The 68,031-nt window shown below is 34.2% G+C and overlaps 5 protein-coding genes and 1 non-coding gene across 10 annotated transcripts in view; 3 read left to right on the forward strand and 3 right to left on the reverse strand.

Annotated features, from left to right (window-relative positions):
• Nucleotides 1–8,946: 8,946 nt before the first annotated feature.
• LOC122275458 (zinc transporter 5-like) lies at nt 8,947–12,727 on the reverse strand. The gene is made up of 3 exons (XM_043084525.1): nt 11,765–12,727; nt 9,927–10,076; nt 8,947–9,453 (listed from the first exon to the last, which is right to left on the reverse strand). Exons 1-3 carry the CDS (start codon nt 12,338–12,340, stop codon nt 9,148–9,150), a joined length of 1,032 nt encoding a protein of 343 aa, XP_042940459.1. The 5' UTR covers nt 12,341–12,727; the 3' UTR covers nt 8,947–9,147.
• A 14,395-nt stretch (nt 12,728–27,122) lies between these two features.
• On the reverse strand, nt 27,123–33,778 carry LOC122277435 (allantoate deiminase 2). Of its 4 annotated transcripts, none has more exons than XM_043087411.1 (13): nt 33,579–33,778; nt 33,020–33,105; nt 32,227–32,330; nt 32,070–32,154; nt 31,815–31,931; nt 31,145–31,254; nt 30,956–31,061; nt 30,734–30,820; nt 30,371–30,655; nt 30,170–30,295; nt 29,930–30,091; nt 29,710–29,840; nt 27,123–27,481 (listed from the first exon to the last, which is right to left on the reverse strand). In XM_043087411.1, exons 1-12 carry the CDS (start codon nt 33,661–33,663, stop codon nt 29,718–29,720), a joined length of 1,476 nt encoding a protein of 491 aa, XP_042943345.1. In that variant the 5' UTR covers nt 33,664–33,778; the 3' UTR covers nt 27,123–27,481; nt 29,710–29,717. The 4 variants fall into 4 exon arrangements, with proteins under 4 accessions (XP_042943345.1, XP_042943344.1, XP_042943346.1 ...); XM_043087410.1 differs by having other exon boundaries at nt 27,123–27,484; XM_043087412.1 differs by having other exon boundaries at nt 27,123–27,484; nt 30,371–30,613; nt 33,579–33,776.
• Nucleotides 33,779–42,350: 8,572 nt separating this feature from the next.
• On the forward strand, nt 42,351–42,457 carry LOC122277934. Its single transcript, XR_006229237.1, has one exon. It is a non-coding gene; the product is annotated as a small nucleolar RNA R71 (small nucleolar RNA).
• Nucleotides 42,458–47,989: 5,532 nt separating this feature from the next.
• LOC122275283 (polygalacturonase QRT3-like) lies at nt 47,990–51,032 on the forward strand. The gene is made up of 3 exons (XM_043084277.1): nt 47,990–48,626; nt 48,786–49,025; nt 49,775–51,032. The coding sequence occupies exons 1-3, from the start codon at nt 48,393–48,395 to the stop codon at nt 50,822–50,824; spliced, it is 1,524 nt and encodes a 507-aa protein (XP_042940211.1). The 5' UTR covers nt 47,990–48,392; the 3' UTR covers nt 50,825–51,032.
• A 5,192-nt stretch (nt 51,033–56,224) lies between these two features.
• On the forward strand, nt 56,225–59,880 carry LOC122275303 (polygalacturonase QRT3). The gene is made up of 3 exons (XM_043084307.1): nt 56,225–56,572; nt 56,735–56,962; nt 58,725–59,880. Exons 1-3 carry the CDS (start codon nt 56,405–56,407, stop codon nt 59,775–59,777), a joined length of 1,449 nt encoding a protein of 482 aa, XP_042940241.1. The 5' UTR covers nt 56,225–56,404; the 3' UTR covers nt 59,778–59,880.
• Nucleotides 59,881–62,088: 2,208 nt separating this feature from the next.
• The window catches only part of LOC122276556 (choline-phosphate cytidylyltransferase 2-like), a 7,080-nt gene continuing 1,137 nt past the window's right edge, over nt 62,089–68,031 (reverse strand). The window contains exons 2-8 of one of the 2 annotated variants that reach the window (XM_043086377.1): nt 66,953–67,066; nt 66,512–66,607; nt 65,829–65,871; nt 65,231–65,386; nt 64,904–64,984; nt 62,699–62,809; nt 62,089–62,561 (exon numbers count right to left, since the gene is read on the reverse strand). In XM_043086377.1, the coding sequence (XP_042942311.1) occupies nt 62,397–62,561; nt 62,699–62,809; nt 64,904–64,984; nt 65,231–65,386; nt 65,829–65,871; nt 66,512–66,607; nt 66,953–67,066 (766 nt within the window). In that variant the 3' untranslated portion in view covers nt 62,089–62,396. Of the gene's footprint in view, nt 62,616–62,698; nt 62,810–64,903; nt 64,985–65,230; nt 65,387–65,828; nt 65,872–66,511; nt 66,608–66,952; nt 67,067–68,031 lie in introns of both variants that reach the window. The other variant, XM_043086378.1, reaches the window with a different exon arrangement.

Raw genomic sequence — 68,031 nt, forward strand, 5'->3', positions numbered from 1 at the left:
TTTCATGCGGTACCGCGTGAGTCAGTGACGGCTAGAAAGAGAGAGCGTGGGGATCAAGTTATGGGTGGTGGCCAAGTCAAAGTGAAGATTTTGAAATTTGAGGGCAGTTGGATTGGCATTAGCATAGTGTCTTTGATCAGCTTTCAGGTTTCCAAACACTACAAAGAATGTGGAATCGCCGCGTGGAGGGCTGCGTTAGGTGAGAATGAGCTAAGCCGTCTGCCACTGTTTCTTCTTTCCCGGCAATTTCACGCACCGTCAAACATGTCAATATCCCAATATTAATTGTGACCTTAATTTCCACTCGGCTTTATAAGTTTATATATAACTAGCTGCAGCGCGAGGCAGAATTATAGATATATCCCATGATAAACGAGATCGCCAGCTACTTAAGTCCTAAACTGAAGTGTGATCAATAAAAGCAGATTCCTAAATGGTCCTACTTTGAACACCTAATCTGCCAACATTTTGTTAGTGAAGAGATGAAATGTAAATTAGTAATCAACATTTAATTTATAGCATTTCTTGCTCACGTAGGATTGGTTTATTGTATACATCTAATCCCATTGGGAAATCATATGGCCAACGTAGGACCCATGTTTGGAACAAAGATTTGAGATGTCACATAGAACAGCAAGTTATCTCAATAGTCTATATAAACACGGGGAAACAAGACCGACCAAAGTGGTCCAATAATATAGCGAGTAATTTAATCTGATACCTAATTCCGGCAAAAGTTGAGTGTGAAATTTGATCTCCGGAGCCAACCTCAGCTAGCTAGCCATAGCTTTTGAAGCCGAATCTCCGAGCCAGTGGTCGGCAACTTGCATGAGTCGCAAAATAAAGTCAAAACCGTGAAGCCGAAGTATCTGATCCGAATGGTCCCGCGGCCCCATGTTGCTCACAATGGCAAAGATCTGGGTCAAGACTTGAATTAAGCTTTTGATTTTAAGTAAATTCGGGAATCATCACCTTTTAAAACAGTGTCATGCATGCTCACAGTCACGTGGCATTGTTTTCAGCGTTTTTTGCGTTAAAATATAGAAAAAATCTAGTTACAAGTATAATTACGTATTAATATGTGTATAAATCTAATGTGATTGGTTAAAAAATATATTTTATTAAAAATAGTGTTAATTTAAATTTTGAATATAAAGAAATCAGTATTGATGCGCAGATTAGTACGCGACTTTATTTGTATGTAGCAAAATTTATAAATAAATAAAAGGAGAAAAAAAAAAGAAAAAAAGAAAAAAAAAAAGCAGGTCCATCTCATGGCCGCAGTTAGGTTCTGCTAGTTTGTCCGCTTTTTATGGCCTTTTTTGGTTAATCTTTTACGTAGCCCCTTCTCCCATTATGCCTATACACCTTTTTGCTTGCTGGTGTGTCTATTGTTCTGTTGATGATTAAATATGTCATTGCTCTGAGGAAAGTCCTTGCTATATACTAGAATTAATCAAAGCACTTTGTAGAACCAGATTTATTTTTTGAAGGGCTCCCCACCTACGTACCTTGATTTTCCTACCAACTGTACGTCTCATTTTTTTGTTTATTACAGTAGTACTCTCTTGTATTCTGGGCAAACTCAATAAATGCATTGTGATTCCTCGTCGTATCATGACTAATATATGCACTTGCGGACTTGCAGTGCATTATGAGCAGTATGACTCTTGCTTATCCATACGAGAAAAAAACGCAGACAGTACATATTGAAATTCTCCATCTTGGTTTCTTTTTCTTTCGCAAGCTTTGGATGTTTTGTTCCTTTTTAATTGGGGATGAGTTTGTGACTTTTTCTTTGATTTCGCTTTTCGGGCAAGTGCTTTTTGTTTTATATTGCATGACAAAGTGATATCCACAAAATTAACCATTGCTTTGCAGAAAAACCGTACCCTTGGCTTTTCGGCCAAGACACAGCCTCAGGACAATAATCCAGCCATTAAAAAAAAAAAAAAAAGCATCTTTAAGAGGCGGAAGTTGGTGAAAATTTGAATTATTTATATAAAAAAAATCTATATTAAATTAGATAAATCTAAAATATTTTAAACTTTTACTATAATGATTAGCTAAATATAAAAGACTACTTTTATTCATAAAAAATTAAAATATTACTTTCTCACTCTTATACTTTCATTTCACTAATTAAAATATTCTATACTTTCATTTCACTAATTAAATATTTAAATATTCTGCACTTTCATTTCAAATGATTAAATGACGTTTGAAAATATATTTTTTTAATATTAATTTAATTATAATGTAATTATTAATAATATTAAATTAGTAGAATTGTAAAATGTGATGAAAATAATTTTTTTAAAAAAATATTAATTTAATAATATTTTATTATTATATAAAGAAGGAATGACTAATCCAATGTAGTGATTCCATTTAGATGGAATAGATAAATGTAAAGAAGTGTTGATATTAATTAAATTTAAAGATAAATTTAACCAAACCAATGAAAATGCTTTAATAAAATAGTATCGGTCGTTTCTTTTAAAGGCAAACGAGGAGCAGAAAGAATTTTTCTTTTCTCAGAGTTCTATTTCGTTTCACAAAGTCCTTAACCTTGTTGCAAAAGACATTCAACGAATCAATAGAAAGTCTAACGCAGATGTTAAATATTGGATTAAAAATATTGAGCAGCCTGCTGGTGCTTGGCATGTAGTCACCCAAATGCTGCCGTACTAAACCAGCTAATCCTCGGATTACTGTCTACACAATTAACTAATAAGCAATATCCTTGACGTGCTCTTAACTTTTGGATTTCATGACTGCCAATGCCAATGGGCTCGGCAATGTGACTTTAAAATCCCTAATAATGATCACATTTAGGTATCTGATTATGATAGAATAGATGTCATTGACCCTTTTGACATTGTTGAATACATTGAATCTTTTCCTTCCTTATACCATGTAATTAGCACCATTAATTAATTGTCTTAAAACGATCTGTTTGACTATTGCAGCTAGCAGATGAGATCATGCATGATATGAATCTTAAGTGGGATTTCCAGATTGAGGAATCCCCTTAGATTTTCCTAACAACTATAGGAAAATCTAATGAAATCCTAATAAGATATATTCCGAGACTTGTTTACGACAAGTTTGCTATGTACTTAAGGTTTTATAATTCATCTGATTTTGTCACGTCCGTTCTTAGATAATTAACTAGCATATTGATTTTGTTTCGGACTGTGATTCATGAGTCACATGAATATATATGGGGTTAGCACGACAAAATTAATATGAAATTCTTCCAGGCTGGTTGGGGAGGAAAACAAGCAACCTTTTGTTCAACGCCTCCCATATTTCTTTTTTTCAAGCCGGCGAGAATATTAGACAAAACATATAGCCTGATCATCAGCTTAATTAGCTGGCGTATAAATAAACAAGTAAATAAATAAGAGAAGAAAAGACCAATATTAAAGAAGTCTAAGAGGGATCGATGAAGCTTACAACCATGCAAGCTTTTAGAGAGCCATGAACTCTCTCGTCTGCACTATTGCTCCAGGAATCATCACCCGCAGGCAGCAGCAGCCTAGTACCAACTTAAGTTGAAAAGGAACAAAAACAAACTGACAAAGATGTCAACAACATCATTAAAGCCAAAAGGTCAACCAGACTTGTCATAACTGGGATTATATTTTTATTTTATCAACAACATCCTTCGCAAAAGGCTAGGTTTAACATGATGCTTAATTTAAACGAACAGTAACTTTTTTTTAAAATTTTTTATAATGGTATAAATAACTGGCCATGTATGCTTGGAATATATTTATATGATGTAACTCTATTGTTAAAAGAAAATTGAATCAACCTGGAGTGCTAAAATATCGATTAAATAATTAATTTTTTTTATATATTTAAAATATTGAAGATACTTGATAAGTTGATATTACCTTTAGAAGTTATATGATGAAAGTGTGGATTATCATTTATTTATTTATTTATTTTTACCATCCCTCAACTTTGCAGACATTAAAAAATTCAGTAAAGGAGAACTCATTGCTAGATCTTTTCAATTGGGTTCTCGACTATTATATCTTCCGTCCCATGCTGAGCATTTGATATTGTCACGAATCTTGATTACAATCGGCCTGTTTATGTTATTTGGGAAGTAACACCGTGTGGTATTTTATGTCCAAGTATGAAGAAAGTCAGCAACAACTCTCAAACGAGGACTCATCAAGGGGACAACGTCACAATTTAAATATTATTTTTATCCGTAGAGATAACAAAGATTATTTTGTATGATTATAGTGGTCTCGATAAGTGCCGCTGATCGTGGAGTCGTATTGGGCCTCCTCTTTCTTTCTTTCGGGGCATACTCCCCGGCAGTGACCTTTTGGTAGGTGTTCGTAGGACCCCCCGGTTCAACATCTCGATTGATTTTGCATCCCTTTAAGAGTTTGATGCATCGATCCTACCATTAGGGGGTAGTCTCTAGATTTAATGAAATATATATATATGAAGTAAAACCTATAATATTTATAATTATCTGAATAAATTTATGAGACTGTTATATTAAATACTAAATAAATATTATAGAATGCACTTACGATATCTATTTTTCTCAAATCCGACGTCCAGTAATTTAATTACATGGGAGGGATCGGACACTGCAGCAGCAAGGCAAGTCTCCACTCAATGAACAAAATGGGAAAATTATAGCATGTCTTGCACGAGCTCATGTGGAATCATATCCCACATTCCCACCTGATTTGCATTGGCAATATTGTAATTTGCAGATATGGAACAAGAAAATATAAATGGAGCCACGAGAATCACGTATATCGACGACCATTTTGTAGCATGTCCTAACAGGATTAAAGATACGAAAGCCGTCGTTAATGTTGACTTACATGTTTGCAAAAAGAAAAACACAGAAATTGGCAACACGATGTGGAAAAGTGAACCCACGTGCAGGAGAGAAGTTGCAGTAGTACTACTATTGAATCGTGTGGGGGTGTCGGCAATAATGGGTATAATAAAGAAGAATGTCTACAAAAGGCCATTGAATTTGTTCATCTTTGTCTACTGTTCAGGTGTCCGCCTTCCAACAACCATCATCCATTGCCATGGCCGAAAGTAGTGATTACCGATTACGATCAGGATGGGATTCGAAATTGGGTAAGGAAATATGAATGATTCAAATGGCCGGCAAGTTAAATTATGCGGTCCACGATAATTTTAAATCGGACACTTGCAAGAGAAATAAAAATAAAATGCGTATAATGCAATGGTTAGAACAAGATGACTTGGTGCATGCATACACCTAAAGTGCGGGTCATAAAGAAGGAAATTTTTGAAATGGAAAAGTTTTCTTGTGCTGGTGTAGACACACGTGCATAGGAGAGGGAAAGATCAAGGAGATTCTCAGCTCTTCTAGGTATAGTCAAATTTGTGGACAAATTCACGGACACTTCTGACGTGGCAATTGTTTTATATTAAAAAAAAAAATTAGAGAAAGAACAAGCAGAGGATGAAATCCCCATTTCAGCCCAGTCTCCCCATTTTCGTCACCCATTTTCTCATCCCATTTTATGGATCTCTTACGTCTCTCTTATTTCTTCAGATCTCACTCCAAATGGTGTACACTGTAATTGCTTGGTAGTGTAGGAGATATGGTAAACATTACAGAATCGAAAATTTTGGAAAATCCCATTTTCTTCAAGTCTGAAAAAAAAAAAAAAAAAAAATCTGTAATCTCAAGTCTGAAGATATGGTAAACATCGATCTCTAATCTCAAGTCTGAAGAAAATATCAGAAAAATATCACCCTTTTCCGGCCTTTCAGAAGATGGCTCCAAAACAAACTTCCCACCCAAACTTCCACCCAAATAAAACATTACGGGCATCTAACTAGCCTCCTGCAATGGCTCTTGAAAATAGTTGAAATCCTGTAGTTTCATAAAGAATCCAGAAACAATCTCTTTCACGCTCAAAAATGGTGTAGAATATTGCTCTTCATACCCAATTATTATTATTACTATTTTTCGTATTTCAGCAATTGAGGGTTAACTTTCTGGACTGGAACGGTGGAGGACTTTTTACCCAAAAGGTCCTATGAGACCAACAATACAACAAGAAGCTACATGACAACCCAACGAATCATGTGTTGCTACCTGCGCGCCCACACTATCTTACAAATCTCCGACTATTCTTGAACTTTTCAAATTGCACAAACATGAATGAAGCTGCTACCTTGGGTGGCTTTGGTTTTCCTCATCCTTGCCACCGAAGCTCAGGATATGGTGGTATCTTCCCTTTCCTTTGCCAATCCATGTCAACGACTCCGAGGACATGATCGTATACAACTCTCTCTGTGATGCCATCAGGTTTGAATGGTCTTCCTTACATTTGAGGTCGACAACATTGCAAAGCTGAAAAGCTCATTCCTATCAGCACTTTGTTCCCTGCCCATTTCGAAACCCAGCCCTTCTCCTCATGTCAAGATGCACCGTTTTATTAAAGAGTTTTGCTACATGCAGTCGCGTATTAATCTGTGTATCAATACTGATTTATTCATATTTAAAATTTAAATTAACATTATTTTAAATATAATCTACTTTTTGACCAATCACATCACATTAGTACACAGATTAATATACAATTATACTTGCAACTATATTTTTCCTTTATTAAACACCTGCCATATCATCAATTCGTGCACAATGGGTGCATCAAATTGACTGGATTTTGAGTTTTCAGTGAAACAATGTGAACAAGCGTTCGTGGCCTCATGGATAGGGTAATTAATTTCCTTTAGACATACGTATGCCAAAAGAAGTTGGTCTTTTGCAACGAATTCTAGGTTTGTACCATCGATCATTGAGGAATAAGCAAAAGAAATTAAAGATATGTTTGTGTACGAAACAGTGCTAGCTTTACGTTTACAGGAAGACAATGATGCCAAGAAAAAAAAATCACAAAGATGGCCTAGCGATCGATTCCCTCCTCCTCTAAAGATTCACATCTCAAATGCATTAAGAGGCTTTCTCCTTCAAGAAGTGTCTTACACCTATTCTGTAGAGTTTGTGGAGCCTTATTTATTTATATGACATCTGATTTGATGACCTGACCCGATAATGATTCGTCACAATTTTTTAATAGAATTTAAATGAGGCTTAACTGATAGGCACAAGTCAAAGTAAATATAGAGACGCCTCGTGAGGGATAAAAAGTTCACTTAATATTTGCGCGACAGGTCACTTGAGCAAAGTTCTAGCAGAGAGTTTGCCCAACACTCACTTGACATGTTACTCAAGTAAACATCAACTAGAGAGTTCCAAAAAGAAAAAATTAGAGAGTTCGATCAAAACTCACTTAACACCTCGCTCGAACAAATAATGCGATAATTGAAAATTTGAGATTTGTATTGTATAACCCTTTATATATATGTTTATTATGAACAACATGACCATTCTGAACATTATAATTTCATCTTATATTATATCTTAACATTGCCCAAGAGAATAAAATCTTATACAATCACATGAATGTAAATACGTTGCCAAATCATACACATTTTTATATTGTCGGGTTGATTTTTTGTTCTATTTTACTCTTCTATGGTCGTTTTCACAACATCTCTCCTTCATGAACAGGCGATCATTCGAGGCATAAGATACAGATCATAAATGCTTCGATCTTCTAATTTTACAAGGACTTTTAAATTTAGCAGAAAGTTCCGGGCTTGTAATGCAAACGGATAACATATATTCAAGTATTATTACTTCCAAGTTCCAACTATGCTGGCTCCTTGCGGAAGCCCATTAACCCAAAAGAAACAGGCTCTGATTCTCAAAAGCCCCATTATTAAGACCACAAGTTATTTGTCCTAGGATTGATTTGAATAGTAAATTAAGATAAAATAAGTTGAAATAATTTATAAATATGAGTAAGATCTTGAGTTGAGATAAGATAAGTTAAAAATAGTTTGAGTTAAAATTTTTTATGGGATTTTAAGAAATGATAAAAAAAAAAAATTTGAATAAAAATATGATAAAATTAAACTATTATTAGAATATAATTTTTTAATATAATTTTTGTTTTGAAATTTGAAAATTTTGAATTATTCCAAATTGAAAGAAAAAGTTGAATTTTTGTTTTAATATTTAAAATAAATAACTTTTAGCTAAAGTTCAATTCAATATAGCTTTGATTATACGTGGGAAATATAATTCTTAGGATGATTGGATTCTACAAAACAAGACCGTAATTGGAAAGGTACATTTTTAAAAATTTGATAATTAAAAAAAAAATGATCAATAGATCTGAAAAATATGACAATTGAAAAGGGGATAAAACATAATGTTTTATTATTATAGAGAGTTAGATGCCTAATCTAAGATGGGTTAAGTTTTTTTAATAGAGTAGCTAAAATATTAAAAAAGTGACAAAATATTGGATAGTGAGTAGAGATGAGATAAACTGAAATGAAAGTTGAATAAAATATTGTTAGAATATCATTTCTAATATTATTTTTATTTTGAGATTTTAAAAAGTTGAATTTTTTATTATATTTTGTTTAAAAATTTGAAAAATTTATAATGATTAGATTAGATGAAATGAGAAAAATGAGTTGAGTTGTTTTCTCAATCCAAACAAAACTTAAAACTTTGCCTAACCCAATGGTAGTGCTTAACATAGCTTACAATCAAAATGAGGACTGGAGTGAAACCAAAGACTCAGATGGTGTGATATAGTACGTGTGAGACGTGAAAAGCTAGAGCAACTTAATTTTGAATCTTACAAAAAGATATGTCCTATACAATATATATCCACCTGTCTATTATGAAAAATTTTATATATCATATTACCATCTCAATTTCATTCTATTAAATATGATGTGACACATTTATTCCTATTGAATAATTATTTATAGCATGTTTCTTTTTCATCAAATGATAATAAATGAGTCATGTCTTACTTAATAGGATAAAAATAAGATGAGAGTGTGATATATAATATTACTCATCTATTATATATATAACCTGTAAATGGATCCAACAGTTATAAAGGATCCCATTATTACAATTGGCATTAAAAACATAAAACAAAACAAAACCAGAAAGGAAATATAAGGATATCTTCCTTTCTGGTTTTGTTTTAGATTTATATAAAGTGGAAAAAGAAAATGTTAGTCTCCCAAGGTCAGGAGCGACATAAAACAGGCTCCTAGAAGGAGTGTAAAATTAGCTCCGATTTGAAGTCTAAAATTAGTTAGCATTTTGGGGTTCATGAAGTCAGCAGCAAGAAGATCAACAAGTGCCATGTATATCAAAATTCCAGCCGATCCTGATAGGAGAAGCCCCTGAACTATGAGTGCGGTAGGGCTATTCTCCTTATAGGCGTTCGAAATGCCTATGCCCACTGCTATCCCTGCTGGGGTGGTCAGGGAGAAGAATAGTATCATAATTGCTACGGTTCGATGCTTGAATTTAGCCTGAAAAAATTACATATGCTTCACTGTAAGCACCTTTGTTTTCTTCTACTTTTTTGGAGTAACGCTCCGTTCCTTGGCTTGACTACCCAAGGGCCAAAGCCACAAAGTTGAAAGTCATGGACCTAAAAACTCAGGAAAAAAGGGAGGATCCTAATCCAATTTTGTATCAAAGCTGAGATGAGTTAAATTGAGATAAAAGTTAAAAGTTAAATAAAATATTATTATATTAATATAATTTTTTAATATATTTTTATTTTAAAAATTAAAAAAGTTAAATTTTTATTATATTTTATTTAAAAATTTAAAATAATTATAATAATTAAATGAGATGATATGAATTGAGATAGAGTATTTCATTATCCAAACCACCCCTTAACCTTTTAATTCATCATATTATGATTTTACGATGATTATGTGTAGAAATGCGTGAATAAACGTGTCTTTTTTTAAAAAGATATTTTTTTTAAGAGTACCTGAGAGATGCATCCGCCAAGTCCGATGCCCTCAAAAAATTGATGAAAACTCAACGCTGCTATTAGAGGCTTGATTGTCTTTGGACTTTCTGAAGCACCAAGCGATACCCCGATAACAACAGAATGAACCACAATGCCCAACTCCAGAACCTGTGCATTGCGTTGATTTATACAAAGTCAAGCCTTTTTAGTCCTTTTAACAAAATTATTGTAGAAATATTGCTTTTATGCCTTACTTAAAAAAAAAATAGCTGCGTATGAATATTGAACTGAGTTCTTTATAAATAGTAGTGAGTTAAAATAGTGAAATAAATTATGTGTAGTATATTTAAGATGAGTTTATATGTATTTAGATATTAAAATGAACTTAGTACTATTTATGAGAAATTGAAAAAAATTATGAGTCTAACGTATAAAGAGATTAAAATTTGAAAAGGGTTGTAGGTCCCATGTGTAAAAAAAATTTAAATTGAAATGAGTTTAGTTATTTAAAAGTTATGTATTTAAATATTAAATTCAGTTTAAAATTAAACTAAATTAAATTAATCTCAAGTGTGGAGTCGCCCACTATCACCACCTCTAAGCATGTAAGTTTAGGATGCACCTAATCAATTAAATCTTTATTTACCATTTTGGGCAACCTGCTTAAGAAATTAATTTTCCTATTTAGATTGAGAGATAGGAAAATGGGAATCTAATTATCTTATCTTATCTATTTAAATAGCTGTTTCTTCTCATTTTGCTTGTCTTTTATAAAATATTAATTAAAAGAATAATGATATACACTATATTTTTATCTTGTTTTTATTTTTTTAAGTAAGATGTAGCTCATTTAATATTATTAAATAATAATAAAATATTTAATAAATAATTATTTAATAATAATAAATATATTACATTATATTTAATTGGATAAAAATAAAATGATAACACAATGTATAAAATTTTTATATTTAAAAATTCTACCAACCTTTGGAGTTATGAACCCAACCTCTACGAGGGAAAAGTATGATACCAACCTCTGGAGTTATGTCCCCAAGAAGTTTTCTTTTAAAGGCTTTTGCATAAATTATAATTTATGGGCATAAAAATTAGAGAACTTACTTTTTGGAGGATAATTGACAATTTTATAGTGCATTAAAAATGTCGTTATTGCTCGACTCTCAAAAAATAATATGACATAAGACCATTCACATCCAGTTTATTATAATTTTTTCTAAATTTTAATTAGAAATTATATTTCTTATAATTATCTCCTAAATTTTACTCATGTTTAAAAAATCCTCTTACATTCTATTTTTTATCATTTCTCTAATTTATTAAAATAATCATTTTATATTCTATTTTATTATTATTTCTACTAATTTATTTCTACATTTTTAACTATTTCATATAAAATATATATAAAAATAAATTTAAGAGATGAATTGTGATGCCTTATATTTGACTTCTCAAATATAGAAAATCACAGTTTCATCCTAAACCTATACCTTAAAATAGAAAACCAGATATAAGGCTTATTTTATCAAAAAGTTAACTTGACTTCCTAGATTTTATGGATAATAATGGTTTAGGGCATCAGATGAGAATGCTATGATGTTGAGGATGAACTACGAATAGTTTTCATTACTTCAAATTAATTAAGAAAATAGAGAAAACATAAGAATTGAAAATTTTGAAAATTATGCTAATTCTTGCATAAGAAGATCACTAGTGATCAGATGGATGCTTTTTAACTCTAGAAAAAAAGTGCTGGTTGCATATGTAATCTCTGCGTCCATCAAAATTATAGAAGAGAGAGAGAGAGAGAGCGAGGGGTAAAAGAGTCCTTGATTTACCTGAGATATTATGCGGTGGCGGATGAGATCAGATGAATTCGACCTCTCTAAGACAAATGCAGGACCATGAACATGTGCCCCATCACTTTCCTCATCGGCGTTCACCGGCTGAGCTTTTCTAAGCTCAGACCTCTTTTGGTACCCTGTTGCAAAAGCTTCCATCATCATAGTTCCAATGGCCGACACCATTGCTACAAAACCGGTAAAGGGAAACTTTCCCCACAGATTTCCCCCGACGCACGGGCTCGTCAAGCTTGCAAAAGCATCGGGAAGTACGTGAATGAACCCGGTTGCCAAGATCACCCCGGCTGCGAAGGCCTTTATAAGGAAATAAATATCTTTCTCTGGGTGAAATAATGTTTTCTTTACCAAATATGGAAGACAAACTCCTAGCGAACTGGCAATTAGGATCGAAGCCATGGCAACCAGTTTGTATTTGAGTGCGTTGGATGTTTTTCGATCTCCTTCTTGGGATTCACATATGCACTTTGAAGAGACTAAGATAGGACCCCCAACGAGAAGAATAAGGGAAGTGATGGTTAAGAATTTGCAGGAAAATCTTCGGAACTTGATCATTGTTAGGATACAAGTAACTAGGCAAGACGCGATCGAGGAAATTGTGTAGCTTCGTTTCGAGAGTTAAGTATTGATGCGAAGTATATATAATACATAGAGAGGTTAGAAGACTCATGCTACATTCCCAGAAAGCCTTTTTGTGGGCATGTGTGTGACAAAGAGACAGTGACAGCGAAAACAATTGGTTTAGTTGTCAATTACTCACCCCATTGGCTGGACGTATGAAGACCATTTGTATAGGTCATTGAAGGCAGACTGCAAGATGACAAGCGTAGGATTGTTAGCTTTATCATGCTGTCATTCCATTCGACACAGAGATTCGATCCACAAGAAATCAGGAGCAACTTACAAGGGCTTATGATAATTTGTGTCTTTTCCTTCCCCCCTCTCCATTGAGTTCTTGCCTGGCCTTTTTGATTCCACGAAACTCTATATGTCCCTTTCTTGCAAATAATTCAAAACTAGTAAGACAAATGAACTTGTTGTCGAGATCATCTTCTCCAATTATTGGTCTACCTAATACCTTTTGATTATTTTTTTATACGTTTTATCTTTTCTATTTCTTTTTGTAGCCTTCGAGATAATAGGTCGAATGCTTTAATTTGATCCACGTAGGTTGTCTTTCTGCACAGATGAACTGTCAATTGGTGTCATTTGGTTATGACGGTTTTGGTGATATTTTTTTATAGTCTTTAAATGCATTAAACTAAATCAAGGATACGACAGGAAGAGGCTGTAAGGTGCTCTAAACAAAAATTCCATTATAATTGACCCAGTTTTGTTAGGGGTACACTATAATCAATTCATGTTTAGATGTTTTGGACGAGGCTATCCACTTTTGTTAATATCTCCAAATCTACATTTATGGGAAGGAGGAACGTACGTAACAGGATATCTCGAGGCATAGACCAAATTGTTACCAGCTCATGGGTGGCTTACGAGATTGTACCAGTGTACGTGTCACACACATCGGTGGTGGATCGATTGATGCGGCCCGAATACCGTTTACACACGTAGATTTGTGGCGGCAAATGTTGCTCAAACGACTCTTCTTTGATTGATGCACTGCTCAAGAATGTAAGAGATTAACAGCCAGAAAACCTTCTAGCAAGGCGCGTGTTTCAATTAAGCAGTAGAAGAGCAATAAATCTACTATAGTTTTTACCTAAAAGCGGAAAATAGTAAAGAAACCAAAGGGAAACATCGCCAGGTTTATATTATATTGTAGAAAGAAAGAGATGAGAGAGCGATCGAGGAGCTACGTACTCCTCCGATGTGGGCATGTTATATATTTTGTAGTTTTTCATCTTCGTCTTTTCGTCTTGTCAATTTGGTAGGAGATTAGAATAGACTCCCAAATGGGGCACGAAGAGTCATTTTCACAATATTAATACTGATCATGCAAGCGCGAGATGCTTTTAGAAAAATTTCAACCCAAAATTCCTCAATACCAATAATGAGCACTTTTACACCCATTTTCACTCCAACCATCAAGCAATTCAATTTTCACAAAGCACAGTTAATTTCCACCCATGCATGTGCCTCCACCATATATATATTTTGTACTGTAAACGTATTGTGAGGCCATCCATCCATCATGAGTTCAGTGTCCGTGTCCGTGTGCTTTTGGCTTCATTCATGATTGAAGTTGACCCAACTTTTACCCAAACTTGCAGTTGCATAATGCATCATGTGAACTTATATATGTCTATAAAGTGAATCATGAGATCAGGTTCCTCAATAAGTAATTACACACACACATACATACATACATACATATATATATATATATGGAGAGACTTGGAGTCGGTCGGGTGTCACTTTGTTTTACACCAGCAAATAAATAGCTGCCACGTTTGAATTTCATCTACATTGAGTGTAGACCCACACGCAATAGATCCAATTTCTATTCCTGAACCCTTTGCCCGAGATCTCCCAAACGGGATCGATGCCTCTTCATTGAGCCGACGCATCTCCTCCTCTCCCCACCCCCGTCGGCCTCCTCCCCTGTCTCTCTCTCACTCTATGTGAGAAAAAAAATATGCTTGCTCACATGTCCACTGTCCCCCCAACCCCCGTTGGCTTGCTTCCACCGTCCACCGTCTTCTCCTCCTCCCATCCCTGTCGGCCTCCATCGTTCCTTCGAAACCGTCCCTTCAAAACACCCCCCCAGTAGGCCTCCATCTATTGAAGGATATCTGAGGCTAGAAGCTCAGTCTCTGATAGGCAAATAAGATAAACTAAATTTGATTTGGTTGCCTATTAACTAGTTTTGTTTGGTTGTTGCGAAAATGTGATAAATCACGAGGCTTTGTTTCAAAATGATTTATGGGAAATATAGCCAGGTTCTTAATGATCTGTATGTAGATCTTTTCTTAGTTCATATAGTCAGACTCTTTGAATTATACACAATTTTGTCATGAAAGGTTGCATATTGCTTTATTAATAGTCCTATGTTGTAGATATAGATATATAAATATCTTTCTATAATAATAAGCGTCTATGCGTTTGCTACAATAATGAATAGTACAATCACATTCCGTTTTCCGTGTTTCATGTTTTTCTGATTGTGCAGTCTAAATTTGTATTTTTTTTTACTTGAAAGACGGATTCTGTTAGTGATGTATTTTATATGATTTCCGCTGGTTGCATTGGTACTAAATCTACTATTGTGTCTCCTCTGTCAGGGGTCAGATTAGCGCATGCGCACTGAAATTACTCTTTCCTTTGGTTGCTTAGTACATGCGTATAGATAATTACAATTTGTCAGGTATCATAAAAAAATATTAAAACTCTATTATATCTATAGTGATAATATAAGCGGCAATCCGCAAGCTACAGTGTTAAAAACAGTAAATATTTTATTTTCCTTTTTACCCTTAGTTTTATTCGGCAATTATAGTAGTTTGCATTTTACTTTTATTTCACCGACATTTTTTTTTCTTTCTGCCTTCCCACCAACAGTTTGGTTTTTATTATTGTATTTCTGATTTTGCCCTTAATTTTATTGTTTACTTCTTTCTCCTTAGTGTCGTTTTGTTTTGCCGGCTTGATGTTTTTATTTTTTTACCCTTAATGTTTATCTCTTGATCTGAGAAAGTGAATCGAACTGTAGTTTAAATATCAGAATTTGTTTCATTTCGTCTGTTGAGTTCTCCCGCGCGTTCTGCTCTCTCGTTCAGGAATTGTAGGTACGTTTTTATTGTTTTTTTCAGTATTCTAAAAATTAACTGTATTGTGTGAATGAATTTGTTACATTATGTAATTACATGATATGCATATGTATTACAGCAAAAAAAATTGAAAGATAAAAACTAGATTTGCATATTTACATCTGTTTTTACAGAGAGTAGAGCTAACAAAAAAATTAAACCCATCAAACAAATTCGATCTTCTGAAATTTCATCTTCTGATTTCTTCGTATGTGCTGAGAACACAAAAATAAAAAACCGCAGTTAAAAGTAAAAAAATAAAACCCGGTTCCAAAATTTTTGAAAAAAAAAAAACTCTCGAATTTAAAAAATTCCCTCTTAGATATGAAAAATATTTATACTGATAATATATATCAATACCCCAAAATAATGCACAAATGAAAAATATTTCACCTTCCGGTATGGTCGTGGGCTGCCACGGGTGGCCATTTGCAGCGGATGTGAACTGTGATGCGAGGGAGATGCAACAAACAATAGATCCAACCGAGAAACCCAGAAATATCCATCAAGAAAAATAAAAAGTTTGTCCAACAAACAATAGATCCAACCAACAAACCAAAAATATCGATCAGATAAAAAATTTAAAAATAAAAATCTAAATAGAGTGCCTTAATACACACAATGGTGAAATAATACACAAGTGAGAAAGATCTCACCTTCCGTCGTGGTAGTGGGCTGCTACGCACGGCTATAGGCAGCGGATCTTAGCCACGATGCGAGAAAGAACCAACAAAGAACAAATTCAACCAAAAAATCCAAAAATATCCATTGGAAAAAAAAAAGAGAGACCCAAACACAATGCCTTAATACACACAAGATGCCGAAATATACAGAGAGAGGTCGTGAGGGATAAGTTGTTGTACAGATCTAAAAAATCCAAACATCAAACAACAAAATAAGACATAACAAGAACAAGATAAGAGAAGAGACAAAAACAAAAACAAAAAACGACAAAGAAAATCAAACAAAAATATATTTGTTCAGATTTGAAAGTAAAAACAAAAAAAATTAAAAATCGTAAAGAATAATCTTGATCTAGATGTATAAAAAAGCAACAAAAAATATGTGAAATAAACGGTTCACATCTGAAAGCTTAAAAAAAAAAATTATTATACCGTAAATATCAATCTAAATCTAAACAAACAAAAATGAACAAAAAATAAATCAAATAAACGCAAGATATGAGTAATGAGGACGAAAGTGTAAAAGATTAAAAGGAGAAGAAAATACAAACAGAGATCAAAGAAGAAGATGAAAGCTTTAAGAGAGAGAGAGAGAGAGAGAGAGAGAGAGAGGACGGCAGCTGAAACGGGAAGGGGGAGAAATGAGAGAATTGATGTTAACGATGCTTATATAGGGTTGTCTAGGGTTAGAGTAAAAATTACTTTTCTGCCCCTGTTGTGTTTTGTTTATAACCGAATTAGGATTTAGATTTATTTACTTATATATCTAGATATATGTACATATATTTATATATAGACGTTTCAATTATATTATATATATAAATATTTATATATTTATATACTTATAGTTATATTATATAAATATTTATATAATTATAATCATTTAAACTTTTATTAGATTTATTTACTTTCAATTATCTAGACTTTTAGTCATACTTATATTTTTTATAATTTTAAATAATAATTTTAAAAATAATTTAAACAGTTATGGAAATATAAAAAAATTAATTATAAAAATATTATCATACCCACAAAAAAATTATGTAAATTTTTGTTTAAAATATTCACTAGAGTAATATTTCAAAAAATAAGAAGAAATATTAAATAATTAAATTTGTAAATAGAAGTAAAAAATATTTACTGAAAAATAATAAAGAAATATTATTTTAATATAAAAGAGAAAAGATAGATAATGAGATATTGGAGGTTTTTGAAAAATGAGTAAAATTTAGAGAAACTTTTTTTAAAATGTCATTTTTTCCTAAATTATAAAGAATTTTATGACAAATTTAATGTGAATGCCCTTATAACATTAATTTTTTTTTTTCAAATTTGTCTATTTTGATTTTTTTAAGATTTTCATTTGTTTATTCATCACTTAAACCGCTTATATGTTCATATAAGATTAATTTTGAATATCATTTTTTTATTAATATTTTCTTCTAATCATTTAAACTTTCTATTATATTTATTTACTTACAATTATCTACATTTTTTATCATACTCATATTTATTATTATTTTAAATAATAATTTTAAAAATAATTTAAATAATTATGGAAATATAAAAAATTTAATTATAAAAATATTATCATACCCACAAAAAATGATTTAATTTTTTGTTTAAAGTATTCACTAAAGTAACAATTTAAAAAATAAGAAAAAATATTGAGTTGTTAAATTTGTAAATTGAGGTTAAAAAAAAAAAATAGAAAAATATTATTTTAAAATAATAGATAAAAAATACGGAATGAAATGTTACAAGTTTTTAAAAAATAAGTAAAATTTAGAGAAACATTTTAGGAAATCTCATTTTTAGCTAAATTATAAAAAAAATTCTGGAAAACTTAATGTGAATGCCTTTATAAGATTACTCTTTTGTTATTTTCTCAAATTTGTTTATTTTGCTTTTTTATAGGATTTTGGTTTCTTTTTTTCATCATTTACACCGTTTATACCGTTTATACGTAGTATAAAATTAATTTTGAATATTATTTTTTTATTAATATTTTCTTCTAATTATTGAAACTTTTTATTATATTTATTTACTTTCAATTATCTACACTTTTTATTATACTCATATTTATTATAGTTTTAAATAATAATTTTAAAAATATTTTAAATAATTATGGAAATATAAAAAATTTAATTATAAAAATATTATCATAGCCACGAAAAATGATTTAATTTTTTGTTTAAAATATTCACTAAAGTAACAATTAAAAAAATAAGAAAAAATATTAAGTTCTTAAATTTGTAAACAGAAGTAAAAAAAATAATAATAAAAAAGGAATAGAGAAATATTATTTTAATAGAATAGGTAAAAAATAACAAATGAAATGTTTGAGATTTTTAAAAAATAAGTAAATTTTGGGAAAAACTTTGATATAATGTCTTTTTTAGCTAAATTAAATAGAATTTTACAAGAAATCTAATCTCAATACTTTTATAATATTATTTTTTTGTTACTTTCTCAAATTTGTTTATTTTATTTTTTATCAGATTCTGGTTTCTTTTTTCATCATTTGCACTGCCTATATGTTAGTATAAGATTGATTTCATATTTATTTTCTTCATTTTGTACTATTTATTATTAAGTAAAATTATTTTCCCCTGTTGTTTTAACTTTTTGAAATTTCCTACTTCAGTTTTGGCATCTCAATTTGCATTTTGGGTTTCAACTTGAACAGGTAATCTTTTTTAATATTAGTTCTTTTGAATTAAAGATTTATGACAATTTATTCAGTTATTTATTATTTAGTTATTTCCTTATACATGATATTTAATTGTTACAAACTAATTTACAAAAAAAACAAAATGCATTACAATAAATTTTAGGATTGATGGACAAATAAACTTAAAATGAAAAAACAAGAATAAAAATTTACAAGGATATTAAAATTTATAAAACTCAATTTAGTTGCAGAATGGGATGATTCAACTTGCTGTAGATCCATAAATATTCAACCAACAGAGGCACAAAAACTTTAATGTTATCTCATCGGTCCTGTCCAATATAGGCCTGCACTAGAATGACACCAAAAAAAAAAAAAAAACAAATCCATAACTTATTTTGTTGTTTATATCTGTGTAATATTTTTGCTGACAAATTTTTGTAACTTAACTAAACAGATTAACAATACAACGAAGCAAACGTGCATCGCATGTTGCACCTCAACTAGTATTATATATATAAGTGGAAATCCGTTCTCCTACAATGTTTTCATTTAATTTGTTTTCCAATTTTACCCTTAGTTATATTTAAAAATTGCAAGCTGTTTGCTTTTATTTCTATTTTGTAGACAAATAATTTAGTCTTTTTACCTTCCTGACCGACAAATGTTTTGCTCTATTTTCACTCCACTCCACTCCACTCCACTCCACTCTGCTCCTCTATTTTCACTTTCTAGAAAAATCTCTCCCTCCCGAGTTCTCTCTCCGCCTCGCCTTGCTTCGATTGCCGCCGTCAGCAGTGGCAGAGCAGGCCAGACAACGGCCGTCCTTCAAGCAGCAGCAGCTCTCTCACGATCTCTCCTATGTTTCCCTCTCGTAGCCACGATGCAGTCACAGTAAGGAAGGGCCTTTTCTCTCTGTCTCTATTTCTACATTTATCCAATCTCTCGACCACTGCCCACGCCACCAGCATCAAGTCCAGCTCCGCCGCTGCCAAATACAGGGAGGGATCTTCTTTGGTTACCCAAATAATCTGCGGTGGTTAAGAAAAAAAAAATTGGGATTTAATTGGATCTTGTTTGGTTGCCCAAATAATCTGGGGCGGTTAAGAAAAAAAAATTGGGATTTGATTCTTTTATTTCTTTTATAGTCCTATCTGTTGTGCGGAAGCAAAAAACTGAGTTGAATGTCTAAAAAGATTGATTAATGTCTAAGCAAGCAATGGACGCCAGCCTCATTGTAGTTCTCACGGAAACGCCGCCATGAGCCTCACCACCAGAGCAACCCCAACACTGAGAACCACCTCCAGCAGCCACTGATTTCGGCTCAACCAACCCTAAAGCAAAAAATTTGGTTTTTCACCACTCTCTCGTTGCTTTTGAAGAAAAAGGTAATTTTCTGATTTTTTTTTTTTTTGTGCATGTTTATTTTCTAATTTTTTTTTTCTTTTGCATGTTTGTTTTCTGAAAAAAAAAAAAATTATGCATTTCATTTTTTTTGGTTTGCAAGTCATTGAGTTATTGTCTTTTTTATTTTTTTCTTTAATTGATCCTGTTTTGTGTTTTTTGCAGGAATTTTGGACTGTGGACTGGTTTTTGTTGATGTTTTTATCTACTTTGTCTATTGGTTTGGTTTTTTCTGTTCATTTTTATAGTTTAGGAAAATATTGGTTTTTATGGCTTGCATGATTCCTTATTACTGTTATGATTATGATTTTTATTATTCTTTGATAATTAGTACATTTCAATTCCTAACTTTTAATGCATATGGGACAAAAAAAAGTTTATATATAATGCTTCCTGTTATATGAAGCTTTTCGTTCTGTTTCTTCAATTTTCTTTTTATTAAGGGTGCTTGTATCAAATATTTTGTGGTTGGAGGGGTTGATTGCTAAAGTTGATAGTTTGGTGGTGATTGCAATTTGAGTAGTAGTTCGAAAGGGGGGCTTGTGCATTTTTCACCTTATTTTATTAATGTGATTTTTTTGGAATTATGTTTTGTTAGACAAATTTACAAGAGAGCCAACATTGCATATTCTGCCCTGTGAACTAGGTTAGGGGAGCAGGACTTTCTCTTAAAGAACATGTGACTCTTTTAGATATCTAGTCTCAGATATTTATGTCCTTTAACAACAAAGTGTATATTATTTTTTTAATATGAAGTGCAATTAGCTATAATACACTGATGTTTGAGATTAAAGTACTTTATGATTTTTGTTTTTGATTGTCAAGAGAATATCTTCAATTTAATAAGTAAGGTCTTTTATTTCCACCATGTTAGGCCTTACTTAATGGACCTCAGAAGCACAAATACGACTCATATATATTAATGTAAGTTTCTCATATTGACATCTCTTTTACATTTTTCTTAATAATTTGTTTAGTTGCATAAATAGCGTCAACAAAAATGAAATTCGCTTGTCATTTGTAGCCATTCTGCAACAGTTTCTAAGAGGCTTGGACTTGCACTCATTATTCTCCCTCATTCTTGACAGAATAATGAGTGCATTCCAAATGAATCACTTTTTTAATCTGGAAAATGACTATAGCACACCCAAATGTCTCCACCGTTGTTGTCTTTAATGTATGTACTTGGGAATCTTTTATGGATGGCTAACAACTAGATTTTTACATGTATCAATCATGAATTCCGTTGGAAATAATATCAACCTCCATTTCCCTGGGCAATGCTGCCCATTATTTCAAAATAAGTAAAGATAGTTAAGTTTATTGGACATATTAAACTTTGCAAGGACAAAAAGAACTTCCCGGACATAGTTTTTATTGGCAGGGGTTCTATTGAGTCTTATCGAGAGTTTCCTACCTCATACAGTCAACAGTACATTCTTTTGGTGTCCTATTTTTTTAGTTTACTATATGTAATTGATAATTGAATGAGATCTGAAAAAATAGGATTTTGTGAAATAAGTTTTTGATATTCAGTAACTTCTATTAAAAAATAATTGCAGAAATCCGACATTTATCTGTGCATCCGCCTAGGACTTAGATCTGAAGTTCTTTTGTTTAACACAAGTTTATGAATTGGAGCTTTAATTTCATAACTTTTTTTTTTATCAAGCTTAAATCCATAATTAATTCTCTCTATTTGTCTAATTTTTATGATATTATTTAATTTTATGATGGGTACAATTTTAAATACAGTTTATTCAAACTAACACACACATATATATATATATATTGTCTCTCACACCTATCAAAAAAATTGTCAATTTTTTTTATTAAAAGTTATTATTTTTATTAAAAATTTTATCTCACCCAACTAGGTAGACGTGTACAACACGTTATCGTGACCTAGTATATATATATATATATGTGTGTGTAGAGAGAGAGAGAGAGGGGTAATAAACTAGGGTCTCAGGTGGTCCCGAAATAACAACTAGGGTCACAAGACACGTGGTCCAAAAATAACAACTAATGTAGTATTAAATGTGACTGAGTAATGTGATGATTGTGTCTTCATGTGGTCCAAAAATTTAATGAAATGAAAGAGAGAGATATGATGGGTCTCACTCACCTTAACTTTCTGAAAACAAATGAGAGAACTATGTCTAACCCCCCCAAAGGAAACCTGCATATTTATGAAAATACTTCAAGTATTTTTCTGAATTGTTCTTTCGCCACACCTTGTTGAGAGCAAGAGCATCAGATCTAAGATTTAAAATGAGTGAAACAAATATATATATATATATATATATATATATATATTTATATTAAAAGAAATACTTGAAGTGAGCAAGAGAAAAGAAAATGGGTAATCTCTGCAACTAATTAAGAAACTAGGCTAAACGAGTCGAGCAGTGCAGAACGGTGCTTTCATTTTGTGGGGCGATCAAAAGTATTTGTGCAGAACAGAACACATGTTGCATTGTTGCTGATATTGATTCTCGGGTAACAGTTAATACTGCATTATTGATATTAGAGAAAGCAACTTAGGTCTCGTTTAGATACATAATTTAGATTAAATGAGATAAAATATTTTAAATAGTAATGAAATTTTTAAGTTAAGATGAAAATAAATAATTTGTAAAAAAATATATTTAGATAGTGAGATAAGATAAGATAAGATAGTTTTTAATTTTTAGGATTTGAAAAAAGTGTGAATCCCACTATTTTATAGAAAACCGAATTGTGTACTGTTCACATATTTGTCATTTACTATTTATGTCAGTTTTGTACTGTTCATGCACTGTTCACTGTTAATATGTGATATCTCGTTTTTATGTATATTTTCAATGAATGAGTATTTTAATTTAATTAAAATATTAATTCTTTTTATTTTAAATTATTGTATTTAATTGGATTTAGTTAGTTATGATATTTGTTTTGTAGAGCTTTCTTAATACTATTATCGTTTTGAGTTTAAATTGTTGTATAATTTATTTTAGTTTGTTTTTGGATTTAAAATTATGTTGTTAGTTTTTACTAGTTATTTATTATATTTTAGGTTGATGTTGTGTTTAAATTATTTTAATCGTTTTATAGCTTTTAAGATTATTTTCGTTGGATCAATTCCTGAATTTTACTTCTTTCCTTTCTTTTTTTTTCCTTTTTTCTTTTTCTCTTCTTTTTCTTTTCTCTTTTTCTTCTTTCCTTTTTCTTCCTTTCTTTTTCTGTTTCCTTCCTGCGTGACCCAGCCCCCTCCCCCTCCCTCTCAGTCTATTTTCGTGGCACCCAGACCGCTACCATCAGCTCGCCGTGCAATGCACTGCCCCCACCGGTCGACTCCCCTCCGGCCGGTGATCACCTCCCTCAATTTTCAAGCCAACCCGTGCAGCCGTTAGCCGCCACGCATGGCATGAAGTCATGCACCATTTCCTTCCAGCTCTGCCGTGTGCCACCCTTTGCCGTCGCCGTTGCTTCCATTTTCTTTTCCACCCACCGGCGACCTCACCCCTCCATTTTCAGCCCCCCAAACGCCGTCGTTAACTGCCACGAACACCACCCAAGTTGCACGGTTTTGTGCTCCCCACGCCGTCGTTCCTCAGTCGTTGGCCACCACTTCTTCACTACATCATCACCGGCATCCCAACTACCTAACCCACTCAACTCCAACTCCGATCCGTTATCGGTGAAGCTCAACCAACCCACTTTCCGTTTTGGGCTTTTTGGCCTTCCACCACAATTTCCACCGCCACCCACGGCCAACTTTCACTTCCACTAGTTTCATAAATACCTCCAAGTCATTCCCTATCAATCCCAAGTCTTGGTTTGTCCCCGTTCAAAAGTGGGTATTTTACAACTCACGGCCACAGTGTATTTTACACTGTTACGTTGCTTTTTTTTCGCTGTTTACAACTCATTGATCCTTCGAAAATTATTATATAGCGCTGTAAGTATTTTTCAAGTTTTCTTTTAGATTAAAATATATCTTTGCTTTAACAATAAATTGTGACTGTTTAGTTACTCCGGACTGAGTCCGAGGAGTCGGGGGTCGGATAGATTTGAGGATGGAGTTATTTATGTTTGGTTGATATTGATATTTGTTGAAAATTTTGTGCCTTGATGTTTGTATTGTATAGTGCATGCATGTTCATGTTTAAAAAGGGAAAACTAGGTTTTCGTGTAATTGCATACATGTACATGTGTTTGTAAAATGAAAACTGAGCTTGTAAGCAAGAAATGATTTATGGTATATGTGAATGATTGGATTGACTGGTTTGAGTCAGAGACACGTGTAGGGATGGTGGTAAGCAGGGATGGTGGTAGAGTCCCGCCTGCGATTTCCGCCTACAGTGCAAGCGACGTAGGGATGGTGGTAAGCAGAGACGGTGGTAGAATCCCGCCTGTGATTCCTGCCTACGGTGCACGCGTAGGGATGGTGGTAGAGTCCCGCCTGCGATTCCCGCCTACAGTGCTATGATGGTTTGGTTTTTGGGCCATTATTTGGGATAATGGCAAGGTTATGTTTAAAGGGAATGTTTTGGCCAAAATGAGATTTTTGGCGTGCGTGAAAAATGTGGACGTTTGGGATATATGTATATGGCATCATTTTCATGCATATTGTTATGGCATGAATGTATTTTCTATCTTGAGGTTTGCTTGGTTTATTACTTACCTGCGGTACCATTTTAGAACTGTAGATTTTGATGCAGAGTTTGAGGAGGATGAGGCTGAGCCCGAAGAAGCGGTTTCACCAGAGTATTGACCTGGAGTCTTTATGTCAAAAAATATATCTCTATTAGCTTTTATGCCTTGTATTTTGGTTTTGAACCAGTATTTGATACTTGTAATATTTTATTATGTGTGTTTTAAACGAGTTTGTATTTAAACAAAAAAATTATGGTACTTAGTTATAAGACTTTTTATCCGCTGTGCAATTTTATTGCACACTTGTTGCATGTACACACACTTGGTACTTGGCGATAAGATGATGACCCGTGTTCTCATTATCCCGAGGCTTCGATTTCCACATGTCCATATGTGGGAGTTGGGGGCATCACATAATAATTGTTTATTTAAGTTGATGTTTTTAAAATTGAGAGATAAAATATAGTGTATTTGGGTAGAAAAAATTACTATACAATACATATGTGATGAAAATATCTTATCTGTATTGTGTATCTAAACTGGGGCTTAGTCTAGCCAATCTAATAACAACCTATCAAACATCTCAATGATTTTATTAAAAAAAATAAAATAAAAGGGCCTATCAAGAGTTTTGGCTGTATTTAAGGCTACTTTTTTTTTTTAATACTTCCTAAACATTTTTCATTAGTTCTATTTATATCATACTTACGCATTGTTTGGATTAATATCTTCTTAACTTATCTCATTTTATGAAATTAATAAAAAATAATTCAAGTACTTTTCTAGTATCAAGTTGAATTATGTGTATCTCAGAAGGAGATGATGTTGATATTTTAGATGATTCTAGCATCGATGAAGCTGAAAATTTTGAAGACGATATCATTTTCATATGTGGAGCCGTATGTGAGGCTACAGTTTGACAATTTAGAGGATGCACATAGTTATTATAAAGCCTTCTCCAGACGAACTGGTTTTAACATTCAAATAAACTATACTCAATTGCCAAATATAAACAGATCATTAATTGGAGTAGAGTATGTGTACTCAAGAAAAGGATTACGTCACCATAATTCTAAACTTAAAGAGAGAGCAAAACCCAAAGTTACAGAAATAAAGTGTGGGTGTACTCTAGCATAATCATGAGTTGTTTGACACTCAGAAGTATAAGTTTGCTTCATAGGCATAGACGGGTGACGCAAGCACAAAAGAATTTAATAGACATGCTAAATAAGTTGGGGATACCAATAAGGAAAATAATGTCCATGTTGAGTAAGAAATCAGGTGATGATTATAATGTTAGTTGCATTGCTAAGGACGTTAGTTGCATTGCTAAGGACATTTAGAATTACTTAGACAATCAAAGGATACAACTTCTTGAAGAGGGAGACACACAAAAGTTATACGCTTACTTTTTGGAAAGTGAACGTAATAATCCAAAATTTGTGTATTCGATTCAAGTTGATGAGAAAGGGTCAATGGGGAATTACTTTTGGGTAGATGCTAGATCAAGGACCACATACCAATATTTTGGAGATGTTGTTACGTTTGATGCTACGTATCTCACAAATCACTACAAGATGCTCTTTGTTTTGTTCATTGAAGTTAATCATCATCATTCATCTGTGATATTTGGATGTGCGTTACTTATAAATGAGACAATCAAGTTTGGTTTATATTAACAACATCACAATAAATCACCACGTCACAATTAGTCTGATTAAGAGATGTGTATAATATCTAAGAGTTCAAAAGATGTGTATATATCTAAAAGATCAAGCATAACTAGATGTAAATATGATTCTCATCTCTTTTCTAGTCGTAAAGTCTTTTACAAATACAACTTGAATGTAGTCTGCAACAACCCACGTGCACTAATTCAAAAAATAAATACAACTTGATAAGTCAAGGAAAAAATATAGTTGCAAACATAATTGTACACTAATCTGTACATCAATGTGATGTGATTGGTCAAAAAGTAGATTTTATTGAAAATAGTGTTAATTTAAATTTTAAGTATGAATGAATCAGTATTGGTACACAGATTAGTATGCGACTGTGCTTGTATATAGCAAAACTCTAAGTCAAGTATATCTTAATGTAGCATTAAAAGAGTTACATTATCATTGATTTTAAAATTAAAAGCTTAAACTAACTGATAATGCAATAAATAAAACCCAAGACGCAATCAATGCACTTTTGTACTTCTTCATTGATTGAAATTTTGCTGTTCTATTCTTGCACATTCAGATGCTATCATTTCATTTCTTCGTAGTGTTAATTCTAAGGTTCACATACAACAATCTAGTTGTTTCATTTCACGATCAACCCATTCAAAAAATGCATACTATTTTTTAACCTTATAATATGGTCAATTCAAAAATTGATGACTAAAACTTTTTGGATTGTCCGATGTCCACGTTTTGGAGAGAATGACGCAATAACATTGCAGTCTTTATACTAAGATCACTTCATCTCCTGCCCTCAGAGATTGTAAGCTAGATATGTGTCTCCTCCACTATTTTCTATATTGCTGCAAAGAAAAAGAAGATACTCCATCAACTATTGTTGCTCCGGGTCCAAAATACTTAGTGAATATAAAAGGCCAGCGAACCAACATGTCATGGCACTCAGATTTTATTTTTGGAACATTTCATGTTTTCTATGCTCATCTTTAAAAATTTCTAGCATGGCACTCAGAGAAAAACATCCCCACAACTCAGCTCAATCTCCACTCAAACAAACAAAACAAAGAATATTGGAAAAAAAAAAAAACCAAAAACAAAGGCTATTTCCTTGGCAGGTTTTATATAGAGCCTGAAGGGGAATTCTTTTCATACATATCCCTTCAAAATATTCCAAATTTACACTGATTTCAATTCAAACATCTTCAAATTCTCTGTTTGGGTTTACAAACATTTCTAAAGCTGCTAAGGAAAGTGCCTTCAAAGTTCTAAAAAACTTTTTCATTTAAACCAATGTCATCTATTGCCTATAACCTACTTCGAAGGGAAGGGCATTGAGGAAAGCCTCTCCATGAGATGGCATTGTTTGCAGACCACTAATGAGATTCATATCAAGAAAACAAGAAAAAATTTTCATCCAACATTTAAGTAAAAATGAATAAACTTAACAAGACAGTGAATCAGATAGAAGATAAATGAAGAATAAACTTTAAAATGAATCTCTACTGCTCAAGAATCATATCTAAACATTTGACTTAAGAGGGATATACAACCACTCCCATACAATAAAGTGACGATGACCATTCTCAACACATGAGACATAACTTGTACAAAAGTTGTATCTACATCTTCTTTACCCATGCATTGCTAGGGAAACAATTTATACAACAACTATAATTTAAAGTGGCTATATATAAAGACCCCATTGCACAATAAACAAATAAACAACATAATCATAGATACACGGATTCAAGTAAAATAGATGTGCAAAATTCATAATATATGGATTCAAATAAACATAATCGATCATAGATGGATTTTCGCATCCGACATGCCCTAAATAAATCGGCCCTAAATCTAGAATGCATATGTTACGGGGCTCATGGAGGAAAATTAGAGAAGGGTAAAGGAAGGAGCCTGAGGTTCGGCAGAGGCCATTGCATATGAATTTACTGCAACCAACTAGAATCGTAACAGCATGGTAAACAAAATCCACAATGCATGAATATATTCCCTAACTAAATCGATCCTAAATTGACCCTAAATTCAGAATGCATAATAAACAAAACAAACTTATAGGTTAAAAAATGAAATAATATTAATGAAGGGGGTACATGATGATGTATCAGTGATTTGTATCACTGGCACAAATTTCCCCTAAAAATAGGAAATTATTTCTGTTTTATGTGGTTTAAGTGTAAGTCGGTGAAGACGATGCTAAGAAACGAGTGCCTCGATCGACTACTGCGTGGAACTTCTTCCCTGGGAAAGTGCTTTTGAGTGTAGAAAATTGCAGTAAAGTATTTGAGAGATATTTGAACCCTTTTGGGGCATACAAATATGCTATATCCTAAAAACAAAAAGAACGATACAACGGACCGACGACCCTTACAATTCTCTGTTCTTTCAAATTTGAAATTGGCTCTATAAATAAATAGCCGTTGGAAGTTTGTAGAGTCCCCAATTCTGTCTTGGCAGAATCTCAAATGTAGTCGTTCCTATACCAATGCGGTTTCGTGCGGACACCATGATCTGACAGATCCAATTTGCTGTCTCGTAAACAACTTATTCGACTTCCAAACAACTTTTTATTGATAGACTAGAGTTGACGAATTCGTTTATTCTTATTGGGTGGACTTAGCAAACAAAAACAAAAAGTAATATTGAGTGCCACTCCCAAACACCATACGCACACATAACAGGATCGAAGGATACACTACAGTTAGACGGCTTTTTGTTGTTCCTTTCCGATATTCATTGCATTCTTTATACACTGCAGTTAACTTAATGACCATCATTCCTAAGTGCATGGACAGGTGTTAAATTGTATTATTATGATTACTCATCATTTATATTTCACTGCCTTTATAACGAATTGGATCAAATATATCAATTTATTAGGAATAGATTATGTGGCTTTGCAAGAATAAAGTTCTATTCTATGCAATATATATAGCTATAGATGATAATGCGAACTGAGAGCCTCTCTAATTGACTGATCAAATTGAATGATATAATGCAGAGAGATAGAGGCTCGCAATGATTGCTCTACTGTACATTAATGTCAACATACCCTATAATTTACATGTGTGTCTCTAGAAAAGCCAAGAGTGCCAAACCAGCAGCCCAAACATCATCGTCCAATACGTGCTCTGCAGGGGAATGACTTACGCCTCCACGACAGCGGACAAAAAGCATCCCAACCTGTTCCAATTTTTGCATATTATTACCACAAAACACAAGGTATGGATGGTACCTCTTGAAAAATGTGAGTGAAGCAAAAGAGAACAAACCTGTGTTAAATGATGCATGGCCAGTGCATCATGTCCTGCGCCACTCATTAAAGCAGGTATCTGTTCTTGAATCTCACCTGCCATTTTCTTGAGTGCAGAATAAGCTGCAGACTTAAGCTGAGAACTCAACTCAGAATCACAAGTCACCGCATTGGCATCATGCTGAAATGGTACACAGAAAACTCAGTTATTTGGTTATTCTTGTAGCAAAAGAAGTTCAGAGACATGAAAGTCCCACACCTTACGGTCAATGACACAAGAAACTGATCGCCTTTCACATATTTGATAAATCTGTTTAGATAATTCATAAATAACTGCCTCACGTCCCAAGTCATCCATTGCTCGTAAATCCACCGTGAATGTCACCTGCATCCGAGGTTCATTTTCACGTCAGCTAACAATAAAGTAGTCCAATTTGGGCTTCATTGATAAAGCTCTTACCTGGCCAGGAATGACATTACTTGCACTTGGCCATGTTGATATCTCTCCAACAGTGCAGACAAGAGAACTGGAAAGTGATTCCACTGTGATGTCATTGCAATGACTATCATAACTAAGAAAATCTTTAGGATTTTTACAAAGGCTTTCCAACAATACAATTAGTTCAGCAGCGGCTGTCATGGGATCCTGACGCATTGACATAGGGACGGTTCCTGCATGCCCCTGTGAACCTCTCACAGTAACCTGCAATTGTGCATTTGGACTGCTTGGTAGCGAAATTTTGAACTGTGAAAAGTTTTGTTTGTTTTAATGAAAAATATTTTGACATGATTTTGAAATCAATACAGGAACTGTTTTGTATACCTTCAGTCGTGTCTGTCCGGCTATGCCTTTAACCACACCAAGAGGAAACCCAAGCCATTCTAATACAGGTCCCTGTTCAATATGAATCTGCAGCATCGAACCAATATGGGGAGCACAACATGCACTCAGAATGCTAGGAACTAAAAGAACTAAGCTTATAGATGAACTCGAGGGCATACAGTATAGGCTTGTTCTCAAGATAATTGGTGTAGGCTGTTATACCTCAATATAACCCCAGACAGATCGTGGGTCATACTTGAGCTGTAACAGGTTTTTCTCTGTGATTTGTATGGAGTTCTTCTCAAGAGCCTCTTGCACTGTCAAACCACTGAACAAGGATTATGCATGAATATATTGATAATAAACAGCTGAATCATGAGTATCTATAAGCTTCAAGTTGCTCGAGGGAACCTCTTATCAGATATTTGCAAGGCTGTAACTGGTAGAATACCAGCTACAGCGGCACTGCCCAAGAAAGTAGACTGAAACCTCACTCCCTCCTCATCACTAAATGCAATCACCTGTATCACAAATTTATGACATCCTTGATCAGAATTGTTCCATAGGCACCACATCTAACATTCAAATATAAAATTTAGAATAAAAACAGATTATAGTGCAGCAAAAGCAGCTCAGGAAAATGAATGGGTCTGCATTAATTAAAGTTCTAGCTGAATCCGATTACTTAAAAATAAGAACTGCTCTATTCACACATGTCAGAGATTAGGTCTCTCCAAAATCTGCTTTTGATCAGTGACCTCACTTATATTGTTAAATGTCCAATAATCAATTCCTTTATTCCTTCATGGTCTTCTATTTTATATGGGGAATTGGGGATATTTTTCCCAGGATATGTTTCTGGACAGATTTTATCACGTATCGTATAAAATTCCATCAGAATCATCTCACATGCATGTCCAGATAAGACAGTAATGTATACTTCGGAAAATACTCCAGTGAATGATGACATATGGTGAGCTTTCCATTTCAAAGTAAATCTGTGGCAAGACTCCTCTTTAAATTCAATCATTCACAAGTCATATCACTCGTGATAATGTTTCAAAGCAGATATTTCACTGACCTCAACTGGACGCCTTAGTTTTCCCAATGTCTCATTGGTATATAAAACCTTCAGTGCAGATAATGCACTGATTACTCCCAACGAGCCATCAAATATCCCAGCATCAACAACAGTATCCTGTTATGAAGGAGGATTCTCCACAATTAATACTGATGAACTCTCTCTTTTTGTCAATGTGTTCTCTAGAGTGTGTTCCTTTGTATGAAGAGTAAAGATTAAACTAAAATGAGAAAATGGGAAAAATAAAAGCATCACCAAGTGAGATCCAATCAACAGAGCCTCAGCACTTGCATTCATTCCCTCAACTCGGCCATGTACATTGCCCATCTGGTCTACCCATCTGCAAATGAACATAAACATCAGTTTGAGTTTCCAAATCCTTGTTTACAACAGAAAAAGGTAGAAAGCTAACGTTCTTAAGCCAGCATCCTCCATCCATCCACGGATAATGTTTCCTGCCCTCACAGAAGCTGGGCTCATGAACGTCCTCTCAAGATAGCCATCTGCATCACTTACCTGTTTATCCAGACTACAACATTAACATTTAAGATCACCCAAAGTATATAATATGCATCCAAATCAAACCAGTAAAGCAAAGGGAAATCTGGTGCTGCGACTTGGGTTTAAATTTGAGTAGGATGACTGTGTGTGAAGTATTCACTGACACCTCTAAATGCAATTTAACCCTTTGGCTAGTCATTAGATTATAAAGAAACATTGACAGTTGAGGGTTCAACTATTGGGCACACGTGACATGATTAATGTTATGGGGAGATGCAGACTCCGGTCAAATTGGGTGAGAAAATGGCATTGATAACCTGGCCTGTGTTTGCAAAAGGTGGATTCCTGATTTCTTTTTGACAGCGAAAACTTTATCATCAATTTCATATAATTTATCACGGAAAAAGTATATAGTCTAGAAATATATCCATATAAGCGTTTTGAACATATTCAATGGAAATTTTCAAAATACTGGCAAATAATCAAGGAGGTTAAACTGTGCCAGATCTTTTTCGAATCCCACTAACAGCTGGGATGATGGTAAACTAGTTCTCAAAATCACACACACACCACATTGCTACTGTAGCCACTGGCATAAGCTTTAGCTCTGAAGTAGCAGTAGTTATGATGACAATATTAATAATAGCAGTAGTACTTTGAGGCGAATTACATCAGAAATTGAAGTTTGGGCTCGAATTTGGTACCTTTCCAAGCTCATCAAGCCTTGCCACTGCCTCATCCCTTAGAATTTCGCGAAACAAATCGCCCCTGCTGCTTCTTTCCGCATCATCTACGAAACAAATTCATTTCCATCGTCATGACCACTGATAGCTGTAAATCAAATTATCCCAATTACCATTGTAACCGTCACCATCACCACCATCGTAACACAGAAAGATCCTGTAACTTATTGACGTGGTCAGTATTCAAAACTCGACATTACTGTCGCTTTCTTGGGTTCCAATGCAGAACAAACCGTCGATTTCAATCAGAAGTAGAATCATAGTTAAATTAAATTTTTTTTTTTTTTAAATATGAGACATAATAAGCAAAAATCTGACCATTCAAAAAAGAATAATTTTATTGTTCAATGAAAAAGTCAAACATACAAACTCGGTGTGAATATTCCTTGTTCTTATATACACCGGTCCCATATCCATAAACATAAAGTGGTCTATCTGGATTTATTTTTTCTGTTTTCTTTTCGATAGGAAAGAGACGATTGAAAGGGAACGAAAGAAGGAACCGAGGGATCGAAAATACCAGAGAAGATGAAAGCGGAAGCAGCAGCAGTAGATAACAGAGAGAGCACCAATAAATATTGTTTTGTATGAGGAGAAATTGCCATCGCTGCCTGGGGAGTAGGGAGTCGTTTGCAAACTGTATAGCACTATAAAGCCATTGAGGCTAATAGCTATACAGAGGTTTCAATCAGATGAATCGATGAATCCTCCACTCCACATAATTTCAAGGCACGTTTGTTTTGTTTTGTGGCGGTGGCAGCTGTCTGGCTGCTCTCGTGAGTGATGCTTGTGAGTGGGGCCAACTTCACATTAGTCATGCACAGCGATGGGGGCGAGGAGGCTTTGCTAAGGCGCGCCGTGTGGAATGGGAATATTCATTATTCATCGATTGCGGCTATTTTATATGACGTGTCAAGAAGCCATGCATTATCTAGGCTCATATGGCATAGAGTATGCTACACGCTGTATTCTAACGTTATTCTATCTTAATTATGATTTGAATAAGAAATTTATTTTTTAACAGTGGATTTTATTTTTATTTTTTTAATAGAATGCGTAATATTTGTAAAATTATAAATTAATATTTTCAATATTAACGGTGGATTTATAAACGGTAAAATTAAAAATAAAAATATATATATGATTTTTATCTTAAGATTTATTATTTTTAACTACATCGTTCACTTGATATATGTCACACTTACTTAAACATGGTATCGAGAGTGGGTCCAAATTAAATGGCAAAGCAGACTGAGAGAGTGTACTAAAATGCGCCTCCATGGATTCTATGAATCTATTTGGAATGGTACGTGGATGTTGGGAACTGTGTGGGACCTCTCTGCTAACTTAAAAAATAAAAGAAAAAGACAAGAAAAGTGGTCTAATTAATTAGCAACCACAAGCTCCAGCACATGGTCTAGGTGGACTGCTGTAACATCTACGTGCGAATCTGAGTCACCCACTTTGTTTTCTTTATATGCTTACAGCGATTAGATTTATAATTGTCATTATATTACCGTCTAATGTGTTTTTGAACAAGTATTTGTTAGTCTGTCACATCATGGCACACGTATCGCGTAATGACATGGATTCGCAACATAATTCTGCATCTTTTAATTTATTGTGCGATAACCAATCATTGTATATAAAATAGGAAGTGCTATATATAAAAAAAATTATATTAAATAAATTCACAAATTGATAAAATTTTATAAAATTTTTTAAATTTATTTTATAATAAAAATAATTTTATAATATGACGGTTCATATCAAATCGCATTAATTTATAAATTTAATTCTATATAACTCATTTGTTACTAAAATATTTTCCTATAAAATATCGTTTCCATTTCTATGATCTGGAATATTTGTGGTCATCAAATGCTACTGTCCAACCACAGTTATTATAATTTTATATATTTTAGAGCGAGAGTCTATCACCGTCATATTTTATGCTAACCAATAATGCTATTATGTTAGATTAATATTTTATAAAAATAAATTTACAAATTAATACAATTTAATGACATACAATACTAATTTATTTATAATCTGATATATCATATTAAGTTACATTAATTTATGAGTTTATTTTTATAAAAAAAAATTATAAATGAAGCATTTCTCTATATATACTAATATTGAGATTATGTATTATTTTTTAAATAATATTGTGTTTCAAATGCACCCTGATAATCTATCATACAGGATTTAAAATTTATTTATTTTTAATATACTTGTTTATTACAATAAAATACTTATGCTAATTTTGAACAACACCTATGAGAATAAAAGTCCATTAATTTGTTATTTTTAATCCACGTACGCAAGATTAGAAAACAATTACATCCTCATTTGTATTACAGCAAAAAGAAAACCATTCCTCTAATCACTATGGGTACAAATATCAAACTAGAACCGCCTTAGGTCGTTGTTGCCAATGTTCTGTATTCAAAACCTACAATTAATGTTATAAAAAAAAAAAATTATTCATTTTAAGAGTAACATGACTTGTTACATGTATATGTTTTAAGTAGAAGGCAACGTTGAGAAGTATGGTTACTGTTGTGATAATCCGGCCCAAAGGAAGCCCAAGCCCTTATAAAACGAACAGTGCGTTTCAAAAGGCTTGCAAAACACTGGAGGGTTACGGCTTCCAAAGTTCCTATTAATCCTCTCATTACCGTCGCCAGCGTCCGTGCCTCTTCAACAACTGCCTGTTTTGGATAATTTTAAAAAAATAATTTTAAAAATATTTTAATAAAAAAAATTAAATTATTCAAATGTTACATATTAAAATATTTTTAATTTTAAATAAATTAAAAAATACGGAAAAATATTATTTTAATATTATGAAACATAATTTAAATTTTATAAAAATTGTTAATAGACAAATATATCTATACAATTTTAAGATAATTACAACTTTTAAACTTTTAAGGATATAGACATAATTTTTAAAATTTTAAATAATTGTCATTTTTATTTTAAAAAGTACTTTTTTTAATTTATTTTCCAACAAATATAATATGTTTGATATTACTTTAAATATATAATTACTAAATAATAAATAACTTTTTAATAATATATAAATTATAAATTATAAGTTATTTAAGTTATAAATTATAAGTCTCGTAAAGTCTTAAAACTATAAATTATATTTTTTTATCGCAATCTTAAACATTTAACAGACACAGCACGAAGGTGGTGCATGCCATCCGGCCGTTTGAGTTTAATTTGAGTTTTCGTCTGAGAGAGGTGGGAGCCTAGGCCGAGTTTCCGTCTGAGAGAGGCTCCCACCTCCCTCCATCTCTCTGTTTTCATTTCCATTTCCTTTTCTCTGTTTGTGCTTTTATTTTTCTGTTTACAATAAAGTTTTAGTTTGGAGGTGGAAGCCATCCTCCCGGTCAAGGAGCCCGAAGCCATCCTTCTTTTTATATCCTGCAGTGGACGGAGTGATGCTTGCATGGTGGTGAAGGAGGGCCTTGATGTCGTTCTTGGCCGTGGCATGGTGTGGTCAAAGCTAACCATCCGGGTTGCTAATAAAAGTTGTGGCCGTATCTCTGATGGGGTGAATGGCCATCACCAGGCCTGGTTTCCGAGTCCTCAACCTCCACTAAACACGCAGTTGGGCGGGGAGAAGCTTATATGACGGCGGTGAGGGATATCGGGTGCGTATGGCAATAGTTGGTTTGCTGAGGGGTGTCCCTGACCAATTATTTTTGGGTGGTTTACACGACGTATTGGTCTGCTGAGGGGACGGTTGTGGAGGATCTACGATGGGAGCGGGGTTACGGCTTGCTCTCGGAGGTGAAGATTTGCGTGCTAAGTTTGGGATGCATTTCGGCGAGTTTTAAGGACTCTGTTTCATCCATGGAAAACAGAGAAGGTCTCGATTTGCACGTAAACATGCATGAGGGGTTAATGTGTCTTTTCTGGGGTGGAGCCCAGCCATAGCTCCTAGAGGTTTCTTCATGGATGGTGGTCGGAGAAGGGGATCGGCGACGGTGGTTTTTATGATTACAGTCAGGTTATAGTCTGGTTTTTACAGACGATTTTAGTATGTTTAGTCTTTTCGGGTAGTCTTTCTGTTTAGTTTGGTTCTTTCATTCGGTTTTAGTCTTTCTTTTGGTTTTTGGCTAGTATATTTTAAGCGTTAAGGAGGCAGTGAGGCCTGCCGTTGGGTTGTTTAGTCTCGGTTTTATGTTTTCCTGGTGTTTATTTTCTCTGTAATAAGGGCCTACGGTGAAGTTCTTCTGTTGCCTGTGTGCTTGTCCGGTTGTGTTTTGAGGATGGCTCGTCGGTTGCTCTTTGGAGCTGTTTGTTGCTTACCTGCAAGTTGCAGGATGTGGCAGGATGCAGGCTGGAGGCAGTTACGGGTAGCAGGATAGTGGGGGACAAAGTGGGGCAGACAGTCAAGGAGCTTTCGGCGTGGACAGTATAGTTTCCTTGTTAGTTTATTTTGTCTGTTAGAGTTTAAATAAAAAGTTTGAAATAGGCAATTCTCTTTCCTCTTGGAGGATAAGGGTAGTTTAGTCCCTATCCTTTTTTGGAGGATGACCGGTGCAAAACTGCAAGTGCACAGTATCGTAGTTTTATAGTAAAGTAATAAGAAGAGTATCGTCCTCAGGGATTGGTACCTTACTCTTGCCAAATACCAAAATTATGCTAATCTCAATTCTATCTAGAGGAATCGCTAAGGTTTTTGTAGTAGCAAATAAAACTAGATCAACTCAAGACAAATAAGCAAAGAAAGTAAAACTGATGTTTGAAGATCAAATTCAATAGGGAAGAAAACTTCTAGGAAATCGATTTCACCATAATTCTTCACTATGCTTTTCTCATCCAGCTAATTTAACTTAAACCTCTTTTGTCTATTAGCAAATCTCTAATTCATCCAAAAGCCTCTTTCGATAGTCAATTGGAATTGATTCTAGTTTATCAATTCACACAAGAGTATGCAAATTAAATAATCAAGAACGCAATAAGACCAATGATTTAATTACTACACAGGTTCATACAAGTCTTTCGATCTCTATACTTACCTATGCTGAAATGTCCAAGATCTACCCTATGATTCCCTCTTTCGATAGCAAATCACAAGATTAATAATCATCTAATCAATGGCCAGTTAATTAGAAGCATTAAACTCAGAATAAATCAGATAAACAAATAGAGAATTGCATTAAATTAGCATGGACAAACAAGCATAGTTCGGAATTAGGTTACATCGTTTTCCTAGAAAGAAGAAAATTTAGCTCATGCTAGAATTGGAATTCAACATAAACGAATTCACCATAATTGTTCTGAGAAGATGGGAAGAAGAAAATAAACACTGAAAAATCCTCCTTGCAGCCTCAACTGGTCGTCAAAAGCTCAAGGGAACGATTCAACGCCTTTCTCCCGTCCGTGCTCGTGTATGAATCCAACGTACGTGCAATAAATTGGAATTCCGTCTCCAAAACAAATGATTTGAATCCCTCTAGCTATGTTTTTCTCTCCCAAAGAGTGTTCTCCAGTCAAAAACCGCGGCTCTAGAGTGAAGAATGGCCTTTTATATGGTCCCACGGCGGAAAACCTAAAATCTGTCAAAATACGATGTTCGCTCGAGCGGGGTGTCGAGCGCGCGTCGAGCGTTCGACTCTGCCTGATTTCGCTCGAGCGTCCTATCGAGCGCACATCGAGCGTTCGACTCTGCCTGATTTCGCTCGAGCGGCCAATGTCTCCGCTCGAGCGATCTTCGTTTTTCAGCAACCTGCTCGAGCTCCCTGTCGAGCGGCAGTCGAGCGTTTGAATCTGCCTGAATTCGCTCGAGCGGCCAAAAGCCTCCGCTCGAGCGAACTTGTAAAATCTGCAATATGAAATTTTGCAAGCCATCAAATACCCCCAAACTTACAACTTTGTTTGTCCTCAAACAAAAAGAAAAACAAATGATAGTTTAGGCAATATCAACTCGACCCCAAAGAGAAGTATCATCACTCACCAAGCTTTTATGAATTTAGATTTCATCTCTAGTATCTTACTCTTTTAACATCAAAGATAGCAAGAAAATCAATCAAAAATTTTGCAATTTGTCAAGCAAGAGTTAGGCGTTTACTTCAACCTAAAGCTAAGACCTTGAGTGTGTGTGTGATATAGTCAATTTAACCTCAAACCACCTGCAAACTCAGATAAAAGTAGAACAACCAAAATCAGAAGAATTCTCTTAAAACTTAACCCCATAAGTCCAATTTTCAGAAATCCTCTCCACTAATGTAGTCAACACCAAAATCAAAGATCAAAAGGTCTTTATTAAGGTTGTAATGATAGGCCACAGGGTGAGGGTTAAGAAAGAACTGGATATGAGAAATTAAATCAAACTGGGAAAATACTTAGTGAAAAGAACATTAAAAGAGAAACTCACATGATTCAAATCATAGCTCTTTCTTGGCAATATGCTCATACTTGTGGCATTATTATTGCTGTAATCACTGATGTAATACCAACACTTCCCTTAACAAAATTTGAGGTAATTCACTTTCCACTTGGCGACTTCTTTTTCTTTTCTTTTCTTTTCTTTTTCTTTTTCCTCCTCTTTTTTTTTTTTTTTTTTTTTTCAATCACTTCCTTTCTTCTTCTTCTTTTTCTTTGATCAAATGAGCAAACATAATACGTTTCATCATGTAACCAATTTTCTCTTTTAAATGTAACTCTCCACCAAAGTATTTTCTCAAACTATCAACGGTAGATTCATTGTTTTTCAGGCTTAGAACGGGCATGGTTTATGTAGTTTAAAGAATCAATAAAGGCTCATGAAGGCTCAAGGGGGTTGACTATGGAAACACACCATGTAATGATGGCATGACATTTAGGACGGCTGGGAAAGCTTTTTGGTTATGCCAAAGAAATGCCTAGATCATTTCTCTAATATTTGGTCTCAACTAGGATTTCGCCTCAAGGACCCATCAACGGATTCTAGAGCAAAGCAAAATCGAACCTTCATCTTTCAATTAATTCAACTTCTTCTCTTCATAAGCAAAATGGAATAAGAGAAAAACGACTATGTGCTCAATTGTGTTCAAGGTCAAAGATTTAAACGAAAGTACCCACAAAACTTCACTTGACATAAAAGAAATTTTTGAAAATTTTTCTCAAAACCATCTTCAATCACAAATTTCAGAGTCATAGAGAATTCAATCTTACTCCAATGCATGCTTGGTAAAAGAATCAAACAACCCATCAACAACCCAAAACTTAGAAAACAAGATGATCAAATAATTATAGGAGTTTACACCCCCAAACTTAAACTAAACAATGTCCTCATTGTGATGCAAAAGTAAAAAGAATTGAAGAAATAAAGGAACTTCCCTGGTTTCATGGTGAACCCCCCGAGGTTTAAAAATTTTTCCAGCTCTTTATCCATGCTAAATAAACCTGCATCAAAAACCAATTTATTAATACTTAAATAAACAAAGATAATAAAATAAATGAAAGAAATAAAGATAGATCTATGGGTTGCCTCCCATAAGCGCTTGTTTTAAAGTCTACAGCCAGACTTTTCAATCTTCCTCAATCGGGATCTCTAAGAGGAATAAGAGTACAGTTCCTCTCCACTTCATTGCTAAGTGATGCATCCTGCTGCAGGGCTCGTTCTAGGTGATTGGCTGGTGCATCTTCTTTAAAGGGCTTTTCCACACCTTGCTTAATGACATCAACCCGGAAGCAAGTGCTTGGCTCTTCTGGAATTCTCATGGCTTGGTAAATTTTGAACAAAACCTCTTCCTTGTTCACTCTCAATGTTAACTCACCCTTTTGAACATCAATCAAAGCTCTTCCCGTAGCCAAGAATGGTCGCCCAAGAATTAGTGGGACTTCTTCATCTTCTTCCATGTCTAACACCACAAAATCAGCAGGGAAGATAAATTTATCCACTTTTACCAATACGTCTTCTATGATTCCACGTGGATACTTGATGGACCGATCCGCTAGTTGCAAAGAAATTGTTGTAGGCTTCATCTCTTCAAGTCTTAATTTCCTGCAAACAGAAAGTGGCATAAGATTAATGCTAGCACCAAGATCACATAAAACTTTATCAAAAAATGAATCTCCAATAGTGCAAGGCAAAGTGAAACTCCCCGGATCTTTCAATTTTTGAGGCAATTTCTTTTGAAGAATGGCACTGCATTCTTCAGAAAGCTTCACTGTTTCAAACTCCTCCAACCTTCTCTTCTTGGAAATGATGTCTTTCAGGAATTTGACATAATTTGGCATTTGTTCCAAGGCATCTGCAAAAGGAATATTAATGTGAATTTTCTTAAAAATATCCAAAAACTTAGAAAATTGCTTATCTAGTTTTTGCTTTTGAAAACGCTGAGGGTAAGGAAGTGGAGGAGCAAGAATAGGAGGATTGTCAGGAAATGAAATTGTAGGAGCAAAGTCGGTCTCCTCTAGTGTATCATTGACAATCTCCTCTTCTTCTACTTTATTTTTGCTTTGGCCATTATTCGCAGCGGTAGGAGTAGACTTGCTCTCCTTCAATGGTGACCTCTCTATTTCTTTTCCACTCCTAAGTGTGATGGCCTTGCATTGTTCCTTTGGATTCACTTCAGTGTTGCTGGGAAAAGCTCCTCTTTGTTGGGCATTGATGGTAGTGGCTAGTTGCCCAATTTGCACTTCAATATTCTTTATAGCGGCTCCCATATTGCTACAATGAGTCTCAATGTTGTCCAACCGTGAATCAGTCTTTTTAAACCTTGCATTGGTCTCTTGAACAAAGGAAACCATGGCATCCTCAAGTGACATCTTCCTCTCGCTTGGTTGGCTATCAAATCCGGGAGGATGTTGAGGTTGCAACACATTCTTGGTATTTCCATATGACAAATTCTCATGATTTCTAAGCCCTGGATGATAGTAATTTGGCATAGGATTACCACGATAGTTGTAGTTCCGATTGTTGACATATTGAACTTGCTCTTGACTCGCCTCATTGCTTGGAACTATCATGCTTGTGGATGCAACATATTCTGTACTTTGTGGTATCCTTTGAGTTGTCAAGGCTGAAATCTGATGAGATAGAGTAGCTACTTGAGCGGAAAGAGCTGCTATCGGCTCCAATTCATGAATTCCAGCTACCTTCTTAGCCAAAGTCCTCTCAGTTGGCCATTGATAGTTGTTTGAGGCCATTTCCTCCAAAAGTGCAGTAGCACCTTCAGCTGTCTTCGACATCAAAGTTCCACCAGAAGCAGCATCAACTATAGTTCGAGTTTGCCCATTTAACCCATTATAGAACATCTGAACTTGCAACCAATCTGGCAATCCATGTTGTGGGCAACGTCGAATCAAGTCCTTATACCTTTCCCATGCTTCATAGAGTGACTCAAAATCATTTTGCTTGAATTGGCCAATCTCACTCCTGAGTTGGGCTGTTTTGGCAGGAGGAAAGAATTTAGCAAGAAACCTCTCAGCCATGTCCTGCCAACTAACGATGCTTCCCGGTTGTAGAGATTGTAGCCAACCTCTAGCCTTGTCCCTCAAAGAGAAGGGAAACAATCTCAGTCTAATGGTGTCTTCAGTAACACCATTAATCTTCACAGTATCACAAATCTCCAAGAACATAGCCAGGTGAATATTGGGATCATCAAGTGGTGATCCACTGAATTGAGCCTGCTGCACCATGCTAATCAAAGCTGGTTTGAGCTCAAAGTTGTTGGCATTGATTGGCTGGCGCATTATGCTCGAGTAATTTCCATTCACAACTGGCCGTACATAGTCCTTCAAGGTGCGTGGTAGTACCTCACGATCTTCTTCAGCCATAGCTAGTATCTTATTTCTTCTTAGTGATCTAAGAGTTCTTTCAATCTCCGGATCAACAGGAATAATGTCACGAGATCTAGTACGGCGCATCCAATGTCAAAAACACACCTGTAGAACAAATTAAAACAAAATTCTAAATTAAAACCAAGATTACTTTGTATCGATATTGACAAAAAGAATAAGAATAAACCAATCCCCGGCAACGGCGCCAAAAACTTGACCGGTGCAAAACTGCAAGTGCACAGTATCGTAGTTTTATAGTAAAGTAATAAGAAGAGTATCGTCCTCAGGGATTGGTACCTTACTCTTGCCAAATACCAAAATTATGCTAATCTCAATTCTATCTAGAGGAATCGCTAAGGTTTTTGTAGTAGCAAATAAAACTAGATCAACTCAAGACAAATAAGCAAAGAAAGTAAAACTGATGTTTGAAGATCAAATTCAATAGGGAAGAAAACTTCTAGGAAATCGATTTCACCATAATTCTTCACTATGCTTTTCTCATCCAGCTAATTTAACTTAAACCTCTTTTGTCTATTAGCAAATCTCTAATTCATCCAAAAGCCTCTTTCGATAGTCAATTGGAATTGATTCTAGTTTATCAATTCACACAAGAGTATGCAAATTAAATAATCAAGAACGCAATAAGACCAATGATTTAATTACTACACAGGTTCATACAAGTCTTTCGATCTCTATACTTACCTATGCTGAAATGTCCAAGATCTACCCTATGATTCCCTCTTTCGATAGCAAATCACAAGATTAATAATCATCTAATCAATGGCCAGTTAATTAGAAGCATTAAACTCAGAATAAATCAGATAAACAAATAGAGAATTGCATTAAATTAGCATGGACAAACAAGCATAGTTCGGAATTAGGTTACATCGTTTTCCTAGAAAGAAGAAAATTTAGCTCATGCTAGAATTGGAATTCAACATAAACGAATTCACCATAATTGTTCTGAGAAGATGGGAAGAAGAAAATAAACACTGAAAAATCCTCCTTGCAGCCTCAACTGGTCGTCAAAAGCTCAAGGGAACGATTCAACGCCTTTCTCCCGTCCGTGCTCGTGTATGAATCCAACGTACGTGCAATAAATTGGAATTCCGTCTCCAAAACAAATGATTTGAATCCCTCTAGCTATGTTTTTCTCTCCCAAAGAGTGTTCTCCAGTCAAAAACCGCGGCTCTAGAGTGAAGAATGGCCTTTTATATGGTCCCACGGCGGAAAACCTAAAATCTGTCAAAATACGATGTTCGCTCGAGCGGGGTGTCGAGCGCGCGTCGAGCGTTCGACTCTGCCTGATTTCGCTCGAGCGTCCTATCGAGCGCACATCGAGCGTTCGACTCTGCCTGATTTCGCTCGAGCGGCCAATGTCTCCGCTCGAGCGATCTTCGTTTTTCAGCAACCTGCTCGAGCTCCCTGTCGAGCGGCAGTCGAGCGTTTGAATCTGCCTGAATTCGCTCGAGCGGCCAAAAGCCTCCGCTCGAGCGAACTTGTAAAATCTGCAATATGAAATTTTGCAAGCCATCAGAGGATGAGGGTGAAAATCCCCCTCATCTTTTGGAGGGTGGGGGATTATGAGTTGTGTTTTTCTCATAGACAAGTCGAGATGGACATCTCTGTTTTTACAGAGCCTTGCATCTCAAAACGGCTGTGTCTTTAGAAAGTCTCTTTTGAAGTTTTTTAGACAATGCTCGGCACAATGAAAGTTATGAGCGGTGGAGCGTATAACCGATATGTAGTTGACTTGTAATCAGGGTTTATACCTGAACTTATTGGTCACAGCTGTAACTTCCTTCATTCATTCATGAATTGAAGTCTATTTCAAAAAAAATACAGACACAGCACAACTTCGCTTCGCCGTTCAACAGTTACGACTTGCCTTTACTACCTTCGGCGCGCCGAAAGACGATAATGGCATGCCAGGTGTATAGGCGGATTTTCGCCTATAGAAAGGCACGACCACGAAGCACTCGATCACACACACTCAAACCACCCAACTGTGGATAAGATCAAGGAAGTTAGCCACAAGATCAAAGCAGCCAACCACACGGCTCTTAGTGATAAGACTAATGGCAGTATTGATGATGTATCATGTATATCACCACTCATTGTTACCGTTAGTATATTTTAATTCTTTTTTTTTTTACAATTTTTTAATATATTTAAATATTATTTTAAAAAATACATTAATATAATTAAAATTATTTTTTTAATTATTAAATAATAAAAATTTAAAAATAAAATGACGAGCGGTACACTTCAGACAACAACATAGTATTTCTAATCATGTATACACATGTTTGGGGATAGCTTAGATAAATATTATTGCATGTTGTAATTGAATATGTTGTATAATGCCAGCATTCATCTTGCGTGGAGAGTTCAGTTTATTCGAAAACGTATGTTTCGAACTGTTTCTTCACTTTCTTCCCTGTGGAGAAGTTCTAGCTAGGACTTCTCGACAGCCTAGTGCGTGATATGAAAATGGGTTTTCGTCAATTTTGTTTATAGGGGGTTAAAAGCAACATTATTAGCTGCTAGATGCATGCATCTGTGCGCTTGCTTTGAGCCAACTCATGTCTCATGTGAGAGGCCAAGGATTTGCTGCAAGTTGTTTGCTTGATGTATAGAATCAAATGGCCGGTATTAGTTGTTGTATTGACCAATGGGGCGTTCTTGTTGGGATCTTCTCCCTTTTCCGAGTGAAGGACCTGTGGTTACCGTACAGAGATCTCCCAATATTGGCAGATGATTTAGAAATGAATTTGGAGTCAAAGGTCACTAAAATCTTTTCTACTCGGACACTTTGACCCGCCCGAAGGAAAAAAAGAATCAAACAATTTAGTACGACATGTGGTTTTAGTCCCAAATCTCCTATTTGAGTTAGTAATATTTTATACAATCGTAAAATATATAAATATTATATAATTATTTTAAAAAGAGTAAAATTTATGATTAAAAAATTAATTTTTTTTATATAAATTCTGTATTAATTTTTTAAACTACATGATACTTATATAATCATAACTGTAAATATTATTTTTTATTTAAATTTTTTTAATATTTGGTGTATATTAATTTATTTATCAATATTATAATAATAATATTTAAAATTCAAATTGATATAATGTTTATTTAAAATTGGCTTCCTGACCAATTATATTAAATAATACACTATTGTACGTATAATCTCTTGGAATCAAATTTTTTGAAAGAAAAAATATAATTGTAAATATAATTATATATTAATTATATATTAATATGATGTAATTAGTTAAAAAATAAATTTTATTAAAAATAATATTAATTTAAATTTTAAATATCAATAAATTAATATTAGTATACATATTAGCTTGTAATTATACCGTAAGACCGTTTTCGAAGGCATTTTGGCAGACCAAACGCTACAAAATCACCTAAAACGACTGTATCTATTTAATGGACCTGCAACTGCAATGAATGGATTCTTAAAGCTGCTCTTGTAAGGAAACATTTAAAAGGCCACGTGGAGTTGCTGCCAAAAATGAAGACAGACGGGCACAAGCATGCATAGAAATTTCCTACTTCTCATTTCATCCCATCAATCAATTTACTCCACACCCAACACTTTACCTAAGACCGAGATAAAAAGTTACACCATGAGCCGTCCAGAAGTTATTTTCTCAGATGCATGCCTGTCTGAAAAACAAGCACTTCCTACATAACTGTCCTTGTTCATCGTAGTTACAACTGTTGACTTGATCTTATTTCTAGCTCTGGTCTGTTTTCTTCCGAGTTCTGTATTTTCTCCCACTATCAATTTAAGAGTAAAAAAGAAAGCAAAAGTGACGGTAATATTAAGCAGACAGTGGGGTTGGGTTGGGTTGGGTTATCTAAAGCTACCTAATTTGCACCGTACATGATTTCGGTGATGTAAATAGATTTCATTGGACTGTGGCAAAAGATGTACTAGACCACGGATGTGATTCTATTCGTAAGTTAGCAACTACGGTGTGGAAAAGGCGAATCCGAGGTTGGACCCAACTTAGGTGGATGCAATCCCGTGAGTGTACTCACTAAATCCCGTGTGTTCGAGCCTTTTCCTTCGTAAATCACATAGATTTATGTAGGTTTTGGTTGAAAAAAGTTGGAAATTACAGCTCAGTTGAGTTAATACTGCCACAAATCAGGTTGAACTTACTCCACTAATAAATCGAGAAATGAAATAAAAAAGTTTCATAAAATCCTGATTCACAAACTAAAGTTAAAATTGTGATATTCTATAATAATTAAACTAGTGGAAGCGTAATCATAGCCTCTAACTGCAGGCAAAGTGCAGGCTGATTTGCCACATAAGCCCCGCATCTAGTTCAAGAATCAATATATCTGCGTAGGGGCACCTTGTTCCTAATATTGTCTCATTTGTAGTGTCTTAATCTATCTTAATTAATTATGTTTACCCAGATATGCAAGATTGTACGAGGTTAGCCCATCTTCTGGCCGGGCTTTGATTAATTATCCTCTCACATTGGATATATTCCAAGATATGATTCTCCTAAATCACGAAGCTAACAACAGTGAAACAACATGTGTACCTATCTTGTTGCCGTCCTATTTCCGAAATTTCTACTCCTTTTGATTTGCAGTTATACATTAAAAAAAGAAAAGATGAAAGGGAAAAAGAGTTGGCATAAATGGGATCAAAAAATGCTATTGCTATAAATGAATTATATAAAAGTAATTTCATAAATTAACGTGACTTTATATGATTTATTAAATTTATTTTACAATAAAAATAACTTTATAATATGATAAATTAAATTATAATATATCAATTTATGAGATTATTTTTATATAATTCTTTTATAATTATGTATCTCCTCCTTAGAGCACCCTATTACTCTGCACCATAACCTTCTTCACAGGACCACTGGCCAAAAATCTCAGCTTTTCATTCAATGCGTCCTCTCGATGCCATAGAAACCATTGTAAATTGCACAGACAAAGAATGTTCATTATGAGATCTGTCCACCAAGGCCCTTTTTTTATGAGTGCCAACTGCCAAGGACCAATTATCAGATCATCCCCTACCGACCAAACCCATGATTCGGGATGGCTACAATGAGGTACAGGGAGCCCCTATACATTATATTTCCCTAAGAGTAAGTAAAGTATAACGCTTGCCTCTCTCTAAAAAAATTCCTTCTAAAGTCCAACTTCTTACAGTCCCAAAAGTAATTAGTTGGTAACTGCTCACTTTTCTGTCAGAGAAAAGAAAAAAAAGGATTCAAAAGCCCGAGGCAACTCCCATTTCTCTATAGAAACATGGAAAGAGACTAATGCTATTGTTGTGTGTGTCATCTTATATTACGAATAAAGATCTCACCATCCTCCAATCAAATCGTATTAGGCTTCTCCTTCCATGTTCCCCAAGTCCGTTCTTTCCATGTTCCCCAAGAAAAGAGTCCCGCCCTATCAAATCCTATCATACTCGTTTATATATTTATGATTCCCTCTCACAAACCCGTCTTCAACGTAGGAGAGAAAGACCATGGAAGCAACAATGGCAAGAAGAGCTCTACTACTCTCCATGAGCGTTGGGTTGGCTAGTTTCTTTATAATTCATGTTTATGGAGAGCATTCTCCGGTGGGTCAAATTCCCGGCGGTCGTTATCATGACCAAATGCGTAACATGCAAGCCTTCAGGGTCTCCTCTGTCCGGCACGATTCGGTTTCTCGTCCACTATCTCTCTCTCCTTCTCCTAGCTTTACTGGCCAACCATCGGTATTAAAACTTATGTTTCGATTTGCTTCTTAGAAACTTTTGTTCATTTCTTCGTTATTGTTCATTTCTTAGAAAATATAAAAAATCCGACACTGCAATATATTCCTGATCATCTGTCTTCAGACATGTTAATGATGATCATGATGATAATTGATGTAGGTGGCTGCACTAAGTCCACACGTATATCATGTGACGTCATACGGTGCTGACCCGACAGGAAGAGAAGACAGCACAGAGGCACTCCTCAGAGCAATATCAGATGCAGCCAGAGGTCCAAGCACAGGGTCATTGCTGGAGGGAATCCAGAATCTTGGGGGTGCACAGATTAATCTTGATGGTGGAAATTATGTGATTACCCAACCACTACGATTGCCGGCCACCGGCGTGGGGAATCTCATGGTATGCTCACAAAGATGTTTCTGTCAATTAACTTTTAAGCATTGTTTTCTTACGTGGAAAGGACCATCTTAGAAATGTTCATTCACCAATAATATCTCATAAAGTTCTGTATAAATGGGTCGATGCCACATGGCAGTGTCGCAAGCCAATGCTTCAGGACCAAATATCGAGTGTGTGCCGTCCTCGTTCTTTTTATTTAAAAAGGGATTAGTGTCTGAACATTACTCAGAATACTTTTGACTTTCGAAAAATGAATAAATTCTCTTTGGGTTCTAAGCACAGCCATGACAGGTTTGAATTGAGCACACGCATTCTGGGCACGTAGCTATATGCTTTGAGGAAGCGAATTCAACTTTCGGCAGCCTTTCGGAAATACTTTCCTTTAATCTAAAGGAGAATATAATATTGTTCCATGGTTTGTTGTGAAAGCAAAAGGGCCAAAGGCCTACCTTTCAGAATGTTAAAGCTAAAAATATCTATGTTAGATCTTATACGTGTTAAAAGTTTGGAGTCTTGACGAGCAAGATGCACCAATTCCTTATGATATGCAAAAAATCTTAAAGTCGTTGGTTTTTTATAGGGCACCTAGAAACTCCTCGGCTCTCCATAAAGTTTAAGATAAATGTTGTTCTGCATCCTAGACTTTATCATTCTCTATCACACCTGTTGAAATGTTTTAACTTAAGTGGTGTAATTTTCTTCTGCAGTTTTTGATGCGGGTGTAAATTTTGGTGTATTTGATAAAACAGATACATGGAGGAACATTACGTGCCTCGGACGATTTTCCAACTGACGGGTATCTGATCGACCTGTCAGCTTCATCGACTAGTAATAATGAAGAAAACAGAGAGAGCTCCAAGGATGCAGAGCTATTGTCCTCATCATCACCTTACAATTGCGAGTATATAACCCTCAGAGACCTCATGTTGGATTCAAACTACAGGGGTGGAGGCATTGCGGTAATAAACTCACTCAGGACTAGCATAGACAACTGTTACATTTCCCATTTCACAACCAATGGGATTTTAGTCCAAGGTGGCCATGAAACCTACATCAGGAGCTCCTTCCTTGGCCAGCACATCACTGCTGGAGGTGATCATGGTGAAAGGGACTTTTCGGGAACTGCAATAAACCTAATGGGTAATGATAATGCTGTAACCGATGTGGTAATTTTTTCAGCTGCAATAGGAATAATGGTTTCTGGTCAAGCCAACATACTTTCAGGTGTACATTGCTACAATAAGGCCACTGGCTTTGGTGGCACTGGGATTTATCTGAAACTGCCCGGTTTGACACAAACCCGAATCGTGAATTCCTACTTGGATTACACTGGTATAGTTGCAGAAGACCCTCTACAGCTTCATATCTCTAATAGCTTTTTCCTTGGTGATGCATACATTGTCCTGAAATCAATAAAGGGTGTTGCACATGGGGTCAATATTGTTGACAACATGTTCTGTGGGTCGGATAAAGGTATTGAAATTGTTCAACTGGATCAATCCAATGGACCTTTCAAAGATATCGATCAAGTTGTGATTGAGAGGAACAATGTGAGAGGGATGAACATAAAGTCCACAGTTGCAAGGGGATCTGTGAATGGAAAAGGAAACTTATGGGTTGTCGATTTTAATAACGTTCTTATATTTCCTAACCTTATTAGGAATGTGCAGTATTCGTTGAGTGCAACTGGCAGCCAGTTCCCCAACCATGCCTTGCGGAATGTATCTAATAACATTGTAGAGATTCAGACAGATTTGGATATTCCGGCCACTGTATTCGTTATAGCAGATCAAGTGTAGCAAGTTAAGCTGAACTAGGCTTTAAGTTCAAGATGTTCTGGCTCCCCAACTGTGAATAGGTCGGAAGGTCCGTTTATTCATGGCAAACTTGTTTACTTTCTTATGATACAACAACTTCAAAATGACAACCAAATCTGTAGTGATGGTGTAAAAGTATCGAAGACGAGAGAAAATGATATTTTCTTCATGTTTGGCTTTAGGATATTTTCTTCCTTGTGTCAAGCTTCAGATTTTAAGTTGGGGTTTGCCTTCAGATATTAGGTAAAACCAAATAAATCATTTCAAGCAACCCTATTCTTTTATAAAAATTTGATCTTAATGCCCAAGTGTGTGTACCCTGGATACATAAAATTGTATGTAAAATTATCAATTCCTATCAACTTTGGTCCAAAGACTCCAAACATTCATGGACTTCAAACTCCAAACCTGCAGTCTGCAGACACTCAACAGACAAATAAATTCAACAAATGTTAGTCCAGATCTAGAATGTAAAAAGCACTCTTGTTGATATTTTAGACATTGAAAAACCTGGGTTAGTTGGTAATATATTTGATGTGAACATGAGCCCCCGTGGTGCATTAGACAAACAATTTTCAGCCCCTTCAGGTAGAATAAGCATGGAGTAGGAGCAATGGCAAAAGTTCCAAGGGTGGGTTCAAAAAATGGGGTTTGGTTGTTAGTCATAATCCATGCTGTTAAGAGTTGTTGAGCCTACGTTATCTGGAAACCAACCTAAAAGAAATGACGAAGTATACGAATTCGTTTGATAACAGAATTCCCCGAGTCAAAATTATGATCCCCACCAAAAGCAAAGCAAAACTAGACTAAAAACCTCTACAGCCTCCTTTAGTTTCAAAAATCTTTTAAAGTATCTCGTCCTATTTTATCTTATCTCATTATTTAAATATATTTTAAATATAAATATTTTTCAAGTTCAAATTTTTAATTTCAATTTTTTAACTTTTTTATCTAATCATTACCTAATTATTACAACTTTTCCAAATTTCTAAACAAAATATAAAAAAGTGAATAAATACATAACTCAACTGAAAAAAATTAATTTTTTAATAATAAATTTCACCTTTTTTTCCAAAAGGATTGCGCTACATTTGTGCATTTGACAACTGTATTTAGCATTACTAAAAAAAATTCAACCTTTTTTAAATTCAAAAATAAAAATACTATTAAGAAATTATATTCTAACTCTCTTTTAATTTTATAATTTTTTTCAACTTTTTTCTCTTTTACCAAAACTTCATAAAAATTTTAACTCAAACAATTTCACTATTATTCATAAATTATTTTACTATTATTTACAAATTATTTTATTTTTATTTACAAATTTATCATTTAATCACATTTGTATAATCAAATGAGGTTTGGGTACTAAGAATATCTCAAGTATTTTTATAATACTCTATTATTATTTATTATTTTATTATTATTATATATTATTATTTATTATTTTTTACTATTATTTAATATTATATTATTTTTCTTTTTATTACCTTTTACAATTCTTTTCAACCCTTTTTACTGTCTAAATGTACTTTCGGCCCTTCGGGCAGGTTGATTATTTGAGGCGCAACCTTGACTTTAGAATGAAGGTGAAGAGAACTCAAGAAGTCCAGCTTCACTTGGCTGGGACCTCCCTCCAAACCTTTTGTATGATCCCTTTTTTTTTTTTTTTCAATGTAAAGATATGTCTAATGAATTTAGAAAGACGATAGTTGCATTTATAAAGGACATAGAGAGAATCGATACAGATATAAAAAGATTATATATAAAATAAATTTATATCTTGACGTAATTTCATGTAATGTATTAAATCTATTTTATATTTTATAATTTAATGTATTGTATTAAATTATATCAATTTGTGAGTTTTTTTTGTGAAATTTTTTTATAGATAAAGTATTTCTCATATATAAAATGTTACATATTTAAAAAAAATGAATAAATATGAAATTTATATAAAAAATTATTATTTTTTAATTATAAAATTTATTATTTTTTAATTATAAATATTATTATTTTTTAAAAATAATATATAATATTTATATAATTTATGATTATATTTAATATTGCTCATGAATTTAATTATTAAAATCAGGAAGTCATACAGCTGTGGCACAATCTTTGAGTTTCACAATATTTAGAATTGTTTGCGTAGGATTATGAACTTAGAACACTCCCAATAAATTTTTTATCCTATCCTTTAAAATATATTACTAAATCTCATTTTTTCTATTTTACATACTGACTTTTACAATACATCATATATCAATTTATCTATTTTTTCTTCATATTATTTTAATATTATACCTTTTAATATTTTATGAGAGAAAAAGTACAATAAGAGAAATTAATTTTAGAGAAAAAATACAAGAAGAGATAAAAAAACAAATAAAAATATGTTTACATTTGTGTACAGTTGTGTTGAATCCAAGATTTTAAGTTTTGTGTAATTATATATCTACACATGAATTTTGATGATAACAAATGAATTCAAAGAATAAAGAAGTCTCAAACTCAAGTTGTCTACACAATGGAGTCAAGCACATCAAGGAAACAAGCATGAGCAAAAAGGGAATAAATTCACATTAAAGTCATAGAGTAATGTTGTAAATCTTTTAAAAATTTGAAATTGGGATTAAGGTTCAAAATTAATATTTTATCACAAAATATTAAAATACATTTTTCACATGTGCATGAATTTTTTGGAAATTAAATTTGAAAATTTTAAAAGATGATTGATTGTCATATTTCACATGTGCATACCTTGATTAAAGGGTTAAACTTTGAAAATATTAAAGATGATTGATTGTCATCTTTCACATGTGTATATTTTATTTGAATATTTTCAAAAGTGATTGATGCTTTTTTTGACTTATGCAAAAGGTATATGTTTTTGTTTGAATTTTTTGAAAAGTAAAGTATGCTCTTTTTGTCATATGTAAAAAGTAAAAGATTAGGTTTGAATTTTTTGAAAAGTAAAGCGTGCTCCTTTTGTCATATGCCAAAAGTAAAAGATTATGTTTGATGTATTTAAAAAATAAATGATGTTGCCTTTGACAATTAAAAAAAAAACCTTTTATTTGATTTTTTTGAAAAAGTGAATGATATTGTCTTTGACATGTGAATATTTTTAAATTTGAATATGAAGTCTTATATGCCTATAAATAGATCTTTTGAGAGCTTCACATTTACACAACACCAAAAGCATACAACATTCATTCAAAGTTTTCATTCTCTCTTCTCTAAACATTGAGCATTAATTCTTGTTGATTTTAAAAGATATAGTTTGCGCTGGATTGTTCTTATTTCACTCATTGAGGAGTGTTTTCTGATAACCTACCCACTATCAGCTCTTGTATCAGTAAAAGAGTGTGTATAACCCTTATACGTGTAGAAAGTGTTCTACATAGAGAATAGTTGAATCACCACGTGTAAGGTGATTGCAAGTGTAGAGGGTGTTCTACACGGATCCTTTGTAGCGGTGTTGTTCAAATGTGTAATAGGTTTCTATCTCCACCTGAATGAGGTTGAATAGTGAATTTAGAAATCCTCAAGGGGTAGTTTGAGGTGAGGACGTAGGCAGTGGGGCCGAATCTTGTTAACATATTGAGTTTGCTTCTCTCTTATCATTACTCTTTATATTTATTACTATTTTGTATTTTGTTTATATTTTATATTGTATATTTGATTTATAATTGTTATTTTTTTTAATACAACTCAATTCACCCCCTCTTATGTTAGTCATTTGGGTAACAAATTACTTCTACGTCTAACGGCAACATTGTACACAAATACAAAATAGAAATAAAATAGAGCATCCGTTGGATGCTAGTTTTAGACAACTTATCTTTAAATTTTACATAATAATAAATTTTGTAAAATCTATTGTGAGTGCTCTTACTCAAATAAATATTTAATATTTGTGTTTGTACGAATTACACAATTACCAAGAGGATAAAATTCAAATACAGTAGAGAATTGAAGAATGTTCAAGGTGTGTTAGGTTGAGATAAAAATTAAATAAAATATTGTTAAAATATTATTTTTTAATATTATTATTATTTTAAAAATTAAAAAAATAAATTATTTATTATATTTTATATGAAAATTTAAGAAAATTATAATTATAAAATGAGAAGAAATTATTTATATATAATAATGAGATATCATGACGGGGGTATCACTCACTTATTTGTGTCTTTCCATTCTGTTGACATTAAAAATTCACTCGTTTAGACCTTGCACACAATCTTTTTGCACCCTATTACTCGAACTTCTAGTTGGGGTTCACGACGTTCGATTTCAGTACAACAATTCCCTACCCGGATCATCGGCTGGTACATGCCCATGTTTCAGTCGATTTCACACTTTTGTGTCTTGTTTCATCCCGTACATGATCTCTTCCAATTTCTTTGCACGGGAAAAATTAGTGTGCCGCTTAGTGGTACCGCTCAAGTTACCATTCAGGTAATTTTTTTTTTTTTTTTTTTTTTATTTAATGATTAAGAAAATAATTTTAAATATATTGATATATTTTTTTTACTTAATGATTAAAAAAATAATTAAAAAAAAACACTAAGCCGTACGCGCATCAGTATGAGTGCGGCGGCTTTGCACAATGAGAAATGCTTTAAAACTTATCATTCTTAATCATATGACTTGTTGACATGCTACATGTTAATCATTGTTAAAATGCGATTGGCATCTCAAGCTATTTAAAATGTAACACTACTCTTAAAAAAATAAGATAATTATTTTATAAGGTAAAGCTTATTTTATAAGGTAAATCTCAGTTCTAAATCTCAAACTCAGTTCCTACTTCCTTGTACGTGTTCGCCTTTTTTTTTTTTTTTTTTTTTCCTTTCATGATCGGCATTTTTTGCATGTCCAGTGTAGATTGCACATATATTTCCTACCGTGTCTTGCACACAAGAGAAAGAGAATGTACTTATAATTACTCTTGCCTTCTAATTTCAACACAATCATTCCTTTTCCGTGTACTAAACGTTACGTTATTAACGTAGAAACTTGGCACATCATTTAGTAGGGATAAATTCATTTAAAATAAACAACGTTACATGATCCAAAATATCAAACCTTAAAAAGAGAATAATAGAAATTTCAGAGTTCAGATGTTATTTCTGACGGTTCCACATCAAAGTTGAATATGGGATGTGGGAAATTGGAATCATTAATGCCAATGAATAATGCTACGGGGACTGAAAACCTTGCCCCCAATGTGTTCCGATATGTGGTTTTTCTTTTCTTTTTTTGAAGTATTCGAAGTACAATTTTCGGCCCCCCTACCTCCACCTAATGCCAATTACCAATCTTAAGAGTGAAAATAATAATAATAATAATAATAATGACAAGAAAAAATTACCAATCTTAAGAGCACCCCGTCACGAAAGTCTATGTGCAAGGGAGACAGAAGAAACTGTGTCCCGCTTCTTCTCCCAGTCCCCCTGTCCCTCTCTGTCTCTCTCACGTACAGGCGCGCACTGAATCGATAGATCCAGTGTCAAACCAAACAAATAGGTAGCAGTGCTTCGATCAAAAGCAATGAAACCCTTGCCAATATTGAGTTTCCTAATAGTACTGTTTGTTCAAGAAGCCTTAGGTTCCAGCATTCAGCAAGCACTGTTTCAGTTTAGAGAAAGAATCAACGGAAATTCAGCCTATTGTCCTACCGAACCAAATTTTTCATCGCCGGAGACTTCAGCCAAAAGGGTAAGTTATTTTATGCATGGTCATTTATTTACTTTCTTCATCATTTGTTGCGACTTTCTTTATGTGTTTTCCTTATAATAAATAATGTAGTGTTTATTAACACTGGTTCTTCAGCATCTCTGTTTTTTACGAAATGTTTATGCTTTGAATGTACTGTGAAAGGATGGTAGAATTTTCTATCCAATTGGGTATGGAGCAGACCCAAGCGGGGGAAGAGACAGCAGTGATGCCATACTGCAGGCCTTGGGAGATGCAGTCCAAATGCAAAGTGGGTTGGAGTTGCTGCCTGGCATTAGCGACTTCGGAGGTGTGACGATTCATTTGCAAGGTGGAGACTACAAAATCAGCAAACCGATAAGGTTCCCTTCATCTGGTGTTGGCAATATTGTGGTCAGTCTCTCTCTCTCTCTCTCTCTCTCTCTCTCTCTCTCACTCAAAGTCTCAGCCTACGAGTGTGTTTTGTCGGGTGCGCGTCAATTACTGATCTCAGACAAGACTGCCTAACTCCCAGTTGGTTCCCTATTAACTAAATATCTCCTGGATGAAAGAGAACTTTTTTTGGAACGATCTTTGAACGAAGAACATTCTAATAAAAAATTATGGCTTTAGGTTCTGTTCTGGCTTTTTCCTCCTTTCTATAACACATACGTACGCGATGAAATGAGGTGCTGTTACGATATCGGATTCGTATTTGTTAAAATTAAGGAACTAATTATAGGAAGTAGGTAGGACTTGTGAAAGTTTTCCTTAGAATCGAATGCACAGAAAGGATCAGTATTTAATGAAGAAATAATTTATTTTCTTTTTCATGATATATGATCATTAGCTTAGACATCATCTCACTCACGAGTCACCGTCCAAATTGTTTATGTTTTCACTCCTTTTCTTTGTTTATGCGAAGCAATCAAAGGGGGTGCCGGCAGCCGGAGTTTTTTAGGTGTTATTGCGAGTCGTGCCTGTATGGGCCTCTGCCACGTTGCATTAATGTTTCAGCCTGTGTTCTGCCTTTCGTGAATGGAACTGCATTGAAAAGCGGAACGGAACCGTTCTTCTCGCCATTAAAACCCATCTTTTTAGTTTTAGGTCTTCTTCCTTCGATACTTTTATTTAAAAAAAATAAAATATGTCCCTTTCCAACAATACTTTTATTTCCTTCAAAACCCTCTTAAAGATATTAGTAAGAAGTGTTACGCTGCAAATCTAATATCTCGTTAGCTTTCTTCTGAAATTTGTTAAGAGCAGAAGTCAAAAGTGTAGCCTATCTTGCCGACAATGATATTGTATAAAGACAGAAGTAACTTTCGGAGGATGCCGTTGTTTTATATATATATATATATATATATATATATATATATATATTTATATGTGTGTGTGTGGATATAGGCTATAGCAAACTGATTCTGTTCATACGATAAAAAACACAATTGCATGGTGTTGAGGATTTAGGATATGAGTGTGTATTTTAGGTATCGATTCAGGAAATATTTGGCTTGAAAAATGGTTTAATTAGTCATTATTATAATTTTTCTAAATTATTATACGAAATATAATAAATAATTTAACTTTTTAAAATCTCAATTTAACATTTTCAAATCTCAAAAAAATAATAATAATATTTTATTTAATTTTTATTTTTTATCTAAAAACATCTCATCTCAAATCCAAACCAACCCTTATAAGTGTTCCCATTTTTTCCGGGTAAAAGTCGTTGGTTGCTCCTATTATCTTAGTCGCTTTTAGGATTTATGGTTTCTAGAAAAATTAGGAGTAGGGCTTGTTTAGGGATGGACGTTATATGGTGGTTGCATTTGGGTTAACGTGGAGTCAATATTCTAACTGGTAAACATTATGACTTGAAACTAGTAGCACCTTAGAAATTCCTAGCTTAAGGTATAATAAATACTTAAGGTCAAGCGGCCTTTAGAATCTGCACTCTAGTATTGAATTTCTTTTGGCTTGAGGGAGTACTAATTCAGACCATTATATTTATTTTAACATGTTTGGTGATGTACTTATGGTTTGGTTAACTCCACAATTTAATTACTATCACCCCGATCATTTTGGATCACTAGGAATCTATACCAAGAGACCTCCTTTTCACTCACAAACAATTGTATTATAGCAGGTAATATTGGCATGTTTAATTAATTAGGTACAGGGAGGAACTTTGCGAGCATCGGATAAATTTCCCGGTGATCGACATCTTATAGAACTGTGGTCAGAGAATTCTCCGCCATTCGACCAGCTGCGGCTCCAAACAAATGCATTCTACTATGAGGACATCACCTTCCGGGACATCCTCTTTGATTCAAGCTACCGAGGAGGAGGGATTCTCATTGTTGATTCAGTCAGAATCCGGGTAAACAATTGCTTCTTTCTCCACTTCACAACACAGGGAATTATAGTTAAAAGGGGCCACGAGACCTTCATTTCAAGCTGCTTTCTTGGACAACATTCAACAGCAGGCGGGGATAAAGATGAGAAGTATTTCTCAGGCACTGCCATTGATCTTAACAGCAATGACAATGCAGTCACGGATGTTGCAATTTTCTCTGCGGCAATTGGCGTTGTACTAAGAGGTCAGGCAAACATACTCACAGGAGTACATTGCTACAACAAGGCAACAAGTTTTGGTGGGATCGGAATATTGGTAAAACTGGCTGGATGCTCACAAACCAGGATAAATAGCTGTTACTTGGATTACACTGCTCTAGTCATGGAAGACCCTGTACAAGTTCATGTCAGTAATGGGTTCTTCCTAGGGGATGCTAATGTGGTCTTAAAATCGATCAAGGGTCAAGTCTCTGGGTTGAATATTGTGGATAACATGTTTAGTGGGCAGGCTGGGAACATGGTACCCATAGTTCAATTAGATGGGAAGTTCAATTACATCGATCAAGTGGTGATTGACAGGAACAATGTGAATGGAATGAGCTTGAAATCAACTGTCGGAAAACTAACAGTGGCCGGAAATGGGACGAGATGGGAGGCTAATTTCTCGTCGGTGTTGGTATTTCCCCACCGGATTAATAATCTGCAGTACTCTTTGCACACTCGAGGAGAGCCTAAGTTTACAGCTCATGCAGTGACTGATGTGTCTAATAATGTAGTGGTTGTGGAGAGCGAGAAGGCCGTTAATGGGGTGGTCTCCGTAGTTGTTGACCAGCATAGTGATACTGGAGAAAAACAAGTCTTCTGCGTGTAAAGCTTATAGTTATGCTACCTAATTATATATACAAGAATGATATATACGCACGCGCACACACGTGTATATATATATATAGAAATAAAGGAGATTGACAAGCCTATGATTTCTTCTGCTTTTAGTTTTTCTTCCCAATTTATTGCTGACTTTGGTGCATTGAGCATGTCTCCTACCACGAAAGCCAGTGTTTTCAATGGTGTGACTGTGGCTGTGGCTGTTTCTGCTTTCCCTTTGGTTTTGTTCGCAGTCTAGCTTACGAATATAATAAGGTAATATTTCTCACAGGAAGAAATGGATTTATAGTACGTCCTTACATGCCTTCTGTCCTAACAATCAAACCAATTATAACAATTTTTAGGCAAATCTACAGGAGGCAGTACCCATCAAGGAATGGAGGAGTTGTTGCCATCAAGGAAGCAACTTATCTAGTTGAGTCCAGTTTAATTTGCATAAGAATGCTCAGGATGACTGGGAGATGGTTTTGGTGCTAGAAAAGAAATGCTCAGTAACTCATTTCTCCACCGTCGAGTGTAATGTGGTGCAATGTGACTTATTAAAAAATCTAAAACATAAACATAAAAAGATAGAGGGAATCTAAAGTTTTAGTCTTCATCTTTTTATGTTTTTCGGCACCATTTTATTTTGAAGATATATTTTTAAAATTTCTTTAGGTATAAGTTATGGTGTATGATAGCATTACTCATCCAAACATTAGGTAGGCAGTCAACTCCGAGTGGTTAGTAGTCTTTTAACCTTATTGGACTAGTATAAAATGTAAAGAATTCTCACAACCTCAAAAATGGGAAAAACCTTCATTCAGATCACTCGTCCAAATCCAACTAATCCTAACAATTTCGACAATCATAACTCGTTCGAACGTTTTTTTTTCAATCCCCGAACAAAATTAAACCAAGGAAACCCAAGCTTTAATTTCGAGTCAGAATTTGAGGATGTATGTGAACGCATCTTTACCACCCAAGAAGTAAGAGTTTCAACAGAGCCATCAATCCGAATATAGATCAAACCATTCTTGCTTGTCTAAAATAAGCAATCCTTGGAGATCAACTTCCATAGTAATCTGCACAAATTAATTAATGACGCGTATAGATAAAATACATAAAAAAAGAAAAGAAAAAAGAAAAAGAAAATACTAGTGTGCCTCGTGAATTTACCCCCTTATTTTGAACACTCATGTATTTTAATTTTTTATTACTACTTTTTTTTTTAATGATTAAGAAAATGAATATCAGTATATTCATGTATTTTTGTAAAAAATTTTAAAAATACTAAAAAAAATTAGAAAATGACATTTAGCCTGTGGAGCATGTCCAGTGGTGACAGCTGGGCGACAGAGTAGCATTATTATAAAAAGAATGGATGAAGTTGCAACGATCAAGAAATTATCTACAAGAACAAAATACATAGAATCCATCAAGCAAGTCTGCTCAATGCATAGGCAACCAAGGGAATTTCCAAAGGTCCACAATAAAACAAAAGCCCCCCTAAAAATAGTATTAAAAAAGCTTCTAAAAATACAATATAGGGAATAAATAATATATTGGCAACCCTATATGGGCAACTGAAATTATTAGCATGATACAGTTATCGAAAGCAATTTCCAAGAGAATATATTTTCCTCTAGCTTGATGTCTAAACATAGGCTGATTGGAGTGCCAACTCGATCTATTCATTTTTTGATTTTTCACTTCTTTGTAAGACTCGTATCCTAATATTATATAGTTTCTCTATCCCTGGTCTAAAAAAGTATTAATGTATTTTTAATGCCAATATGAAAATAATTTAAAATATATTTTGTCAGTCTTCATAAATAGATGTAGGTTTTTGTATTGTTCATATATATATATTTCAACTGTTCATATTGCTGCTCATTTAATTTTCTTATGACACAACCACAAGTAGAACTTTCTCAATTTTTGTTTTGAGACATGATGTGTTGTCTATAATATTCAATATGAACAGTTAACAGGAATGGTAAGTAATCGAAAATGAGAAAAAACTCATTATATTTGCAGTCCCTGCATAAAGCATATCCAGTAGATTCTAGAACCTTAGCGTCACTTGTTTATAACAGTTTCATCCTTTAAAAAAATGGTCCAAGCTTTCCAATGCAGACTGCTGCCTGGTTAGTTAAGCACTAAATCCATTTTGAATACAAACTCATAATACCATCTCAATCGATTTGATTGTTAGATTGAACAAAAAATTGAAATAATGGCAAAGACTACTTGTGCTGACTAGTTTAAAGCCTTCGTAGTACCCTAAAGAGATCAAGCATAAATGTTCCATGGGATATCACCAAATCTCTAATATTGACATGTTATTAGGTCTAAATTCTTACAGCAGAATCCCTTCGCACGAGCTTTGCCTCCACCATACATATTTGCTAATGAGTTACTTCAGACAGCAAACTACTTTTTCTTTCCTCACAGCATATATGAACATACTTATAACTGAACATGAAAGACCCATCTAAGCTTTGAACCGTTTTCCAAGCTCAAGTTTTCCTGTATCTGCCCAGTAGATCATTTGAGCAGGGGTTTACATATATTGCTACACATGAACAAGATCAATGCTCCATCGAGTATTGGAAAGAGCAGCTCATTTTTCGTCTTCATTGTCATAGTAATCCTTTTCTTCATCCTCTTCTTCATCTTCATCTTCATCTGAGTCATCATAGAAAACATCAAATTCTTCATCATATATAAGCCCCCTTAACTGTTGCCCCCTCAGCCGCTCTTGTATTCGGTCTTTGATAGCTGTTCCCTGACATAAGCCCAGGATAAATGTTCAGATTTAAAAAATCTGAATGGCTCTTCCCTGACACATGTACCAGCAATAGGTGTTTATAGAGAGAGAGAGAGAGAGAGAGAGAGAGAGAGAGAGAGAGAGGCAGAGCTGACCATTTTATGGCAACCTTCTTCAAACATCTCAAGAAATCCAGCAACCAGTCGATCAGCATTCTCCACCCATTCATTGCGATGTATCCTAGCAGTTTTCGCTACAGTTTGTATCTGCAAACTCACGGCACAAAAGAATTCCCATCATATTACAAGATGTTTGGCATTGAAAAGCTGGTTTTATTCTATTTAAACTTAACAGGCATGGCATGGCACAGCAACCTTGAAAAGGAAGTGTGCGAGATGGTATTATGTAGTCCTATTTGTAACATAAAAGCTAATACTATTTAATCAGTAACAGAAACATAATAATGCCCTCAAACAAATCAAAGTTATTCCACAAATAGGACCAAAGCATGAGAATTAAGGCATTTTGAAGGAATAAATTGGAAGCTTAAGATCTAAATGTTATTTTTAAAGGTTGACTCGAACTCAAAGTTTTATTCCAAAGAAAGTTCCATATGGCAAGCACTACATATTTCATTAGAGGGGGGATGCAGGTGATAATTTCAGTGCTGTACTTGATAACTGCAGTTATAACAAGTGTATGCACATGAGAGAATCATAGAAACATCACCATTTTGATAACGAGAACTTGGTGGGCTAATGACTGTTGATTGTCGTGGAATATGACCAAAATTGGTGAAATATTGACTAACAAGGACCAAGGCCATGGAAAAGAACTGCACTCACGCACAAGTTTCCTGCTCCCCAATGAATAACTCTAAGTAGTTTTTTTTTTTTTTCCCACAGGGACATTGTCGTGTGATTGAATGGTATATCAGAGTCCACAATAACAAAGCAGTTCTTCTAGATTTCAAAATCGAGATTCCATTTGAAAGGAAAATCTGAAAGAAGCAATCATTGGTAATTTTTCAAATGGGTATACCACTGGAGGATAAAAAAAGGTGATTAGCTTCATTATTGATAATAAGCATTCCCTAGAAGTAACTCTTATACTAATAGCGATGGCAATATGTAACAAAGTCTTTGTCACTGGGAAGGTTTCACTTCGTGGTTCTTCTCTACTTTTGCCATTGTCGTAGGTCAGCCTCATTTGTTTTCATAACTATTCTCATCTCATCTCATCTAATTTAATCATTACAACTTTTCCAAATTCCCAAACAAAATAAAATAAACAATTCAACTTTTTCAAATCTCAAAACAAAAATAATATTAAAAATATATATTCTAACAATATTTTATTCAAATTTCAACTTTCATCTCTGATGTCTCAAGCAAGCAATTTAACTATACTTATTTGAATTTCTCCGATGGCATTAACCCTATTTCTCACACAAAACACCATATCCTGCATTGCAGCCTTAACATTTCCACTCATTGCTTGAAAATGTCTAGCATAAATCACAGCATTAACATTTCCATTCATTCCTTGAAAGTGTGTGCGTGTGTGCATGAAACAAAAAAATAGATTAAAGATAAATGAATGGAAGGTAACCTATCCCCATAGCCATAACCCCACCACTTGCCCTCCTTCCCACAATGGCAACAAGGTAAAACTTGAACACAAGTTTCTTGTGCATAAATATGCAACGTTTTTTTTCTTATTATATAATTGATAAATGCACCCAGTGAGTTTTGACCTCACAGTCTCATCTTCCATCCAGTTTTTACAAGTGGATGAAGAACCACTAGAGCTAGAGTTCATTGGCTATATATATATATATATATATTTTTTGTAAGTAATACCTCATTTTAGTTCTTCTTCTTGACCTCATTTTAAGCAACAATTATTTTTAGTTTGATTGTATACTCATAAGCTCTCATACTTCCAGGGGCGGAACCAGAAAATCTGGTTTGGGGGGCCAAGTTACAAAAAAAAAAAAAAATTAGGAGGGGCTAAATACTAATTTTCATATAGTCTACTTTACAAAAACACCTTTAAAATTCTAATTTTCCTCAAATTTTGAAAATTTTGGAAGGGCCAAAGCCCCCCCCAAGGGCCTTGGTAGTTCTGCCCCTGCTGATACTTCATCAAAATTCCATGGCGCATCTGCAATTGACTTGACTAACACATAAGAGCAACCATTAGTATTAATTATTAGTGATTTGGTCTGAACGGTTATCTCAGCAAAATTCCTAGGAAATCATCTGGGCTGTAAAGCTAACACATCTAGCACGAAGTTCCAAAAACCAATAGCAGGAAATGCACAAACAGCACCAGTTTATAATTTTCTTCATACATACCTTCTCTCCAACTTTCTCTTGTTGTTTCTTCACTCTCTCACGCAATTTCTTCAAACCCATGTTCACTCTAAGCCGCTTTTCCTGATAGCAAGAAATGACATGATTGAGATCAGTTCACGCACTGGAACAAATATCTTAAATAGTGCTTGAAAGAAGCATACACAAATGAATGTTTTTCGAAAGACAAAACGAATGTGGTGTATGTGTGTGTGTATTAAGTAAAAATTTTATTGATAAAAGAGTATACATAGCCCAAGTACACAAGAAGTATAAGAGAAAACACTAAATTAGGAATAAAACGAATGTGATATATGAACAAGAAAACACCTTGACATAGCTAACACCTAAGTCCTTTCTTGTATATCCACGGTCCAAATTACGCATCACATACTGATTGTAATCTTTGAGAATCCTCATTATAATATCAGATGTGGAGATCCCATCTGTCCGTTTTGTTTCCTTAAATTTCCCTATGGACTTGACCTGCATCAGATATCTATGTCAAACATATTGAAATAAAGACTACTGGAGCTTTATGTTAAAGAGAAAATTGAGCAATGAGACAATCAAGAAATAAATCCACAACACATGACAAGTGTTCAGAACAGTTAGAAGCAAAAGGCTTGACCAACTGGTGACAGGACAAAATAAATAAATAAATAAATATAAACATCATCAGAAATATTTCCACACAAATCACATAAGACAGTTAAGGAAAGAGGGAAATACCAAGAGGAGAAAAAAAGGAAGGAATGACAAAAGGTAAGATAAAAGAAAAGATCAAGGCAAAAAAGAGGAGGAATTAAATGGATAATAAAGGCCCAGTAGCAAAATATTTCACAGGAAATATGGGCCAGTACACACCCAATATTTCTTGGCATCAAGTAACTACAAAACAGATTTATCTAGTAGATTTCAGACTTACGAATTCATAGACATCTTTTCCAGCCCCGCTTGCATCAGCATAACTACAATTCTCGAGTAAAGAAGAGACAATTAACATATTTGAGAACATAGTCAGCTTAAGATGCATAAAACTGTTGAAGTAAACAGTCTGGTAAAAAGAAATCACATAAAAATAATATTTACTTCCATCATATTCACATTATATTTGAATGTATTACAATGACATCCTACTGCGATGCACAGTTACCATGTTATTTGGAGATGATGGCCCCTATATAAAAGTAATAAATGGGATTTCCTCCCCTCATAAATATAATGGACAGTGACATCATTGGTTAAAGGACCCACCAAGTGCGGGCACAATTTATCAATAAAAAAGCAAAAAGAAACAAAAAAATAAATACAGTGAGCTATTCAAGTACTGAGGACCTTGTTTGAAACAAGCATCAATAAATCACAAAGAGGAAATTTGCATTGCTATAAAAATAAATAAGCCAGTGTCAAACATTTCAACAACAAAACAAAATGAGTTTCACTTTATGTGGTTTCTAACCAAGAGTGAAGATTTCCGTTGTTCTAGCCTGATCAACTCAAATTCATAACACCTATCCATCAAATGTAGACAAGGGCATGCGATTTTTGGAAAATCTTAAGCTAAAGAAACTGACAATAAATAGTTAACTTGGGGTTGGTTAACCTTACGGAAGAGAATCATGTGCAACATAATCAATCTGATGTTTGTCAAGGAATTCCATTGTTAGCACCCATGGTGCATTGGGGATAACCTCATCAACCCATCTGCATCAAGCATAACAAAAACGCTAATAAGAGATTCAGCATATATATACCATATCTGCAAATCAGCAATACCAATGTGCTAAAAGCAATATGCTACCTTTATAAAGGTTCCATGATATAAGACCTTAACCCCACTTTGGATCTCAAAGGGAAAAAGTGAAGAGGAAATACATTAAGATGCTTTAAAAAGGCTAATTAGAGCAGTACAATCATTGTCATTTCTATTCCTTTATAATATCTGAGATACAAACCAAGTCTATTTACAAAGTGTACAAACCGAAAACATGCGTTCATAAGTCCATTCTAGTTAAATGAATAAAATTTAGATGTTTAACATAAACCAACCTACAGTGGCGGAGAGACTCGTATCGTTCCTTCTCATTCATAACAGTTTTGCCCTTATACTTGTGGGTGAGTTCATCATTGCAGCATCCAACAAGCAGATATGTGTTTGGAAACCTACAAATTACAAATTAAGATGGAAAAGAGTGTAATATAAATGAAGTCTAATCAATTTCAAATCTCATAAGCATAAAAGCAAGTATTTTTCCTTCAGACTCAGAAGAACTGAAAATTCAATAGGTTGTTTTCAGCCGATAAAATTGGATTCAATTTTGCATCCTAAATCTACCATACAACTGCATTTGTAAAAACGAGAATCAATCAAACTTAATTTCAAACTTAAAGCAGTACTTATAAAACAGTGGTGGTGTTGTGACTTATGAAATTTGTGGCCAAAAAATTAATTCCAAACCCAACCTAGTAAAATCATTTTGGGGGGAGGGGGGATATTCCAACTTGCACTTGAATATAAAGCTTCACTGGTAGCTACACCAAGAAATCTTTAAAACAGCATCAAAGATGGAAAAAAATGTAATAAGAAGTTCACCTATGGCCTTTTTGGACATCCTATTGAAACTTGACCCAACCTATGCCCTTTTTGGACGTCCTATTGCAACTTGACCCGTTCTGTTTTTCACAATGCCCAAACCTACGCAGGCATTATCGGGAAAGAAAGACCCTATAAAAGATTTTAGCTTATCATTACAAATGACGAAAATACAAGGTAAGTTTTAGAGTATCTTGAAACTCTCATCTCAAAATGAGTAATGCTACAAACCACACCCTCATCCCACTATATAAAATGTGGCACTTTTATTGCCCTTTGATCGCTTTTATTTTTTTATTTTTAAATTCAAAAGTTGATGGATGTTGGGATTGTGGAGCCTAGTCTATTCTTGTGGCGGACCAATTTGATGATCCAACTCAACAAGGATTCATCACTGTTTTTTGGTGGGTTTTCAATGAGGCTTGGGCCATGAAGTGTAAGCTTGGACAACACCCCCGGTAAAAATTGTTGACCCTGTTTGTGACTCGACTATCCCCAAACAAAGAGTTCGCGTAACAAGTCGCTCAAGCGAAAC

This window comes from Carya illinoinensis, chromosome 9 (assembly GCF_018687715.1).
Source record: "Carya illinoinensis cultivar Pawnee chromosome 9, C.illinoinensisPawnee_v1, whole genome shotgun sequence".
NCBI classification, from domain to species: Eukaryota; Viridiplantae; Streptophyta; class Magnoliopsida; order Fagales; family Juglandaceae; genus Carya; species Carya illinoinensis.

Excerpts from the sequence above, each read along its gene's own strand:
- LOC122275458 (XM_043084525.1), bottom strand. The coding sequence starts at position 12,340 with ATGATCAAGTTCCGAAGATTTTCCTGCAAATTCTTAACCATCACTTCC. Across the intron at positions 10,077-11,764 it reads GCCACCGCATAATATCTCAG|GTTCTGGAGTTGGGCATTGT; the intron begins GTAAATCAAGGA and ends CGCAATGCACAG. Across the intron at positions 9,454-9,926 it reads TTGGCGGATGCATCTCTCAG|GCTAAATTCAAGCATCGAAC; the intron begins GTACTCTTAAAA and ends TAATTTTTTCAG.
- LOC122277435 (XM_043087411.1), bottom strand. The coding sequence starts at position 33,663 with ATGGCAATTTCTCCTCATACAAAACAATATTTATTGGTGCTCTCTCTG. Across the intron at positions 32,155-32,226 it reads GAGGATGCTGGCTTAAGAAC|ATGGGTAGACCAGATGGGCA; the intron begins GTTAGCTTTCTA and ends GTTCATTTGCAG. Across the intron at positions 31,255-31,814 it reads AACTAAGGCGTCCAGTTGAG|GTGATTGCATTTAGTGATGA; the intron begins GTCAGTGAAATA and ends TTTGTGATACAG.
- LOC122275283 (XM_043084277.1), top strand. The coding sequence starts at position 48,393 with ATGGAAGCAACAATGGCAAGAAGAGCTCTACTACTCTCCATGAGCGTT. Across the intron at positions 48,627-48,785 it reads GCTTTACTGGCCAACCATCG|GTGGCTGCACTAAGTCCACA; the intron begins GTATTAAAACTT and ends TAATTGATGTAG. Across the intron at positions 49,026-49,774 it reads CCGGCGTGGGGAATCTCATG|ATACATGGAGGAACATTACG; the intron begins GTATGCTCACAA and ends TTGATAAAACAG.
- LOC122275303 (XM_043084307.1), top strand. The coding sequence starts at position 56,405 with ATGAAACCCTTGCCAATATTGAGTTTCCTAATAGTACTGTTTGTTCAA. Across the intron at positions 56,573-56,734 it reads CGGAGACTTCAGCCAAAAGG|GATGGTAGAATTTTCTATCC; the intron begins GTAAGTTATTTT and ends GTACTGTGAAAG. Across the intron at positions 56,963-58,724 it reads CTGGTGTTGGCAATATTGTG|GTACAGGGAGGAACTTTGCG; the intron begins GTCAGTCTCTCT and ends TTAATTAATTAG.